General features: G+C 56.3%; 2 protein-coding genes, 1 long non-coding RNA gene, 1 other non-coding gene and 1 pseudogene across 6 annotated transcripts; 2 read left to right on the top strand and 3 right to left on the bottom strand.

The window, feature by feature from the left end:
• Nucleotides 1–11,169: 11,169 nt before the first annotated feature.
• Nucleotides 11,170–19,832, bottom strand: EIF5 (eukaryotic translation initiation factor 5). Of its 3 annotated transcripts, XM_045823006.1 has the most exons (13): nt 19,675–19,832; nt 19,340–19,540; nt 18,191–18,470; nt 18,001–18,082; nt 17,374–17,546; nt 16,939–17,050; nt 16,081–16,226; nt 15,689–15,847; nt 15,206–15,367; nt 14,714–14,878; nt 13,706–13,840; nt 13,061–13,153; nt 11,170–11,404 (listed from the first exon to the last, which is right to left on the bottom strand). In XM_045823006.1, exons 3-12 carry the CDS (start codon nt 18,260–18,262, stop codon nt 13,064–13,066), a joined length of 1,296 nt encoding a protein of 431 aa, XP_045678962.1. In that variant the 5' UTR covers nt 18,263–18,470; nt 19,340–19,540; nt 19,675–19,832; the 3' UTR covers nt 11,170–11,404; nt 13,061–13,063. The 3 variants fall into 3 exon arrangements, with proteins under 3 accessions (XP_045678962.1, XP_045678961.1, XP_045678964.1); XM_045823005.1 differs by lacking the exon at nt 11,170–11,404 and having other exon boundaries at nt 12,290–13,153; XM_045823008.1 differs by lacking the exons at nt 11,170–11,404; nt 19,340–19,540; nt 19,675–19,832 and adding an exon at nt 18,875–19,020 and having other exon boundaries at nt 12,290–13,153.
• On the bottom strand, nt 16,561–16,684 carry LOC123809036. The gene has a single exon (XR_006783912.1). It is a non-coding gene; the product is annotated as a small nucleolar RNA SNORA28 (small nucleolar RNA).
• A 15,281-nt stretch (nt 19,833–35,113) lies between the features above and the next one.
• On the bottom strand, nt 35,114–37,750 carry LOC123807927 (annotated as a pseudogene).
• Nucleotides 37,751–38,851: 1,101 nt separating this feature from the next.
• On the top strand, nt 38,852–42,961 carry LOC123808509. The gene is made up of 3 exons (XR_006783793.1): nt 38,852–38,940; nt 41,309–41,522; nt 41,912–42,961. It is a non-coding gene; the product is annotated as an uncharacterized LOC123808509 (long non-coding RNA).
• A 7,074-nt stretch (nt 42,962–50,035) lies between these two features.
• LOC123807926 lies at nt 50,036–57,141 on the top strand. Its single transcript, XM_045821970.1, is given in 9 exon segments — nt 50,036–50,138; nt 51,125–51,283; nt 52,809–53,027; nt 53,551–53,668; nt 54,199–54,322; nt 56,179–56,592; nt 56,594–56,629; nt 56,631–56,709; nt 56,712–57,141. Coding segments are annotated over 9 exon segments (1,464 nt in total). The 3' UTR covers nt 56,924–57,141.
• The last annotated feature ends 711 nt before the right edge of the window (nt 57,142–57,852 follow it).

The raw sequence follows: 57,852 nt of genomic DNA, 5'->3' as shown, positions 1-57,852 counted from the left end.
CTTGTTTCTTCATTCTTTTCTCATTGAATGTTTCTTTCTTTCTTCTGGTCCACTCCATTGATTTGAGACCCAGTTTCCTTCCCATCACTATTGGTTCCCTGTACATTTTTCCTTTATTTCACTTAGCATAGCCTTCATTTTTTCATCTAATTTGTGACCAAATTTAACCAATTCTGTGAACATCCTGATCACCAGTGCTTTGAACTGTGCATCTGATAGGTTGGCTATCTCTTCGTCGCTTAGTTGTATTTGTTCTGGACCTTTAATTTGTTCTTTTGTTTGGGCCTTTTTTTTTTTTTTTTTGGCTTGACGCGCCTGTGTAGTGAGAGGTGGAGCCTTAGGTGTTCACCAGGGCAGGTCAACACAGTCACTGGGTTGTGATAGTGTACGTGGGGGCAGGGTCCAAGAGGGAACCATGGTGCTTGCTCTGCTCTCTGCCAGATTTCAGTCCCTTCTGCTGCTTCCCCCAAGCAAACGGGGCCTTCTGGTGCTGATTCCTGGGTGGGTGGACTTGTGCACATTTTGGGACCCCATGGGTCTCTCCAATGAACTCTCCCATGAGGCTTGGAATCTCTCCCTGCCCCTCCAGCTCCACAGGTGTTTTCAATTGGTGTTTTGGGGCTTTATTTCCCCGAGCTGGGACCCTGGGTTGCACCGTCTGTCTCGACCCCCAGTTTCACCTGGTTTTATCTGTGTGCGAATGTGGGGCTGCCCAGTCCACCAGCTGCCTTGTGCACCACACCCCTCCCGCCTGCGTGCCGATCCACCAGCCACCTCTTTGCCACAACCCCTCTCTGCCCAGCTGCCCCACTCCGCCCCTCCTACCGGTCTGGATGAATGTTTCTTCTTTAACTCCTTGGTTGTTAGACTTCCATACAGTTCAATTTTCTGTCAGTACTGTTTGTTTTTCTGTTTCTAAATTTTTGTTGTTCTTATTTTGGCTGTGCGAGGAGGTACAGTGTATCTACCTATGCCTCCATCTTGGCTGGAAGTCCCTTTTATTGTATTTTATTGATTATGCTGTTACAGTTGTTCCTATTTTCCCCCTTTGCCCTCCCCTCCACCCAGCATCCCCCACTCCCTCAGGCAATCCCCACACCATTGTTCATGTCCATGGGTCGTGCGTGTAAGCTCCTTGGCTGCTCCATTTCCCATGCTGTATTTTACATCATCCACGTGGCTATTCTGTAACCACCCATTTGTACTTCACCCCCTCACCTCTTAACCCATTCCCCCCACACCCCTCCCTTCTGGCAACCATCAGAATGCTCTCTATATCCATTATTCTGTCTCTGTCATTCTTGTTTGCTTAGGTTTTTTTTTAGTCAATTGTTGATACATTTGTATTTTTGCCATTTTATCATTCATAGTTGTAATATTTTTCTCAAATAAGTCCCCTAAACATTTCATATAATAATGGTTTGGTGACGATGAACTCTTAGTCTTTTCTTGTCTGGGACGCTCTTTATCTGCCCTTCGATTCTAAATGATAGCTTGGCTGGGTAGAGCAATCTTGGCTGTAGGTCCCTGCTTTTCATGACTTTGAATTTTTCTTACCAGTCCCTTCCAGCCTGAAAAGTTTCTTTTAGAAATAAGCTGAGAGTCTTATGGAAATTCCCCTGGAAGTAACTAACTTCTTTTCTCTAACTGCTTTTAAGATTCTCTCTTTATCCCAAACCTTTGACATTTTAATTATGATGTGACTTGGAGTGGGCCTGTTTGCATCCAACTTGTTTGGGACTCTTTGTGCTCCCTGGACTTACATGTCTATTTCTTTCACCAAACTAGAGAAATTTTCTTTCATTACTTTTTCAAATAGATTTCCAGTCTCTTGATCTCTCTCTCCTTCTGGCACCCCTGTGATGTGAACGTTGGACCTCTTGAAGTTGACACAGGCTGCTTACACTCTCTTTTTTTTTTTAGCTCTTTTGTCTTGTTTGTCTTCTTGTTGTTTCTTGCTTCCTTTTGTAAAAAAATTTATTTGTTTTTAAAGAGAGGGAAGGGAGGGAGAAAGAGAGGGAGAGAAACATCAGTGTGTGGTTGCCTCTCACATGGTCCCCAATGGGGACCTGGCCTGCAACCCATGCATGTGCCTTGACTGGGAATGGAACCAGCGACCCTTTGGTTCCAAGCCCATGCTCAATCCACTGAGCTACACCAGCCAGGGCTATTTCTTGCTTCCTTGTGTATCAAATCATTGATTTCATTCTCAGCTTCATCCACTCTACTGTTATATACCTGTAAATTGTTATTTCAGTTAGTGTATCTTTCAGTTCTGACTGGATCTTTTTTATGCTGTTGAGGTCCTAAGTTCCTTGAGCGTCCTTATGACCAGTGTTTTTACTCTGCATCTGAGAGACTGCTTATCTTCATTTCATTTTGCTCTTTTCCTGGAGTTTCGATCTGTTCTTTCATTCAGGCCGTGTTTCTTTGTTTCCTCATGTTGGCTGTGGGCTGCGTATACCCCCTCTTGTAGTTAAGTCTTGATAGCTGTCAGCAGGTCAGTGGAAGGGATCCACCCAGGCCAGGCAGCTGTGAGGACTGACTGGGACCCCCATGGAGGATCGGCCATGCAGGGACAGGGTGGGAGTGCTCTGATACGGTCTGTAGCTGTCCACTGGATGTGCAGCCTCTGGGGTTTCCCACGTGGTGCAGGGGAAGGTCAGCCTCCACCTGTGTTCTTCCCAGGGCCATCCTGCATGAGCTATAAAGCAATCTGAATGGCTGCTCCTCGTGCTGAGCTTGGAGATTCCCAGGCAAATCCAAGCTGTGAATCTAGGCTGGCTGCTGCTATTGCTGGGCCTGGGGCCACTTTGTAAGAGGTATGAGGGCTGGAGTCTTACTGAGGCCAGCTGTTTCTTGTTGGATAGGATTTAGAAAGTTGTAAAGCATAAGCCAAGACCAGCCATTCATATGGAGAAGTCATGGTTACCAATTTGGGTGGGCCTGTAAGTTAGGTGGGACTGGAGTCTGGGGATCTCCAGGGAGGGGCAGACAGTGTTAGCCAGGTTGATGGAGTCTCAGACACGGCACCATACTGCAGGCTCTGTGGCTCTGTGGGGGGAGGGTTCAGAGAAGGGACAATGGCCTCTGCCCACCTTTCTGTCTGGGAGAAAGCTGTCACCCAGCTCCCACCTTGACACCAGACTCTACAGTTCCCCCATTTGCCACTGGAGCCTTTCAGGCTGCTACTACAGTGCCTGAGCCGAGAAGGAGTGCATCTGAGTAGGTCTGTGTGCGGGCTCTTTAAGGAGAACTGCTCGGGGCTCCAGAAGTCTCTTCCACTAACTCCATCTCCACTGGTTTTTACCACCAGAAGTTCTGGGGACTTATCTTCCTGGCACTGGACCCCTAGGGTGGGGGCCCGGTTTTGAGGGTTGGGACTCCTCACTCCCAAGATAACCCTCCCAAATTTTTATACACCACATGTGGACGCAGGACCAGCCTGTTCTGCATCGCCCCCTCGCGTACTAATGTGGGTGGATGTGGTGTAACTTTGTAGTTATCAGAATTCCACTCAACCTGATTTCTGACAGTTTCGAGTGATGGTTGCTCTATATTTTAGCTGTAATGCTGATGTGCTTTCGCCAGGAGGTGAGCTGTTTTACCCGTGCAGCCATCTTGTCTCGAAGTCCCCCACCATCCTGTCTTCAAGTTCACTGATTTTTTTTCTTCTGCATTGATGCCCTCTGAAATTTTCATTTCCGCTATTGCACTTTCTAGCTCCAGAACTTCTTTTGGGGGTGGTTTTTTAAGTCTTCATTGACATTTCCATTTTTTCCAGACATTGTTTTCTCGACTTTCTCTACATCTTTCATTCTTTAAGTATCTTTAAGATGGTTGTTTTAGCCCTGGCTGGTGTGGCTCAATGGACTGAGTGCCAGCCTGCAAACCAAAGGGTCAATGGTTCCATTCCCTGGGGCCAATGCCTGGGTTGCAGGCCAGGCCAGGTCCCCAGTGGGGGAACCCACGAGAGGCAGTTACACATTAATGTTTCTCTCCATCTCCTTCTCCCTCCATTCCCCTCTCTAAAAATAAATAAAATCTTCAAAGAGTTGCTGGTTCAATTCCCAGTGAAGGCACATGCCTGGGTTGGGGGCCAGGTCCCTGGTTGGGGGCTTGGGAGAGGCAACTGGTCAATGTATCTCTCACATATCGATGTTTCTCTCCTCCTCTTTCTCCCTCCCTTCCAATCCTTCTAAAAATAAAGGTTTATTAAAAAGATGGTTGTTTTAAAGTCTATGAAATCTGCTATCATATCATTTTAAAAGAGTTCCTGTTGTTTTTTTCGTCTAATGAACCATACTTTCCCATTACACTGCATACCTTGTAATTTTTAAATTTTCTTGTACATTGGACATTTGACTATAATGTATTAACTCTGGAAGTTCTCCCTTTCCCCCAAGGAAGTTGGGTTTTGTTTTATTACGATTACTAATTTTATAGGCTGTCTTTGTGGCCAGGGTCAGCCTGAGGTGTAAACTTAAGGTCTTCTCGCATCTTTTCTGGGCCTTTGCCCGTCCCTGGGCACGCATGGCGAGTTTCTGACTTTTCCTGTATATCCAGTTGCTTTTGAACGTCCTAGTCTGTAATGTGTGGCTCCCAAAAGGTGGGAGTGTAAGAACACGAAGAGGAAGGAGGGAGGGCACCCTGTCTTTAAATCTCCTGGAAGTCACTTCAGCCCACGGAGGAGGAAGGGCTTGCAAGGCCGGGGAGAGGGGAAGGAACCAGGGCCTCCCCCCACTTACTTCATCTACACCGCTGTCAGAAGCAGCCGTGTCAGCACAACGCACGGACCCCTGGCATTCGGAGGACAGGGTCTTTACAGCCACGCCAGTTCCTAAAAGCTGTGCGCGTGTGGCTGCAGGTGCACATGCACACAGCCGCTTGCCCCGAGGCTGCGAGTGGACACGGGGTAGCGACTGCTGTGCGGGAGTCTGAAGTAACCAAAATGAACTGCAACTCTATTGTCCAAGGAAGCTGAGAGCCTTCCATAGACTCGAGTTCCAGAACGGTGACGTGAGGCCGGTTCCGCCAGGGCAACTGTCGTCTGGGTGGGCAGACAGATTCCTGGCGATTCCTGCTCTTCCCAGAATCCTTTTCAAGTTTACCCCTTTACAAGTGTTTCAATCTAGTTTTGGGATTGGCGTCTGTTTGGATTCAACCCTCAATCTTAGCCAGAAGTCACAATTACTGGTATGTTAAGAAACCTAAATTTCAATATAACTATTTTAATATACACGTTGACATTCCTGGTTGTCTTTTTTTCATTGCTTGTAAAAAAAAATTATCACTTCTACAAATACATGTTATTTAATATAATGTGCCTGAGGAGTACCCAAAGTTGGGAATAGTAATGTAAACCTGTTACCTTGTCTTTCATTCCCAGTGGTTTGTCCTTATGTTTGCTAATTTTCTATTAACAAACATGTTTCTATCTAAGAAACATAACAGGAGCCTGGGAAGCGGATATTTTGTTGGACTTGACCTGTTGGATCGGGAGGGGATACGGAGAGAGGCAGGCTTCCCTTGGCAGGCCGCCAGGGCTATCACGGCCTCCGTCTGCTCCAGACCCCCGGGCTCACCGTGGGGGCCCCGGGCCCGACCTCCCAGTGCCCAGTCTCCGTGCTGACTCGGGCTTTCACCCTCAGGGACCCCCGTCTTTCATGTCTGCTTGCGCCGCACAGGTCTTCCTCTATTCAGGGTGAAGTTCCTGTCTTCTCTATGCACCTACCACCCTTCCCAGGGACAGAGCACTGCTGGTAAAGCAACACGTTAAAAGTGTATCTGAGCCCTGGCCTGTGAACTGAAAGGTCGCAGGTTCGATTCCCAGTCAGGACACATGCCTGCGTTGTGGGCCAGGTCCCCAGGTGAGAGTGTGTGAGAGGCAACCAAACGATGTGTATCTCACCTGTCGATGTTTCTCCCCCCCTTTCTGCTTCCCTTTCCCTCTCTCTAAAAATGAATACATAAAATTTTTTTTAAGTATATTTGAGTTAATTTTTGTAGAAACAAACCAACTTTAAGTGGTTGGGGCTTTCTGAGCCAAGAGTTCAACACATGCCTCAAGGGGAGTCTACAATATTTAGTTTTTACACCAATCTTCTTTTTTAAAGATTTTACTTACTTCTTAGAGAGACGGGAAGGGAGGAAGAGGCAGAAACACACATGTGCGAGATACACATTGAAGAGTCGCCTCTCACATGCCCCCCGCCCCCCCCCCCAGGGACCTGGCCTGCAACCCAGGCATTTGCCGTGACTGGGGACCCAACTGGTGACCTTTGGGTTTGCCCAACTCACTGAGCCAACTGAACCATGGCCTAACCATGTCCAACCAATTGATATCTCTCACACATTGATGTTTCTCTTAATCCCTCCCTCCCTTCTTTTCTAAATGAAAAATAAAAAATATATAAATGAAATAAACTGTGTCCTCTTGGTCTTCATACAGAATTATGTATGAACTGGCTAGGAGAGGAAAGCATGCTCCAAATCACTCATTTGCGTCCCAATGCCCCACCCACCCATCCGCCTGTGCGTTCACCCAAACATCCGTCTACCCACCTGCCTGTCCACCGGTGTACCTAGTCATTTACCCACCCACCCACCCACAGGTCTATCAACCCATAATCTATCCAGGCACTTGGTGATCTCCTGGGTACCTCCTCCATGTGCAAGCCCCGGAACCTGGGGTGCAGAGAAGTCGAACTTGTCCCCACCCTTGGAGGTGGCGGCCAATGCGGAAGAAGTGGAAACTGCCCACAAGCACAGACTCTGCTGTGGCCTTGCCAGACGTGCCCCCGGAGCGGGACTTCCAGGTCGGTGCTCACACCCCGCTGCCTCCTGGACCGCTCCACCCAGCCATGCCAGAGGCTCCCGAAGCCCTCGAGGTCCCGAAGCCGCATCATCCGCTTCCCTTCGTGCAGCCCGACCTCCTCCTGATGTCCTTTGTGTCGTGGGGTCTGGTCACCACCGCCCGATTTCCCTTCCCACAAAACGCCCCGTTGGCGCCTCTGCCCGGCTCCACCATCTGCGGCTCCCTGTGGCCTGGAGGGTATCGTCCCAGGGGCTCCACCTGCACCCCCGGGGAAACCCTTCCTGACGGCCCTCACCGGAACTTCCATCACAAAGGCACCCCACCACCCCTCAGGCAGGGGCCTCTGAGGGCCCGCACAAGGCACACCGTGCCTCCCCCGTCAGCCGAGACCCCCGCGGCAGGACCTGTGCCGCTGCCCTCCTGCCTCCCAGGTGGGGTGGCGGATGCCCGGGTGGCTGCTCACGGAAGGGTGGGTGTCACTTGCTTTCGGTCGACTGGTTATGAGGCTGCTGAGCAGATGTCCTCAGGAACTGCTCATCAGAGAGGACCTGGGTTCCACTCGTCCTAGGTGTCCCCAAGCGCCAAGGGTTCCCGTTGCCCCAATCACAAACCCTTTTCGAGAGGCAGGCCTTGGCAGCCACATCTCAAACCCCTCGCGGATGCCCTGCCCCTTAGCCCCAGTCCAAAGGAGCTGCCCCGGGAGCTCCTGGAGGTGGAGGCGTCCGAGGGGCGCGTGGAGTGCCGGTGGAGCCGGACGCACCTCCCCAGGAATCGAACTGCAGGTCTGGAGAACTGGCCACTAGGAAGCGGGAAGAGGCTTGATGGGCGCAGCCCCAGGAAACTCAAGTCCCCAGGTCACGTGTGGTCATGGCGGGCCAGGCCAGGCGGCGTCTGGGCAGTGGGAAGCAGGACCCACAGAGCAGCAGACAGGTGAGCAGCGCCCCTGCAGGGAGGCTTTCGGCCCACATTCCTGGAGCCCGGGTGGCGCTCTGTGTCCACAGGCTGCACGGGGCACACTCAGGTCCTTCCAGGGCCAGGCTGCCATCTCCCTCCTCCAACCGGCTCCACAACTTAGGGTTCCTTTTCATCATCAGAAGCACCTAACAGGTGAGGCCGGTGTCACACCGGATGCTTGCTTTCAGTTTGCATCCCCAACCCCAAAATTACAGCAGGCTGTCCCTGGTCCGGAGCCCAGAACGACAACACTGTGCGTGTCTCCTCGGGCCCTGAACCTCCAGACACCCTCCTGGGTGCTGGCCTTCACCCAAAACCAAGAGATACAGGACAAGGAGCTTGCTCATCCCTCCGGTCCAGAACACTGCACCCTCAGAGCAGCCAACCCTGCCTGGGGGCCCTAACCTTTCCAGGCTGAAGGGCATCCTTGTCCGACCGGTGTGGCCCTCAGTACAGCTGCTGTCAGTCAGGGCACAGCCCCCACTCCTCCTCCCCAGCCTCCCACACAGCAGGGCAATGTGAATGCGACCGTTCCTGCAGCTCAAGTCTGATGCAGTCCACAGGCCTCAGGCCGAGATGAGGCCCTGCCGCCTCTGCCCCACTGCCCACTGCACTCAACTAGTGGGTTCATTTACAGACGTGTCCCCTCCCGCCTCACGCCCCCGCCCTGAGGCAAAGCCCAGTTCATCATTTGAAGTGCTGCCTCTTTCATAAAGCTGCCCTCCAAGTCCCCAGTTACTTCTGCCCTTTACAGTTCCACCCCTCCACCTGTGCCTGCTCTGGTCTGGGGTCCCCTGCAGGGTGGGGACAAAGGGCAACTGCAAGCCCACCTGAAGACTATGGAACACCAGCAGGTCAGGGTACGAGATGGGGGGGGCGGCGTGCATGCCCCACTCCTCTGGGACCTGGTCTGTCTGACAACAGTTGTTTCACATGACTCCCGCCCCCTCAGCCGCAGCTTCCCCCCAAGGACACGCGGGGAAGCTGCTACCCCACGTCCCAGGCAGGGATCGGACGGGTCTTCCGAGTGCCACAGGAGGACCAAATGTTAACTCAGGCGGAAGCCATGGGGTCCGGCTCCCACGTGGGTGTGCTGTTGACCTTGGGCCAGTCCAGTCTCCTCTGGGCTTTTCTTCTCCATGTAGTGTTACCAAATCCCTGTACCACCAGCCACACGGGGTGCTTTGGAAGCCTGCCTCCCCTGTGCACTGGGACCCTGGAACCAGACTCGGCCCCACCGTGCCCACTGGCCTCGCACACCCATCAGTGCATTTCACCTGGAGACAGAACGTCTCCAGTACCAGCTCACGGCCTCAGGGCGCTGGTGTACCTCTGCAGCCCACTCCACTGCAGGAGGAAAAGGCAGGGCCGGCCACTAACCTGAATGCTATTTGCTGCCGATACCCCAGGAAGGATCACTGCCTGTCTTTGGCTCCTTCCCTGGCCTGGTTATTACTGCATGAGCGTTGCTCATGCCAACCAGCTCTGGCACATTAGGTCAGGGTTGCATGAAGCATGAACTGTGCCACCCTGAAACTGTTCCCTAGGCAAAAGAGCGTGTTCCTTTAAGCTGCCTGCTGCCCCCGTCAAGCCTGACCCCTGCTCCGGAGGGCCGGGGGCCCCAGCACGCTGCCTGCCCGTCCCGACAGAACTGGCAGCATCAGGTTTAGTTGCACACAGGGTTACCATGCCTGTCGGGCAGGCCTGGAAGAGTCTTCCAGTTTCACGGGGAGGCTCTAGCCAGAGCCCGGCTCAGTTTCCCTTCAAGAGCACTCACTGGGTGGACGACCACAGAGCAGGCACCAGGGCAACTCAGAGCCTGCCCTCTGCTCTGAGATCCCAGTGCCGTAACCCACGGCCCACATCCTGAGGAAGACTCAACTTCTCTGCAGCTGTCACTCCCCCACCCTAGCACACAGGAACGGTCTGAGTTCCTGGCAGTGAGCCGGGTGAGGTTCCTTGAGACCTCTTTGTTGGCCAGCAGCCAAAGGGGGGGCACGGAGCCCCACCGCAGAGAGCACATGCCCCCACAATCCTGTGCACCGAGGCTCACAACAGGTCAGACCCTGGGGGCCGCCCACAAGCCAGCCAGACCACTGGCCAGTCACCTGCGTGCTCTCGAGTCCAGGCAGGGCCAGTACCGGGGACAGAGGAAACTGTCCTTCCTCTCGGGAAAAACGGCAGACACCACATCATAGTTGGACAAACGTGCAAGGGTTCCTGGCAGGGAGCTCCTGAAGCTCTGGAGTGGTCAGACGGGCCCGAGTCTGACCACAGTGCAGACTGGGCTACCTGGGCCTTTCTGGACTACGCTTGAACATCGGCAGAGCACACTGCAGCAATCAGGAATTCACTGCGTAAGAATTGGTTGCAGAGTTGTACAGAACTTCAAAGTCTCACCTGTGGTTTGTTTTATGTCGACTCCAGCAGAATACCCTTCCAGATGTGCTCCTCTCCAGGGAAGTCAGCTTTCACTCTGGAGTGACCTCCGGGTGGACGGCTATAAGCCAGTGCTTGGTGCGCTGCAGTTAACAGCAGGGGGAGGGCAACACCCACACACCCCAAGGTCAGGAGCACTGGATTAGAGGACCCTTTTCTTCCTTCAAACCTTTAGAACCCAAAGTGGTACCTTCTAAGTTCATCTACTCCAGAAAAGACTTGCTTAGAAGGCAATCTTCCTCATTTCCCTCCCTTTTTTCAACTACAGATACATGCTGTATCCAGTTGCATAACTACAGGGAGACCTTGTCTTTACCATGCTTCACAGGTGTTATCTTTGTTACAAATTGAAGGCAATACCGTCGACCGGCAAAATGATTACAACGCACTTTATTAGGGTGGTCTGGAACCACACCCGCCATCTCTCTCAGGTATGCTTGTGTGTATGTACATGATGCCTGAATTCCCTAGTAAGCACCCATAGTTTCCATAAAATCAGATTAAGGCAGACCTTTGTAGTCTACAATCAATTCAAGTTGCAGAATAGCAACACAGACGTGGAAACACCACTGACCCCAGGTAATAAGCAACATGTTTTGTGAGTAGGGTGGGCAACTGCAGAAGGCAAAGTTCAACACAAACCCAAAGCAGCAGCTACAAAACAGGGCCGACTTCAATACTCTAATATCTTAGGAAAACTTAGGTTAATTGTAACATTAAAGCAGAGACAAAATATAATTTTAACATTGTTTTAATCAAGTAATGTAGCTGTTTGAAACAGGAAATTTTAAGACAGTTGAATAGAGCAAAGTGAAGGATTACTCTATTAGGATAGCCTCTGTGAATAAAATTCTTATGTGGACTTAAATCTATTGGAAATTTGGCACCAGACTGAACACAGGTCTAAGTCAAAATTTTCTTTAGTGTTTAGAAGCCCTGAACATTGTTTCCTTAAAAAGGAAATCAACTTCTGTAACATGACCTCATTAGCTTGACACTGTATATTGAACAAAACTTGACCCAGGCCACCAGCATCTCCTGTAGAATTTCAAACAATGAAAGCAAACTGGCCCGTGGCAAACAGTCTGAAACCTAGGTGAGATGAGAGGGTGCAGAAACCTCTTTTCTTTGGTGTGACAGAGCACATTCCTTCCAGGTTTCCGGCTTCGGCTTCTGCTTCACTCTCATCCAAACCTGTCAACAGGCAGCCGGAGATCAATTCATACCTCTCTAGTAAAATCACTAAATTTTAATTCTTAAAATACCAAGCTAACAAGGTTTTATTATATCAAATGTTTGTATAATTTCAATGTGAAAACATTTTTACATACATTTGTTAAGGTCTCATTATAATCTGAAATGGATCACAAACAGAGGTGAATGATGTAAGCCTGTGCCCCAAATTAAAACTAACCCCCTATGGTTCTTGATTTCCACAGTGCACTTTTAATAAAAAGGAATAAATGCAACAATTTTTTACTTTGAAAATGATTTCTCAGATATGGCCAGAACCCATAACATGTAGGTTCAGATCAACTAATTGGGCAGAATTCAAAAGGAAGTTATTTGTAAATCTAAAGCCCAGGACGGGCAGGGCCAAAGCCCTAGTCACCTGTATTCAGTGGCCATCACCAAGACTTCATGAGTGTCTGATTATATTCAATGTGAAACAGAAGACACCCCAAGTCTCCCACCAAACTATAGGCTGACTTAGAAGTACAATTTTAGTTTTCTTTTTAAATAAGACATTTTGCAAAATAATAATAATAATAATAAAGTTTGAGACATAGAAACACTTATTTCGGCAAGATAGCAACCAAAACCTACGTGTTCAAATGTAGAAGACATTAAAGAATAAGCCCCAGTATCAGGGAAAACCCACACTGAACAAAACACACAATATGTCTAAACACTTTGAAATTGTAATTTAAACCGTTAAGCATGAAAGCTGAAAAATTATGTTTTTTGCTAGGGATTAAGTGCACCTTTTCCTTCTTCCCCCAAATAAAATCATAGCATTTACTATTTAATCATATCCCAAAGCTGAGAACTTTCTCTCAGCACAAAGCAACAGCCACATACACATAAAACACTTATTTATTAATGTAGTAATTCCCCTGGCTCATCCAACTTGCAATGCACACGACTTCAAAGACTACAATTTGGGGCAAGTGTATGCAAACCCAAAGGAAAAAAAAATTTCAAGTTTTAAAACCTGCTCTTAAAATTCTTTGTAGGACACTTGGGTCCTTTCTCTCTCTCAGTAAGATAAAGGCGTCCCACTGTCCACCCTGGCAGGTAAGAATGTACATTACCAGATGCCAATCTGAGGGACTAGAGATAAGACATAGGAAAGTCCTGTATTTCTTAATGGCTGAATAAGATAATTACAAGTAAGTGTATGTTTACATTCTGCTAAAGACCTCTTCGCCGCCTCAGCACCTAGCAGTTTCTAACAGGCCCCAAGAGTTCTATCCAGTTAAATGATAGTACAATGCTTTTTAAAGGAGCTAATTATTTCAGCTTAAGTCATTCAGAGCCAAAAAATTTTAAGAATGACCGAAATCAAATATTTTTATAACTGTATAAATGTGATCCAAATGTGTCCACCACTAATTTTTCAAAAAGAAACATGCTATAAATAAGCGAACTACGTCTGCTCACTGATATGTGTATGGACTCCCGAGATATCTTGTTGGGCTTAATTACAGACCACTCACAGCAATACGTTTTTTAGCAGAAAGTGTAGCATGATGTTAAGCCTTTTAAGCTTTTGCACATACATGTTGCACTTCTGGCTGATGATGCAGAAAGATTCTCAGCATTACAGTTAAGCTGGGCTACACCCACCCCTTAAATGGCATCAATATCAATGTCATCGTCCTTGTTATCAGACTTCACAGCTTCAACTTTCGGCACATTGGCAGTCTTCGAATACACCACCTGACAACAGCAAAAAAATTTTTTAAGTTGCATGTACACCTTCATGTCAGTGGTAAACAAGGAAGGAAAATTAGCCCTGGCAGGGTAGTGCAGTTGGGTACAGCGTTTGTCCCAATACACCAAGGTTGTGGGGGTTTGATTCCTGGTCAGGGCACATTAAGTGGAACAAGAAATCAATGTCCCTCACCCGGAAAATCAGTCAACTTTTTAAATTAAAAACAACCCCTCAAGTAAAAAATCATTTAGATGCAGCCGTTGCTTTTTTTTTTCCCCTCCCAAAAACCCTCTTTTCTGTTTAAGAGCTATGTTGTTAATTTTTATAGACCACTAGCACCTCTGTATGTACCCTGAATCATTTAAATAAAGCTTACATTAGAAATTCAGACATTTATTTGGAATCATGTATGGGGATGTGATTTTCACTACCCTTTATAATATTAAGGACCATCTTCCAAATCATCAAGACAGTGTTTTACTGCCTGAATCGCCTAGGCTGGCCATTCTCAAGCACCCATCACTCGCACTAAATCTAACCCTTTCCTCAGTGCTTACCTCAATGTTCTCATCTTCATCTTCTTCTTCACCACCAGAGGATTCCTCCTCTGCTTCCTTCAACCACTTTATAAATGGTTCTGCTTTGACACGAATCTCTTTGGCAAGTTCTTTTGAGACATATTTCTTTGAGGCCTAAAAAGCATAAGAAACCATTTTTAGTTTAAAGAATTAAAAAATAATTTCAGTTCTTTGTACAGCTGCTCAAACTGAGCTCTTTGAGACAACTGGACCATACCATAATTTTTTTTTTAAAGTTGTTTTTTTTTTTGAGAAAGAGGGAAACACTGATGTGAGAAAGAAACATCTGTGGGTTGCCGCTCACATGTACCCAGCTGGGAACCTGGCCCATAACCCAGGCATGTGCCCTGACTGGGAATTGAACTGTCACTGCAGGCCAGTTCTCAGTCCATTGAGCCACACCAGCCAGGGGCTGCCATATCATAACCTTGTATCCTCACCAGAATACTTCCATTTAACAAAAAAATTATCAAAGAGTCTGCATAGTTTCTTGTTATTACTAGCAAGCTGCCAGCCATGGTGGGAAATCCCCTACAAGTTACATTGGTCAGGCACATCAACTGTTTTGTGTGATACCTGGCCTGCAACCCAGGCATGTGCCCTGACTGGGAATCAAACTGGTGACCCTTTGGTTCACAGGCCTGTGCTCAATCCACTGAGCCACACCAGCCAGAGCAACTGTGTGCTTTTTAAAAAAGGTTTTATTTGCTTATTCTGAAAGAGGGGAAGGGAGAAAAACATCAATTGCCTCTCACATGCCCCCCAACTAGGGACCTGGCCCACAACCCAGGACCATGTGCTGATGCAGAATTGAACCTGTGATCTTTTGGTCCATGACCTGAACTCAATCCAGTGAGCCACACCAGCCAGTGAACAACTGTGCTTTTGTGTAGAGAGAGAGTACCTATTAAATTACTTACTCCAAAAAACAAAACAAAACACCCCCCAAATCTTTTGATCTTGAAGAGCCGTTTATGTACTTCCCACCTTCTCCGACCAGCTGATGATGACCTCCTCCTCCAACAGGTCCGCGTCGTACATCTCCTTTAAGATATGTGGGATCTTGGAGACGAGCTGAGCTTGGTGCATCGCCACCACACACTCCAGACCATGAAGCAGGTACCGCTGAGCTTTTTTGTTGTTGTGACAAAACTGCAAAGAGATTTTATCTCCGTGTTACCAAGCTTGTACAGATATCCTAAGCTGACAATTCTCATACGCATCTATTTTCAATGCCTTAGGGTTGTTCCTTAAAGTTATGGCCCCACAAAAATGGTTCAAAAAGGCCAACACACAAAGAGCTCAGCATCACTTTATCTGTGAGAGACCACGTGCAGTCTTCACATTCTGCCATGCTTGCAAGGTACGCCCGTTACCTCCGTTTTCAGGATGACAAAGAACAAATGGGTGAGAGAGGGTAGAGCAATGTTTCCAAAGTCACATAGCTGTAATCTCATTTATGAATCTAAAATTTCTTACTCGTAGGAAATGGCGCCTGTATTTCTTAATCTGTTCTCTAATCTTCTCATTAAAAAGAACTTCTGTCAAAACAAGAGGGCCCATAGCTTTCACATCTAGTCTTTCTGCTTCAGCAACAATTTCTTTGTCACAGGAGTCAATAATGCCCTCTTCTTTCTTTTTCTGCAAATAAAAGGAAGCATTTCAGTGAAATGGAGTCACATTTTGCTGTGGACATACCTGTTAGTTCCCCACCCTCACGATTATTTCCCCCATCTTGACAGTTCTAAGACTTCCAAATGATCGACAACTGCCCAAAGTACTGTATGGAAACTGTATTTGAACAAACAAAAAGTAAAAGGAAGCCTTGCATTCAAATACTCAAAAGACAGCATGAAAAAGTTACTTGCCAACTACCTGCTCGAAGTAATAAATGTCTAACAAACACCTGAGCTTAGACTGAGGTTGAGTATATTGATCACCGCTGTTGAAGCAAATGTTTACCTTGACAAAATCAAACAGGATGTTGACCCGCTCTTCAATAGTCCTTTCCAAATCATCACTGAGTGTCAGAACTTTTGCGTGGTCACTGATTTCATCCATCCTGCGTCTCTGCGCTTCCTCAGTTGTGTCCTCCCCCCAGTCATCATCCTCTTCTTCCTCCTGTTTACAAGGGCAGAGATGCTTGGTGAAAAGCCTTAAAAACGTAAAAAATGATTCTCATTTCTAGTCAAGTAAATGACATCAAGTGCATTTTCCATTAAGTTGGAGTCACCTAAATTGAATCGCTCGCACCTGCAACCCAAGATGCTGTTTCAGTGTTTCTGCTCACTGTAACCAAATACACGTTACACAGCCCCGACGCCTCCCACACCACCCACCGACCCTGCACTCACATCAGCGTGTGGAGGGGGACTCATCTCACTCGGTGGCGGCGGCGGTGGCGGCGTCTCACTGGTGGACACGGAGCCGTTTTCCTTGTCTTTGCCTTTCCTATTTTTCTTTTCCTTTTCCTTCTTTCCTGCAGCACTATCACTATTCTCTATAGGGAAACAAAAGAGGGAAGTTTAGTACCCCAGCTTGTTTTTTCCAGTTGTGAACATTTAAAACCCCCCTCTCAGAAAACCACAAACACCTAGCTACCTAAAATTTCAAGAGAATTCACAGACCAAATTCATCCACTGTACCTCACAGAAGAAACTTAGGTTAAGAATGGGAGATCCCAAACATTAATGGTATTAACTTTGGTTAAGAGTAAGATGAAAAGATGACTCAGAAGACCCAACAGTGAAGGCTGGCATTCATGACCCTCTTCTATCACTCATGAACTTGAACGAAGGACACAGCTCAACTGCCCTTTAACTGGCAGCTGCAACACTGTCTAAGTCTGTATAACGGCTTGTCTCATGGAGGAGAGAGCCGGAATAGGTTAGACTCTGTTGCTGTAGCAAGCTCAAATTGTGCCAGACAGTTTTGATCATCTGCCACAGAGTGTTGCTTGCGATGCTCTCAAGTGCCTTAGCCTTAAGGAGCTAAGCACCCCCGTTTACAAAGCAGTATTCCAGAAGAGCCTTTGTGACGACCCCCCACAATGTGAACTCATCCTAAGAAGACACACACACACCTTCACTAAAACATGACAAGAGATGATAAATCCCTTATATTCGTATTACAGCAACAACGAAACTTCCACTCCATTTCCAAAAATCAGCTGCCCTATGGAAAGATCGTAGAAGTTCACCACGAAGACTTACCCGGCGGGTTTTTGAGAATGAATGTGCAGAGTTTATGGTGTGTGTCGAGCATGCCCCGGTAACCACAGGCTTTACAAGAATTACCTATCGTTTGCTTCTTTGGATTGACATGCTGCCAAGTAAAAAAAAAAAAAAAAAGAAAAAAGAAAGAAGTATGTCATCCATAATAAATGATAAAAATTCTGCAAGGAACAAATGTGAAAATGACCAACAGAAGACATCTAACTAAAACACCAGCTTAACACACAAAAGCATTTCTCCAGTGATCTACTACCAAAAAAAAAGTATCTAAACATCTTCAAAATCTTTATTTCCAATGAAGTCTGCTCTGCCTTGTTAAGAACACTACTTGGGCTATCAAGGACGACTGATCCCAGAAACAGGTTTGTTTCTTCAGTTTCTTCCGCTGCTGACAAAAACCTCCAAGGCACTCACCAGCTCCGTTTCAGGGTTCTCACACTCAGGACAGAGAACGAATTTCTTGATGAAACCATCCAACATGTCTTGCAGCTTATTCGCCTCATGAGATCCATTGACAATGTAACGGTCATTCTTAACATCAAACTGGGTCTGTGCTCCCAGCTCACAACCAAAATATTTGGTGGGATCTGTTTAGGAAGACCACAGTTAACCAAATTAATCTTCATCTACCCAGATGTGTTTATATAATTAACATCCTCTATACGACCGGGCAGGGACAGTAAAAATGTGTTGCCGGGCCCTGGCCAGGTGGCTTGGTGGGTTGGAGCGCCATCCCATGCACCAGCACCAGGAAAGAGTTGGGGTTTGATTGCCAGTCAGAGCACATACAAGAGCAACCAACGGATGTTTCTCTCTCTCCCTTCCTCTCTCTCTACTTTCAACAGAAACATATCCTCAGGTGAGAAAAGATTCAAGAGGGTTGCCTGGGTAAATTTCGGTGCTGCCTGCAACTAGTGCATCGGCTGGTTCGAAACCCAAGGTCTCACCTGACCCTCAGGCTAAGCAGCTCACAACCCACAAGACCCCCAGATGGGCATGACTGCGCCAACACGCTGCCCTGCTCCAAGAGGCGTTACTTACACGTTGGAGGCCGATTAAGCGCCTTTGCAACGTCAACCATGTTGACTATAACTGTCTTGATTCCATTTCCTTTGCCCTCAACCTAAAGGAAATAAGAATTTATTTTTGCACTGTCTACCCGAGAGGCAATCTTTCACAAATCCACGAAGACGACCTAGGACCTGCCGCTGCAATGAAGACGTGCGGTTACCTTGGCAATCAGACGGGGCATCTTGTAGCGATAGAACTGGTCTGACACGCTGCGGTTGACGTTGACAGACATTTTGGCTTATTAGTGGCTTTATCAATAAGATGAAGAGCTCTTTGATTGCAACTTTTTGGTATCTTCTGTCTGGAGAAGAAGGGATGACATAAACGACTGCAAGAGTTCTCGGTCTCTGACATGAAAAAGTTTTCGCCACTGAGGCTGTAAGCTCCTTGCTTGTACGCTATGTTTCCCCAATACAGGTACCAATGGCTGCGCAACAGCTCTGAAAGAGACGGGGAGAGAACACACACGCCCCCCATTTAGCTCGGCCCCGGCGGGACACCCCCGAGTCCGCTCGCGTCGCCACGCCCGCGTGCCCGCGGACACCGGCCTTTCTGACACCGGCCCCCGCAGCCACGGAGACGGCCCCGCGGGGTTCCGGCGAGCCCGGCACCGAAACGCCACGCCGAGAAGTCCCCGCGCCGCTCGGCCGCCGCAAAGCGAACCCACCCGGCGGCCCGACGCCCACCGCGAGGGGGAAGGAGCCCAGAACCCCGTCCCCCAAAGCCGGCGCCGAGTTCCGGGGCGCCCCTCCCCCGCGGCCGTCGTTCTGGGACGCGGAGCCTGCTCCTCACAGCCCGCTCCCGCCGCCCCGGTGCCTACTCCGAACACACAGCCCCACCGCACCTCGGACCTGCGGCCCCAGCACCGGCGCGCCCTGCGCGGCCCCGCTCCCGCTCCGCTCCGCTCGGAGAGTCGCTGGACCTCCGCGGCCGCGAGCCGGACGCCGCGGAGCCCCGCCCCGGCGAGGCCTCTCCCGGGCGGCAGGGGGGCCGGGCCGCGGCCCGCCCGCCCGCCCGAGCGCCAGCGCGACCTCCGCGGGGGCTGGGCCGCGGCCGCGCGGGGCCGGGGAATCGAAACCGGCCGCCGCCCCGCCCCGCACCATGACTCACAAATGCAGCACGGAGGCCGGGCCCCGGCCGCGCGGCGCGCTCCCGCGGGGCGGGGCGGGGCGCGGAGGGGACGCGGGCCCGCGGAGGGGGCGCCCGCCGCCCGCCCGCCCGAACTGCGCCACACGCGCCGGGTCACGCGGCGCGCCGCCATCTTGTGCGGCCGCCATCTCCCCGCCGGCCCGCTCCGCCCGCGACTCACCGTTTTCGTCAAATAAAGACATAAACCCAACGCTGCTCGCCCGGGACTGGGATGAAGTGAGGCGCGTGCGAACCCGAGTCCGAGGAGGGGCGGCGGAGAAGCGCAGCGAGCAGCGGCCGGGCAGGCGCCGCCGAGCAGCGGGGAGGGGCTGTCCCAGCGACGTCCGGGGTCCACACCCTTCAGCGCCCGGGGCCTGGCGACCTGGCGCGGAGAGACGGCGCCGTGAGCCGCGGGCGTCGGGGCGCCTTCCCCGCCAGCCAGCGGCCCGCGGGGGTCGAGGGGGCGGGGAGGGCTGGGGAGGGGGCGCGGGGCCGCCAGCTCGCCACCGGACTCACCTCTGGAATGTTCTCGCTCTGACTGAACAACGCCGCCGCCGCGCTCAAGCTACCCTCGACCCCGGTGCCCGCCCCCCGCGCCAGGCAGCACAGCCCATTGGAGGGAGGCCCTCCCGAGCTCGCCCGTCATTGGCCCCCGCCCCGCGTCAATCGCACCTTTCCCCGCCCCTTCTGCTTCCCGAGGCTTCGCTCGCCGCCTCGGCCGGCCCCCAGACCCGGGTCCCAGCTTCCTTCACCTGCCCTCCCCACCCCCGCGTTTCCCAGAGGCCTCCGCGGCCTCGCGAGAGAGGAAGCGCCCCGGAGTCGGGGGCGGCGCGGCCGCGCTTTGTAGGTTTGGCCGGCCGGGGGAAGATGGCGGTTGGCTGCCTTCCCCGTTGGCCTGTGCCGGCCCCGTGGCGCCCGACTTCTCCCCGCGGTGGATGCGCAGCCCTGTCTGGGGGCGCTTAGCCCTCTCCTTTCCGTCCCCTGGGGTTGTCCGCTCTACGGGAAGTTTTATCTGCCCACCCCCTAGGCCTGGGCACAGACTGGGTGAAGGCTGGAGGCCCTTTAACCTTCCGGGCTCGGGTCTGCGCGGCCGCGGCGACCGTGACCTGCCCAGTGCCCCTAACTGGGTGTTTGGGAGACCGGCTCGCCCACCCGCCCTTCCCGCTTCTTGCCCGGAGCCTTGCCCACACGCCTTATTACGTGGGATGATCGTTCCTACAGTCGCTTCACCAGTTTATAAGTTGTGATTTATGGGCAAAGCATAACCCAAAGCAAGTGTTTCCATTTATTCACCTGAAAATGAGAGCGATTTAGAAAGAGCCTCCTATTTCGGTTCTCGTGATTCCTGAAACTCCCGTTCGTTAAACACTTTTGTGTAAAAGGTTCCCGTTGCGACAGTAAAAAGTCAACAGTCCATCCTGAAATTGGAAAACACGCTCGACTGGGAAACAAGAGCAGGATAACGGAGCCGCTGGCCTCGTGTCCAGGGTGCCCAAGTCTCGATAAAATAGCAGGACTGCGGAGGGCAGCGTGAGGTGGGAAAGGGGCTGCCCGCTGCCGTAGACCAGTGCAGTCCGCAAGGAGATGAGAATGCAAAGATAGAGTGGTTTATTAAGTTCAAGATTACTCTTCCATGATTGATAAGCTTTAAAAACCATGTTCAGGTTGGCAGCGTGGATGGCGAGAGTAAGTGAAAGGGAGGTCTAGAATTGAGAGAAGGGCCTCGAGTCCCAGGGAGCGGGGCGGAGGTCAGGGTCGGGTCGGGCCGGCGAGCTGCAAAGGAGGGTCCCAGCGGCGTTGCTTCCCGTTCACCTCTGAGCATGACTTAGCAGTATTGAAACAAGTTAAGTTTTTGCATGACCGCATGCAAATGACATTATTTTAGAAACTCTGTTGGAAAATAGAGCATGAAACTAGTCTGAGGTAAGAGGCCTGCCTCCTCAGTCAAGGTTTTAAATAACCAAATAGAAAGTGAGTAATTTTTTTTTTTTTGGTATGGTTAGTGGCCCCATATTTAATTTTATCTTAAAAGTTTGTACTGCCCTGGCTTGTGTGGCTCAATGTATTGAGTTCTGGCCTTTGAACCAAAAGGTTGTCCGTTGGATTCCCAGCCAGGGCACACGCCTGGGTTGTGGGCCAGGTCCCCGGGGGGGCACATGAAAGTCAACCACACATTGATGTTTCTCTCCCTCTCTTTCTCCCTCTCCCTCTCTCTAAAAACATATAAAATCTTTTAAAAATTTTAAAATCAAGCATTTTGCCCAAGATCACGTACCTGCGAAGGGACAGAGCTAGACCTTACACCCGGGCCTGTGTGATCCCAAAGTCTTAACCCCACGTGCCAGAACCTCTCCGGATGAATATAAACACAAACGAGGCAATTTCCGTAGGCAGTCTCACTTAATAACAGCCATGTGAAGGGGTGTTGTCAAACCCATTTTCAAGGTTAAAGAGACTCAGGAAGGTTAAGTAATTGTCCCAGAGTCACCCGCCTGATAAATGGTGGACAGCGTTTGAACTCCAGCTTTGACGCCAAGTTCATTGCACAATTCCACCTGCCTTTTCTGGGTTCTCCGCCTCACTTGGCTGCATTATTTCCTCCAGTCAGGTGCTCGAAGTTTGCTAAGTAATGAGCACGCGGTGCTTATGAAATCCTTCGGGAAGGAGTTCCTGAATTACGCGTTTGAGTGCGTGCCCTGGACAGCAGACATAAACAGCAGCCGAAAAGGTAGATTAGTGCTATACGGTTGTTTACCCATGGGTGTCTGTGAGTCTGTTTAGCGTGAAGTAGCCGCCTTGAGCAACATCAAGTCTGTGTGGGTGGAGGCTCTTGTGCTTGAGATGCGGGCCACTGGGGGACCAAGCATTGTCCTCTGTGACGGGCCCTGTGGTTGTCCGGCTGGCCTCCCTCTATGACACTTCTCTCTCAGCTTTCTCTAACCTTCACTGTGTTTCACAGCTGCACAGTATGCCCTGGCTGGTGTGGCTCAGTGGGTTGAGAGCCAGCCTGCAAACCAAAGGGTCGCCAGTTCAATTCCTAGTCAGGGTACATGCCCAGGTTGTGGGTCAGATCCCCAGTGTGGGGAGGGGGTGTGTGTGAGAGGCAACCACACATTGATGTTTTTCTCCCTTTCTTTCCCCCTCCCTTCCCCTCTATCTAAAATAAATAAATAAATAAATAAAAATATATATTTTTAAAAGGTAGTGTAAAAAACAAAGCTGCGCATTGTTAGCCACGTAAGTCCCTGGCTCCCGTCCTTGAGGAGGAGCTACAGGGATGAGCCGTGTTTTTCTTGTCTCTCCAGCCTGTCTCGGCGGGTGCGCAGCGCAGACACTGGAAGGTGCTGGGAGGGAACCGGAGGCTATCTGGCGTGCACAGAGGTGGGAGCAGGCGTGGGCTCGTTGAGGGTTCGTGTCCTGCACCGTCGTAATCTAGCGCACCCGCACCCGTGTCAGTAAACACCACTGAACTGCTAGGCGGCGAGGATCCAGGCCCCACCTACCACACAGGCCCTGCCCAGAGAGGCCGCACGTAAACATGCCTGGTGGACACCCCTCCAGGGCGTGCCCCCTCCAGGGCATCTCCGAGCCTCTCTCTGGGCAGGGTGTCTCCCCACCTTCATGACCCCCCCCCCCACACTCCACTGGCGTCCGTGGAACTTGACTGCAGTTGCCTGTTTCCTTGTCCGCCTTCCGCATGAGGCTGCACATGCAGGCTGGGGACTTGCCCTTGAGAACAAAGGAGTCCGAACTTTGGAAGAGACTCGGGTCCTTCGGCTTCGCAGGGGACAGAGGCAGGCGCAGAGGCCTCTGGGGGAGCGGTGAAGCCTCCTACCGAGATGTTACTGGGGACGCACCCCACCTTCCTCCTCCATCACGTACAGTTGCGACCAAACTGCGCCTCTCAGCCTTCCAGGGAAGAGAAACAAGCGGTGGAGCCGCGTGGAGGACGGGGGAGCAGGCCCTCTTCCTGGAGGGGCCGTGCGGGTCACACGGGAGCCATGGCAACACCCAGTCCAGGACAGCGCCCGTGCTGCCCGCTCCGGGCTGGCCTCAGGTCCTTTCTTCAGGGAAGCCGGGCGTGTGGCTGCCGAGCCGGGCCCTCCCCTGCGTGACTCAAGCGACATTAGTCCCACGCAGCGAGCCGCCCCGGTAGACCCATGTGCACACGAGAGGGCGGAAGAGGTGAGGTGTGGCCGGACGCTGGGACTCCCGCTCCTGTCGGGACGGCCATTGGCAGACCTTTACGAAAGAGCATCTTCTCACGTCCCCAACCCCTGCCCCACGTTTCCTCACCCACAGGAAGTGTCTGCGCGGCGGGCAGCAAGCCCACTGATTGCTGATCGCTGGCGGGCTGTGGGCTGGGCTGGAGCACAGCGCCAGGAAGCTGGGCTTGTCACCTCCTCGGCTGGGCCAGCTGCCACTCTGGGCAGTGCCTCCATCAGGGGCGCGTGTGGAGTCCAGACACCTGTGGCTGCGTCCTGGGCTCGCCCCTCCCTCCCTCCCTCCCTCCCTCCCTCTCTCCTCCCACCCTCCCTCTCTCCTCTCTCTCTCCCTCCCTCCCTCTCTCCCTCCCTCTCTCCCTCCCTCACTCCCTCCCTCCTCCCACCTTCCTCTCTCCTCCCTCCCTCCCTCCCTCCCTTCCTTCCTTCCTTCTTTCCTTCCTCCCTCCCTCCTTTCCTTTCTTTCCTTCCTTCCTTTCTTCCTTTCCTTCTTCCTTTCTTTTGCTGATAGATCCCAGGTGACCCAGCTGCTGCTGGTCCCAGGACTGTGCTTGGCCTTCAAGCCAGGGGCCCCTGGCTTTGGGACCCAGATCCCTCTCTGCCTTCACCACAGTCTCAGGAGCTTCCTTCCGAGATGTTCCAGGGGCCTTCGTTCCGGCAGTCTGCGAATGAAAATGAGCGAGAAGCAAAGTCAAGGTCCCAGTGACCACGCCCCTGTGGGGGACCCAGGCCTAGTGGTGTCGTGGTGGCACTGTCTGTCGGAGACTCTACATTGTGCTGACCTTGCCTGTTAGAATTATGGTAATGGTCTCAATGACACTGCGCTGGGCCAAAGGCCTGTCACCGTTGTCCTCTCATTGGCGTCCTGACCTCAGGGAGGTGGCGAGAGTGCACGTTGTCCCCCTCCTCCCATGGGTGGGGGAACTGTGGCTCACAGAGAGGGTTTGTCTCCAGGTCCGGGTCAGGTGTCCTGCCACCGTGGAGGGCCTGGCTGTCCCGCTGGGCTCTTCCGGGTTCGAGAACTCCGCCTCTCTTCCTCCAGCGGGGTCTGGGTGGCTCTGGTCCCTTTTCCAGGCACATCCGGGAGGAGGCAGGGTCCAGGGCTGAAGACACATTTCCCTTTGCCACCGATTTCCATCAACCAGCCGCCGGGCCTGAGCTGGACACCAGAGACGCTCACTGGCCATCGGACGTGCTGCGTCTGCTCACACCCTTATCTCTTCTGTGAGCCAAGATTTAAGGACCTGGGAGATTTCGCCTACAGATCTGAACGTCTGGTTTCTCAGGAAATCGGAGGCCCTGGCACTCGGGGACATGTCCCCAGGAGGTAGCTCTTCCAGGAGAAAGGCTCTCGTCATCCAGAACCTGGGGTGGGGGTGAGTGGTCACAGACGCGAGCTGCTGTACCCCACCTCCACCCCGTCCAGGTCTGCGAGCACACCCACACCTGCGTGCTTAGTCACCTGGCCGCCGCCCACCTCCACTCTGGGCTGCTCTTCACTCACCTGCTCGCCTGTCGGTTCACTCAGGGAACACATGCTCCCGGAGCCCTCCGCCAGCTCTAGGGAATTTAACGTTGAAGACATTGTATCAGTTTCCTGTGGCTCGTCCAACAAAGTATCACCAACGCCTGGTCTGAAACAATAGAGGTTTATTCTCTTCTAGTGCTGGAGGCCAGGAGTTCAAAATCAAGGTGTTGGCACGGCCGGCCTCCTTCCTGGCTCTGGATCCTCAGGCTCGTGGGCTCGCCGAGCTCTGCCCCCCAGTCCCGTGACCCCCTCCCTGCGTCTGGCCTTCGAGTGGGTTCTCCTGCGAGTGCTCCCTGTCTCTGTGTCTCTTCTCTGCTCTCCTCGGGAGAACGCCAGCACAGTGGGCGTAGGGGCCCGCCCTGCTCCCCAGGCCGGTGTGACGTCATCTCAGCTCACCTCCCCAAAGGCACGGTTTCTAGAGAAGGCTTCCTTCACCACTTTCCCGGGGATGCAGTTGAACTCACAGCAGACATTTCAAAAAACAAAAACAAAACCCTCGAACAACCCAAAATGTAAAATATGTCCACTCGGGGAGACGAGACTGTCAGCAAGAGCCCCAGTGAGGAGTCTCAGTTGTGGGGTGCGTACAGTGAGCGGGTTCGGTGGTGGCCTCCACAATCCCTGTGCACCAATCCGCTCAGACCCCCGAAAAGCTCCCCCCCCAGTACAGGAGGCGCCCAGCCTGGCCGGAGTCCCCCACGGAGCGGAGCGGAGTGGTGTGTGGCGGCATGCAGGGCCGTGCACGTGCGCGCTGGGGAAGCTCAGGAAGCGGCTGCCCCTTCCATCAGGCGTTCTCCCCCCCCCCCCCCCCGCCGTGTGCGACAGGGACTTCGGGGAGCCAGCCCTTACCTTGGCCGCCCACTGTTAAGAAACTGCATTTACTGCCCTCCCTGCCTCCCCCTGAGGTGGGCCAGGCTGCCTGTGCTGCCCTGCCGACCCGCCAGGCAGGGTACGTGCGGGGGCTTCGGGCGTGATGCGTAACAGGTCTGATCGCAGGCCCGACCCGCAGGGGGCCCTCTCCAAACTCCCACTCAGCCAAGACTTAGTCCGTGCTTCCGGCAGTGTCCTCTAGCTCTGCCAGTCTCGGTAGACCAGGAGCCGTCCAGAAACCACACGCTCCGGACGCCCTTTGTTTTGTGGGGCTGATCGAAGTAGACACAGTTAACACCAGATACAGTTTTGCAACGGAGAGCTCTGGGCGAAAGGATGGATTCATTCTGAGTTTCCTTAAATTAGGTGAGAGATTTTTTTTAAGACTTTATTTATGTGTTTATTTTTAGAGAAGGGAAGGGAGGGAGAAAGAGAGGGAGAGAAACATCAGCGTGTGGTTGACTCTCACGCCCCCTACTGGGGGACCCCGCCCACAACTCCGGCAAGTGTGCTGCCTGGGAATCGAACCAGCGGCCCTTTGGTTCACAGGTCGGCACTCAATCCGCTGAGCCACGCCAGCCAGGGCCGGGTCAGACTTTCCCCTGTGCAGTCCCCGCCCCCTTCGAGCTGCGCGCCGTGTGGTTCCGTGCAGCTGCGCTGGGGAAGCCGAGCTCCGCCGCCCTGAGCGCGCGCCGGGCCTGCGCGCCCGAGTCAGCGCGCGGAGCTCCTCGTTTTGCGCAGCTCCCAGAGGCCGCTCTGCGTTGGCGGCTTCCGTGCAGAACGAAGTCTCGCGGCCTGGTCACTCGCACGCCACATTCTCTTGCTAGATATTTACAAGATGTTGGCTACTTTGAACACACACTTTCGCTGCCTTGAAACCACAGGCAGAACTTAAAGCCGTACAACTGGCTTCCTTCCCTGAGCGTGATGTCTTCGAGGCCCCTCCAGCTCGCTCTGTGAGAGAAGCCAGCCGCGAAGGGACAAGCGCTGCGGGAGTCCACTTGCGCGCAGTTGCTGGACCGGCAGAGTCCTGGAGGCCGGAAGCGGAGAAGTCGGTGTCCGGGGCTGGGGGAGGGGCGGGGGCGTCCGTGTGTGGTGGGGACAGGGTTTCAGTTTGGGAAGATGGACTTACCCACCTGTAGATGCATGGTGGTGACGGTTTCACAGCGATGTCTACGCCCCAAGGCCACTGAAGCGTGCATTTAAAAAAAAAAAAAAAGTTTAAAATGGGCCCTGGCAGGGCGGCTCAGTTGGTCGGAGTGTCGTACGACACACCACGCCGGCAGGGTCGACCCGGTCAGGGCGCGTACCAGGACAAGCCCGTGCATGCATAAAGAAGCAGAACAACAGCTCAGTGTGTTTTCTTCTCTCTCTCCCTTCCTCTCTCTCCCTAAAAATCATTCAAAAATGGTTAAAATGGTAAGTTTTATGTTATGTATATTTTACCACCAGAAAGAATAAAACCCTGCAATAACCCAAGTGACTATATGTAAATATATCAAAAATGATAGTAGATATATAAAAATTCACATTCCTGAGGTCAATATGATGTACATCATAAATATTTCTGTCACTTATGTATTTCTATGAAACGTGTTTCCTCTTTCTTTGTTTTAGTTTTTGTCTATTGATTTTAGAGAGAGAAAGGAAGGATTTTAGAGAGAGGGAGTGAAACATCGATTTGTTGTTGCACTTGCTGATGCGCTCATTGGTTGACACTTGTCTGTGCTCTGACCGGGGCTCGAACCCGCAACCTGGGCGTATCGGGACGATGCTCTAACCCACTGAGGCACTCGGCCAGGGCGCTTGTTTCCTGTCTTGTGCTTCTCTGTATTTTCCAAGTGAAAACGTTTTTGGCAAATATATTCATAGCTCTGTGACACTGACTCGGTGACTTGGAGCTGGTCTTTTTAGCATTTTGAGCCAATATTGCTCTGTAAACCAGGAACGGTAAGTCTATGGGGTCGCCAAAGGGGAAACACGGATTTCGGGACGTGAGGTTCACTCAGCAGCACAAGTGGAGGCCAAAGGAAACTGAAACCACCCGTCTTTAGCGTTTGAGTGGCAATGGGATCAAGTGCCGGGTCAGAAATTCCTTAGCCTTGTAGAGCAAGCGCTGTAAACCCGAACCCTTCAGGGGCCAGGCAGGTGGGAGCAGAGTATGAGGCAGTGAGGCACGGTGGGGTCTGCGGCAAACTGGAGAGCCCTGCTGTGAAGACATTTGCATTCAATGTAATAAAAAAAAGACAGAATAGCAACTCCGTGCAGGCCGTAGGAGACGTGACGGGGTTGTGTCTGGCCCAGGGCCAATCGCTTGCAATTTCTGCTCCAGGAGGAGAGAGACTGAGGTCTGGGAGGGCCGCTAGCGGCCTTTCCGGCCCAACCCCCCGCTGGCAGGAAGGGGGCAGGACCAGTCTGGGATCCAGGTCTCAGGCCCATTTCTGGTCTCTCTCCTGCCTCACCACTGTCTAGAGACGTTTCCCCCACAGCTATCATTCCAAGTTTGGATTTGAATATTTTTTTAGCATAGATAAACTTGTGGAATTTAATCTTACTATCCGGATCAAGTCAGCCCCTAGTACTTTCCTATTTCAATAATAGCTGCCACTTCCCAACACTCAGTGTTGAGCAGAAATTTTGATGTGACTACTATGTGCCTAGTAGCTTTTTAAAACTGCAATTATTTACATTTTCTTTCTTTTTTATATCTATTGAGTGAGTTTAGAGAGAGAGAGAAAGAAACATCAATTTGTTCACTTATTGATGCATTTATTGGTTGATTCTTTTTTTAAAGATTTTATTATTTATTCTTAGATAGAGGGAAGGGAGGGAGAAAGAGAGGAAGAGAAACATCACTGTGTGGTTGCCTCTCACATGCCCCCCTACTGCGGACCTGGCCACAGCCCAGGAATGTGCCCTGACTGGGAGTCAACCAGCGACCCTTTGGCTCACAGGCCGGCACTCAGTCCACTGAGCTGCACCAGCCAGGGCTCATTGGTTGATTCTTGTATGTGCCCTGACTGGGGATTGAACCCACAACGGTGGTGCACTGGGACGATGCTCTAGCCAACTGAGCTACCTGGCCAGGGCTGTATCTGCTTCTTTATAGTAAAACCCCAGAGGAATCTGGTTGTGAACGTGTTCATATCTCTGGTTCTTCTGGCTTTCTCTGAGAGTTCACAGACCTTGAGAAAGATGGGGTTTTATCTGAAAATTAGGTCATTTTCGGAGACCTCTGACCCAAGGCCATGAACGGGCAGGCTGGGAATGAGTGTAGCCCCTGTAGCTGGGTCTGTGCTTGGCCCCCCCTTTTTGGAGGAGGACAGGAGTGAGATGCCTTCAGGGCCCTCCCTGCATGATCTGGGGGGCCCTGCACATTCTCCCACACCCCCACTAGTGGCATATTCATTTTCCTGCACATGCAGCCCCTCTCTGGCCGCTGACAGTACGCGAGACTGTGCTGTGTCTCCCCCCAGGGAGACCACCGTGCCCTGCTCTCAGAGGGCACTTCTCCAGGCAATGTGCTCAGAGGTCAGGTTTCACCGGATTTGACTGGGGTAGCCACGTGTGAGACCCGCCGGCTTGGCCCATTGGACGGGGGGTCGGGGGGGGACCCACTCAGCGGCTCTGCCTCTGGCCCCATGCCCAAGTCCACGGGCCTCTTCAGCCCGAACGCTGGGAAACCATCCTAGTCTGTCAACTGTGGCGATTCTAGTAAGTGTAGACTGGTACCTTATTGTGACTTCAGTGTGCATTTCCTTAAGAACGAAGGACTTTTGTCCGTCTTTTCATACGCTTCTATGCCATTTGTGTAACTTCTCTGGAGATGTGTCTATTTAAATTTGTTGACCATTTCAAAAACTGTGGTGTTTGTTTTCTCACTGAGTTTCAAGAGTTTGTTGGCCTTAAAGAAATAGCTAGAGCCCTGGCTACTGTGTGGCTCAGTGGACTGAGCGCCAGCCTGTGAACCAGAAGGTCTTGAGTTTGATTCCCAGTCAGGGCACATGCCTGGGTTATGGGCTGGGTCCCCAGTAGGGGGCATGCCAGAGGCAACCACACACTGATGCTTCTCTCCCTCTCTCCTTCCCCTGCTGTCTAAAAATAAATAAATAAAATCTTTTTTAAAAATAGCTTGATATTTCTCCAGCAAAATGGGTTGTTCTGGAGCAACAAAGAAACGTAACAGGGCACACAGGCCCGGTGGTGCAGGGCGCGCAAGGCCCAAGAACAAAGGAGAGGAGCGTACTTTTATAGAGCAAAGACGGGTGCCGAGGGCTGTTGTGAACCGAGAGCCCATTGGAGGAAACTGGGAGCTGGAAGTGTCGAGGCGTCTCATTGGCTGAGTGGTTGCCGGGGGAGGAGAGGATCCTCCTTCCCTCTGGAGTGACAGAGCAGAGACAGCTGCTCGCGGCAATCAGTGGTGTGCGGTGGGGCGTGAGGTCCCCCTGCAGACCCTCGGGTTTCTGTCTATTACTTTTCGCAAGTTTTTTTTTTTAGTTTTTTTTTCAAAAGCATTTTAAAGATTTTATTTATTTATTTTTAGAGAGGGGAGGGAGGGAGAAAGAGAAAGAGAGAGAGAGAGAGAGAGAAACATCAATGTGTGGTTGCTGGGGGCTGTGGCCTGCAACCCAGGCATGTGCCCTGCCTGGGAATCGACCCTGCGATGCTTTGGTTCGCGGCCGGCGCTCAATCCACTGAGCCATGCCAGCCAGGGCCTACTTTTCACAAGTTCTTCATGCACTCTGGATAACATTCATTTTACTGTTGTTTTATTTTGTTTGGCCCCTGTCGGAGTCGGTGTAAGACAAGCAAGGACTCTTGCATTCTGGGAAGTTTTATGTTGCTATTTCTTCCTCTCCCTCTACTTTCTCCCTTCGAAGTCCCGAGTGCAGGGGTGCAGACTGGCTGCCTCAGCCTCGCGCGCGCTCACCGGCTCCCTCTCGCCGGCCGCTGAGCGCAGCGCCCCCTGCTGCTCGGGACGCGGCTGGTGAGCGGAGCGGAGGACGTCCTGCACTGGGCCTGGTCGGGGAGCCCGGCCTCGAACCACGCGGTCTAACCCATGCGCCGGTTCTCGCTTCTGCTCCAGGTGCTGGTCGCCGCGGGAGAAAGCAGAGCAGGGTGATGCGTGGGGAGCCCGCGTGGGGAGCAGGCGGGGCTGACCTCCCCGGGAGAGGAGGTACAGGACTGCAGGGGGCGCGTGGGTGTGGGCCCCGCTGGCAGGCCTGGGGCGAGTGTGGGGAGGAGGGAGCTGCGGCGCCCGGGGGCGGGGGGGGGGCGGGGGGGAGGCCAGTGAGGCCGGAGTGCGGCGCGTGGCGGGGGCGTGGGCAAGGCCGGGCAGAGGCGGCGGTGTGAGCGCTTTGGCTTTACTGTGGAGCGGGCGGGAGTGGGGGTGTCAGTCTGGAGGACAGGCTGCGGGGGCACGAGGCCTTCGCAATGTCCAGGTGAGGGGCACGGTGGGCAGCGGGGGTGTTGGGGGCGAGGCAGCTGGTCTCTGTGTCAGTGTGGGTCCCCGGGAGATCAGATGTTTCAGTGAGGGGAAACGGCCGTGGGAGGAAAGGTGCGGAGGGAGGTGCCGAGGGCAGGAATCGCTGGGACAGAGGGGTCATTCGGGTGTGACCCTGAGGGAAGACGGGCAGCACCCCAGAGGCGGGGCCGCGGAAGGAAGGTCTGGCGTGGCCATCGTCGAATCCTCCAGCCAGAACTGGCCCGCAGAGCAGCCGGGAACCCAGGATGGCGCCTGCCTTCCTCCCTCCGGCAGTAGGCTCCTGGCTGGGAGCGGCAGCCTGGGGAAGGGGGGATCCAAGATTCAGCAGCAGGGACCCCGGGCCTCTGTTCTCCCTGCGGCTGGGGGTCTGCATCTTCGACGTTGACACACTTTCCTGGGCACGACTGGCCTGGGCCTGTCCCCTCACTCCACCTCCATGATTCCAGAGGCAAAGGTCAAGGGGAAGAGTGACCCTGACTGGTGCGTTTGTTGTTGGTTCCTCTCCGCTCCTCATGCCCACATCCTTTGCTCTGGGGGTCAAGCCCTATCTGAAGGGTGCTGGGGTTAAAACGGAAAGCGATTCTATTGCTGGCAAGTAGGTTCCAGCAGAGAGAGGATGGAAAATCAGGTCACGAGATCGAAGAAGGAATGTAGGTTAATTAAAGTTTAAAACACAGAGCTTTCTGCAGCGGTTCCGCAAGTCAGCGTCCAGCTGGGGAAGGTGGGACAAGGCCTGTGACTCACGGTGGGGTCCCCCCTGGGGCTGTGGCCTCGGGGTGGTGCTGGCACCACCGTCCTGAAGGAGACAGCGGCCCAAGTTTGCTTTCACGCTTTTGTGCTTTGGAGCAACCTCTGAATTCACCCCTGTACACACTCGCCTGCCTGGGCAACGTCCTGGTTCAAGCTGAGAATCTGGGTCAGCTGCTCACAGGAACAGTGTTTGCTGAATGAAGCTGGCAGCGCGGACAGCGGTGGCTTCGTGGGGGACAGAGGGGCGTGAGCCGTGAGCCCACCCGTGGGACCTCTGCTCCCTGCGGCTGCTGCCTCTCTCCGGGTGTTGGCCTGAGCGCTGGAACCTCTTGCCCCTCATGGGAAGGCAGCTCGGGCCGCTCCTGGGAGGGTTCTCCTGCCCACGGGTGGGGGAGGCTGTAGGTGCCCGGGTGGCGTGGGTGCACCTGCAGCACCTCTGGCCTGCACACACCCCATCGGCAGCTCCCGCCGAGGCTTTGTTTGAGTCTGGCTGGGTGTCTCTGCAGTGGTTTTGGGAGACGGGGTGCCACAGCCAGGGGTCCTGCCTTCAGGGTCCTGTTGGGCTCCATTTGGGTCTCCCAGGCTCTGAGACCCCCAGTGTCCCAGACTGTGTGTGCTTGGTCTGATCTAAGCTTTCGGCATCTGCGATGTGGGCTGAACTGTGACCCCTCCCACCCGCAGCGAACAGGTTGAAGCCCCCACCCCCAGTATCTCAGAGTGGGACCTTATTTGGAGAACGGCTGTTGACAGAGGTAATCAGGTTAGCAAGAGGTCACCAGGGTGGGCCCAGACCCAGTGTCACTGGTGTCCTCATGGGAGGAGATTGGGACAGAGACGTGCACAGAGGGACGACCGTGTGAGGACACAGGGAGAGGGTGGCGGGCAGTCTGCAAGCCGGGGCGGGGTGGGGGGCTTGTAAAAGGAACCCCGTTTCCCTTCCCCGTTCCGCCACGTGGGGACCCAGTGACAGGACAGCTGCCCGTGAACCAGGAAGGGGCTTCACCGGACACCAAGTGTGCCAGGGCCTTGACCTCGGAGGGCCCATCTCCAGAACCGCGCAGAACGAACTCCTGTTGCTCGTAAGTGGTACTCGTTACAGCAGCCTGAACTAAGGCAGGTGAGTAGGGCCCAGAGGCAGGGGTGTCCCACCTTTGGGGGTCTCCGGGCCGCACTGGAGGAAGAAGAGTTGTCTTGGGCCACACATTAAATACACTGTGACACGTAATCACAATAAAGCTCATAATGCTTTCAGTAAATTTACGATTTTGTGTTGGGCCGCGTTGTGGCCCACGGGCCGCGGGTTGGACACCCCTGGCCCGGAAGGAGCAGCCAGCCGCCCCCTTGGCCTGCGACGCGGGGCCTTCGCCGCTGAAGCCGGGATGGGCTGGTCCCGCCTGCGGCCCATCGCCCTGAGACGAGAGAAACAGAGAGCAAATGGGAAGGAAGAACTCTCTTCCTCCTCCCCCCTCTGTCCCAGTCTCCTCCTTCTGGAGGAAATGGTGAGAAACCAGCTGACAGCAGAGAAACATTGTTTGCAGAGTCCCCCGCCAACACGCATGGTATCGGACCGGTGACGTCATTCCTGGGCCCTGTTCACAGGGAGAAGGCCTGACTCGGCATGTCTTCAGTAAGCACCCAAAAACCTGAACTTCAGTTTTTCCTGGCACGATCAGAGCCAGCCTCTCCTGACTCCTGAGAGCGCCCACCTCAGAGTTCGGGGTCCCAGGTCTCCAGCCCCTCGTGGGGTCCTCTGAGTCCTCACACAGATGGGTAACAGTCCTTCCTCCGAGATACGAGGCCAGCCCTCACGAGACTCCTCCTCCGAGCGGCCCAGGTCCCCTCCGCAGAGGATCGGTGTGTCGTCCTGGTGTGGCAGCCGTGACTCGTGGCCACGCCGGTGAGCCGCTAGGTGCTGATAACCCCATCTTGTTCCTGTGAGTTGTAGGGCGCTAGCCACTCCTGCCTTTGCCATCCAGCGTCAGCCTTTTAAAAAAAATATTGTATTTATTTTTAGAGAGAGGGGAATGGAAGGAGAAAGGGAGAGAAACATCAATGTGCAAGAGAAACATCAATCTATTGCCTTTCACATGCCCCCAACCGGGGACCTGGCCCGCAACCCAGACAAGCGCCCTGACTGGGAATCGAACCAGAGACCTTTACAGTTTGCTGGACGACACTCAGCCCACTGAGCCACACCAGCCAGGGCTCCAGTGTCAGCCTTAACACAGCTGTGGGCTGCTCCTGCCCTTCACGCCTGCTCCACCAATCCCACACAAGTCTGCTCCGTGGAACGGTGCGGCGCGGCGTGTGCTCCCTGACCCGGAACTGTCCTCGGGGGTCGGTGAACCACCCTGGCGCTGGCTCCGGGGAGAGTGGTCCAGCCAGCGTGGAGAGCAGGTGCAGGTCCCTGAAAGCAGAGCCGCTCCGGGAGTGTTTGAGAGGCAGCGAGGAGCGAGCGCACTGGGGCCGGCCCAACGTGGGCGAGGAGCAAGTATTTGGAGGTGTGGAGAGGGGCCAGGTCACGGACGGCCGGTCACTTCTAGAACAGTAGACAACACCCTTCAGCTTTGTGCGCGGAGCGGGCCGCTCAAGACCCTCTTCTCCAAGGAGAGGAGCGAGCTGCTGAGACCTCGGTCTGAGAAGCGCCGCCGTGGCGGCTACGTTTGGGGTATACTTAGGAAGGCAAAAACAACAGCAACAAAATACCGGTTAGGTCTGACCCGTGCGGCTCAGTGGGTTGGGCGTGGCCCCGCTCAGCGAGAGGTCACCGTCTGATTCCGGTCAGCTTGATTCCGGTCAGCTTGATTCCTGGCTGCTAGATTCCAATGCGTGTTTCTCCACTGAGTCTGGGGTCCCGTGTGGGAGGAAACGCCTGTGGCCCTGTCACCTAAGGTGGCGTTTTCAAATGGGGGCGCGGGACTCACCAGCAGATGGCGATGTTGGGTCAGGATTGCCACCAGCGTTTTGAGAAGCTGAGGCTGCCCTACGGTTGCCAGGTAAAATACAGGACACCCGGCGCAGTTTGAATTTCAGATAAAGAACAAATAACTTTTTTAAAAATCCTGAAAAAAGTGAACAGTTTATTGTGATTTATTTTATTTAACAATCCAGGAGGTTCGCAGCCATCAGCAGTCCCAGGGCAATTCCAGGTGCGGCCGGGCACTGCGGCGTCTCCGGGAGCTGCGGGTGCAGCGAACCTTGTACGTAAAGCACGTGCACACTTCCGAGCGCACCTGTGAGGGACCGCCCCAACGTGGACTTCACTGGTTTCGTTCCTGGCAAGCTGACCTGGGCCACTCGATGTGGCTTTTATTGTCCCTGAGGTCAGTGCATGTTCCCTCTTTACAATAAATGCACGACCCACCGGAGATACCAACTTGACCACATCAGGGCCTGCACAGCCTCCGTAGGTTCTCTCTTCTCCCTCCGTCCTGTTCTTATGAAACCCTACTTCGCTTCCACGGGAAGTTTAGCAGTTTCCGGTTGGCACCGCAGCCACTGCGCCGGGTCCCCGCACCCCGCCACAGCCCCCATCCAGGGCCACCCCCCACCCCAGAAAGAACACATACGTTTTAAAAAAGATTTTATTTATTTATTTTGGACAGAGGGGAAGGGAGGGAGAAAGAGAGGGAGAGAAACATCCATGTGTGGTTGCCTCTCACGTGCCCCCTACTGGGGACCTGGCCTTCAGCCCAGGCCTGTGCCCTGACTGGGGATCAAACCAGCAACGTTTTGGTTCACAGGCCGGTGCTCAATCCACTGAGCCGCACCAGCAAGGGCAGAACAAATAACTTTTTAACCATCAATACATCCTAAGTGTTGTAGGCATACAGACATAACTGGAAAAAAGTCTCTTTAGAATCTGAGACTCGGATTTAACCAGAGTCCAGTGTTGTCATGGCTAAGGCGAGCACCCCTGAGTCGAGCGGGAGAGAAGGCGCCAGAAGGGCCCGCGCCGGGGGAGCAAACGCCGCTGGCTCTGCGTGTGGGGGCGGCCCAGGGCCACGCCTGAAACGCGTGCTGGGGTTGGGGGGGGGTTGAGCGAACACGCGTGCGCCGCTCTCCTCGGGGGCTGGGAGTGTGAAGCGTGAGGTGCCCACGGGGGTGTCAACGGTGCCGGCGTGTGGGGCGGGGTGCCCCGGGGGCGCCCGTTCTCTGCCGTGCTGTGTTTTTAGGGGACATTTTTTTTTTCTGAAAGAACTCGAAGTCTTCAAGTGCTTATTGAAATATTACTCTGAGCCCTGGCTGGCGTAGCTCAGTGGATTGAGCGCGGGCTGCGAACAAAAGCATCGCAGGTTCGATTCCCAGTCAGGGCACATACCTGGGTTGCAGGCCACGGTCCCCAGCAACCACACATTGATGTTTCTCTCCCTCTCTTTCTCCCTCCCTTCCCTCTCTAAAAATAAAAATAAATAAATTCTTTAAAAAGAAGAAATATTACTCTGAAAGTTTCCTCTGTCGATCAGAGTCTCGCCTCTCTTCTGGGGGGAAGTCCTCATTCTCCCGGTCTGGGCTCCTTTACCTGGGCGCAGATGCCGCCAGGTGGGCCGTGAGCCAAAGGCCAAAGGCCACTTCCACCCGTGGCCAGTAGGTGGCGACAGCGGCTGTGATCTCTGCAGGGAGACCCGTTAAGAGCCAATGGGTTGGGCTTCCCAGCCCAGAGAACTTGCTTCGCGTTGATCCTCTCCTTTATCCAACTGCCACCCCCTCCCCGCCCCAACCCTAGAACCTTGCGCTCTTCTCAGGCCGGTTCTAGGGCCAGGAGTAAAAAGCCGCGGGGCGTTCTGGAACCGTCGGTGACCTGTGCTGGTGAGTGTGGGACCCGAGCGCAGGCCCACCAAGCCAGAGACGCTGCTGCCGCAGGTGTGGCTCCAGGACAATCCGCCCCGGGGGGGAGGGCGGCTGAGGCCACAGTCCTCAGAAGTGCGCACGGTTAGATGGGAGCCGCAGGGCCGTGGACAGTGACGAGTAGCCGAGGGGCGGCCCGGAGGACCTGTGGCCTTCCGTGTGCAGCCTTTTTCCGAGTCCTGTCTCCCCACCTCTGGCCCTTCAGGTGCCCCTGAGCTGATCACAACGGGCCAGCAAGAAAATCAAAGCAGCAGCCTACTGAAAACCTGTCTCATTGGCTGCGACCTTTGTCTCGTTACAATGTAGCCTGCTGAACCGGGCGCCTGACTCCTGCAGCGGCCGCGCCTTTGGGGAGAGAGACCCTGGGCAGAGGTGAGGGAGAGAAGGCCGGGTGCCATGGCTTCAGGCTGCTTTGTCCTTGTCTTGGGGGCCAAGGACAGCCACCTGGAGGAAGTGACCTTCACACCAGACTGAAGAGGGGCAGGAGAGTGAGGGGACAGGGAGGGCAGGAGCAGCTGAAGCCCAGGACGTCAGGTGCCAGGTGCTGGGCACAGAGGGGAGCACGGGAGGCGGAGAGATGGGATGGGCCGGAAAGGTGGTCAAGGCTCCAAGGTCCCCTAAAGAGGCTGATATCGGGGCCCCAGGCTCAGCCCAGGGAGGAGGCCTCAGGTCCGAGGCACTGGGAGAATTCGAGGTTCAGGAAGAACTTCCGGGGGGTCCTCAGAGGCCTGCAGAGCAGAGGGAGGGGCCCTGCTCCGGGCTGTGAGCACGCGGCTCGGACGCACGTGGAGGCGGGAGAGCAAACCCACGTGGGACGGAGACGGCAGCTGTCTGGCACGGCCCTGGGCCTGGAGGGTGGTGTGAGAGGCTGGAGTGCGGTGAAGACATGGGCGTTGGCAGTCTCCAGTGTGTTTGGGCAGAGGAGAAATCAGTGAGCATCTTCTCGTGGTTTCCGAGAAACTCCCGAGTTAGAGTAAGAGAGCGCTCTGAAAGTAAAACCACTTCCTGCCTGGAGGGGACAGCCCATCTGGGGAGCCCCGGGACTTGGCTTCTCTTGGCTTCTCCCGGGCCTGGCAGGCCTGCCTTGCGGCCTGAGTCAGCACCGCCCCAGGGTGGGGCGCGGCCTGGAGTCTGTCAGCACACAGGCCGCGTGCTGGCGGCGCTGGGACAGGGACTGGCAGGACGGGGAGGCTGCTGTGGCCAAGCCCAGCGGGTGTGTTTTTTATTTCTGCCCCCACCCCTCCCCCCTTATCTCCCCAGGCCAGGCCGGGGCTGCCGGTGCCTGGGGTACCCTGAGGCTCTGTGGCTTGGGAGGCTGCTGCTGGCCTGCGCCACAGGCTCGAGACCCTGGGATCGCAGCCAAGCTCCCAGACCCAGGCGTGACGCCAAGGCCCTGCCACCCCAGTGCATTAGTGATGGGCGCCGTCCCACAACGTGGTGACACCCACCGTGGCCTCTTGGAGAACTGTGTGTGGGGTGCTGGTGTTCCCCAGCCATCCTGCGGGGCTGCCAAAGGGGGGCCCCTGTCACCCGGACGCACCCACCATGAGTGCTCCCGTCAGGCTCTGGACTCGGGGAAACACCTCCAGACTCAGAGCGTCCTGTGGCTTCTGGATTTTGTTACAAAAGGACCTGGGGTTCCGGGAGCATCCCCCCACGTGGCACTGCAGAGCAGCCGCCCGGAGGCCGCCTGTGTTCTAGCGCCCTCTGGCTGCGGGGCCGCAGGGGCATCGCTGGCCCGGCCCAGCCTCAGTCCCCCGTCGGGGAGCGCGTGCCTGACCCCTAGGGTGGCTGTGGGCAGCAACAAGAGCGTCCGTGGGAACACTGAGCGTGGGGGAACGAACCCCGTTTCACAACACTGGGCATCGGTCGTGGGGTGCCGGCTTATGGTGCGTGTCAGGGCAGCGCCCCAACCCGGCAGGCTGGGGGCGCTCTGTGAGCTCAGCGCCTCTCGGTGACCCCAGACGCATGCGCGTTTCCATCTCCCTGAGCAGGAAGTCGTGGGCGCAGGGAATGGCGTGCTGGGGAACGGGGACACGGTCCCACAACTGGAGGAACATTCTAGAATGCTGAATTGAGTGAGTCCTCAACGATGCACAAGGCACACGGGGTTGTGCTGAGCCCAGGACAGCCCTTCAGATGGGGTGGGGGAGGGGTGGGAGACGGCGGGGGGCGGGGAGGACAGCGCGTGTTTCCAGGGACTTTGGGGAGAGAGGGGGAGGCTGGTGCTAATGGTGCGTGGACAGACAGGCTGCCCCCCAGTGTCCACACCTGACCCTGGACCTGTGACTGCGTGTAGGTTCTATGGCCAAGGGGAGCCACGGTCACAGGTGGAGTTCAGACGGCGACCAGCCGACCTTCCTGTCGGGAGCAGAGCCTGGACTGTCCGTCCGGCGCTCCTGAGGTCAGCACAGGGTCCCCCACCGTGGGCGGGGGAGGCGGGGGTGGGCAGAGCGAAGCGATGCGGGGCTGTTGCTGGGTCCGGAGCCGGAGCCGGGAGGGAGGGGCTGTGAGCCAGGGGTGGGGCGCTTCCCGAAGGTGGGGCGGCAGGAAAGGGACCGTCCCCTAGGGCGGCCGGAGGAGCCAGCCGGAGAGACCCGACCTCTGACCCCCAGGACCGAGGGACAGCAAGTCTGTGCGGCTTAGGCCACTACGTTTGCGGTGACCTGTTCCGGCCGTGACAGGACGCGCGCACGGGCTGTGCGGGGTCCAGGGCCGGGCCGGGCCGGGTCGGTGGGTGGAGGCCGCAGTCCGGGTCGAGGGGGGTCTGAGTCCGCACAGCGGGCACGTGGGAGGCGGCGGCATCCAGCGAGCGGAGCGGAGCGGAGGCCGGGTTCAGTCACCGCAGCCGGAGGGCACGGCTGTGCACACAGGAGGGGGCGGCAGGCGCCCCCGCCCCGCACCACACGGAGCGGAGCCCACTGAGCAGAGTTCAGGCGGGGCTGCCTGCGGGCGGCCCTGGGCCACGGGGCCTCCCAGGAAGTCTCTCCCGGGGTCAGCCACCCCGCGGGCCAGTGGGAGCTTCCAAGGCGAGGGAAGCTTTCAGAGTGAGGCGGCGACAACGCCATTGCCAGCGGTACAGGCACCAGAGCTAAGAAGTGGGAGCAGGGGCTGGAACGGATGTGCCGTCACCGGTGTTCACAACAGTGTTGTGCGCAGTGGCTAAGAGGTGGCAGCCACCCACGTCCACTGACGGTCACGGCACATGCCTGGGTGGCGGGCCAGGCCCCCAGTTGGGGGTGTGCAAGAGGCAACCGATCGATGTTTCTCTTGCACATTGATGCTTTTTCCTCTCTCTTTCTCCCTCCTTTCCCCTCTCTCCACAAAAATAAAAAATAAAACATTTTTACAATTATTATTATTTTTTTACTTTTTAGAGAGATGCGAAGGAGGGAGAGAGAGGGGTAGAGATGTATCAATGTGTGGTTATCTCTTATGACCCCCTCCTGGGGACCCAGCACGAAACCCTAGCATTATGCCATGACTGGGAATCGAACCAACAACCTTTTGGTTCATAGGCCAGTGCACAATCCACTGAGCCACACCAGCCAGGGCACAGATAAATAAAATCTTAAAAAATAAAGCTGGAGACAATGAAACAAGGAAGGGCTTAGGAAGAGGCAGCAGCAGGAGACCCTAGGCTGAACTGCCTTAATTACTTCACTGGGAAGTCAGAGAAAAGGGGATCCTTGGGGGACAGGTTCAGGGGGTTAGCCTGGGACAAGCTGCCAGCAGCTTATTGCCTTGCGTTTAGGAGACATGTGCCTGTGAAGACAAAATAGGGGGTAAGAAGAAAGAAAAGGGAATGGTGTGGGCTGCTCCCCAAACTTATGGGTGTTGCAGGCAAAGCCACATGGCCACTTGTGGCCATGGCTTCTGGCTTGGCTTGGCTTCTGTGCCCCGAGGAGCTGACTAAAGCTCAGTCGGAAGACTTCTCGCGAAATTCCAGCAAAGCAGATTTCAAAGAGCCTATGTGATTAATTGCTGTTCTTGTGTTATGGAAATAATCAGGCAACATTGAAACTAGACTCAATGCAATCTCCTTGAAAAATGAGGGTAATTGTAGGGAGAGAAATTGTGTTTCAGTGGAACCTGCAAAGCCCAATTGTTCCCCACAAACTAAATTGAGTCCTAATTTTTCTAGTTTTCTTCCAAGCTAATGTTTCATTTTTTTCTCCCATTCTTTGACTTGAAATTATTGAGAACGACTAATGCAGCGTAAGCCACACAGAGCTTACCTGAGCACCGGATGAGGTCACCAGACATTTAAGCTGCAGACAAAGAGCATCTCTCAGATTGTCGTTGCTCGATTTCATTCCAGCCAAAGCCCTACCTTTGCAAAAGCCTTGCATTTGGGAGGCTGCTCAACGGACAGTCTTGAAGACTCAGAAACTGGTTTGTGATTTGCTGTGTTCATTAACCTTTGTGCTCTTTCTGTCTTCACAGAGTGTACGCCTATGACCTTATTTACCTGGCCGCTTGTTTATACAATACGCACCACGCTTCAGAAGCCCATCTGCATTGCCACCTCCTGAAATGAGACAGGCTGGTTTGGCTGAACGGACCTGTCAGGACTAGATGGTTGTGTTGGATGCAACGACTCTGTATGAAGACGATGCTGCTTTGGGATTCCAGCCTACCGCTACTTTGGAAGAAGCAGGTAACAGCCTCTCTGTTCCAGTCTCAGATCCCATCCCTTTGCCTCTCTTAGACCAGACGGGAAGAGCTTCCCTACCTTACGCAGGCAGGGGCCACGACCCTTGTCAGCAGGAAGCAGTTGCTCAGGAGAGACCCTCCTCCCTCATCACCCCTCAGAGATATTAGGGGTGGAAATCTCTGAGGGGGGGAAGGAGACAGGATAGCAGAAATCTAGGGAAATTCCTTGGCAAGTGGAACAGGGAGACTGAGACGGGCAGCAAACACAGTGGCCGAGCGATCTACAGCCGGCTGCAGAACTGGGTCCCGGCAGGGGGCGGAACTGGGAACACAAGGACCTCACCCCAGGGCGCCTCTTCTCCCTGGCCTCGCCTCCCTGGACACGACATCCAGGCCTCAGCTGTGTTTCAGCTCCAAGCCCAGAAAAGCAGCAAGACCAGGTGGGCGATACCAGAAACAGCTGCAATGACTAACGCCCCCCTGGCCTGCCACTACTGACCAATCAGAGGAGACGATGACCCCGAAGGGGCGCACCTGGAGAACCGATGCATCGTCTGCAGCAACCCTCGCCTGGGACCTCGTCTGGCATTCCTTCCTGCGGGAGGGAGACAAAAGCCTCAAGTCAGAGGGCCCAGCGCGCACTCTCCCTCTGGGGAGCAGCCTGCGCTGTTCCCTTCCCTTCCCTTCTCCTCCCCCACTTCTGTCTTCACAGGCCCGTCGTGTCTCCTGAGCTCTAAGGCAGTGGGCAGCCGAGCTCACCCCTGAACTTGCCCCCAGAGCCCCCCTTTCTCTGACTTTCTGGGGAGCAAAGACCACCCAGCCCAGGCTGACCCGTTGCTTCTCCTACGCTGAGCCCTCCCCTGTCTCACCATCCCCAGCTTCAACAAAAGTCCCCTCGTAGTCGCCTGGACTCTTGTTGGGGGACTTTTGTACACGGAGCCAGGAACCCACACCCTCCAGCAGACCCTGAATGGGCTGCCTCGGGCCCCCCGGAGGGTGTGGGTTCCTGACTCCATCTGCTCAGGGCTCAGGGCAGCCCCCTCGTCCCGTGACAGGTCCAACCCTGTGGCGGGGGCAGTGACCGGGGCAGGGGCTTGGGGATGCAGCAGCGGTCCCGTTGCTCTGAGTGGGCACCGCATCGCAGGCCTGGGGACCGGACCTGGGCTCTAGGCCGGAGACTCTCAAATGCTTCAGTCTCGGGGCCCTTTGCTCTCGGTTATTGAAGGAAAGGGCGGCAGCTGCTGGGTCCTGCCTAGTGACCGCAGCCGAACGGGAAATTAAAACCGACATGTTTATTAGTTCCTTTGCAAGCTACTCGTTAAAATCACAGTAATTCATTAAAATGGAAAACTGGGGTCCGTTAAGCAACTATAAACAAAGTAAATGATAATATATCATTTAGGTATGAAAAATAGGTTTGAAAATAAATTAGTATTTAAAGTAGTATTCGTTTAGAATTATTAATTTACTTTAGAATAACGATACACACATAATAATGATTTTTAAACGGGAAAATAAGCATTCAGCCGAAAAAACATGCTGCAGCAGACTGACCATTGAAGCGGACACGGGACTCTACCCATGACCTTGGAGCCAAGGACACTCGTGACAGTGACGCCACAGAGTTCAGCTTCCTGCTTCCGTGTCAGAGGCTGCTGGCTGTGGGGGCACTGCCCTGGCCGCTGCTGGCAGGGGGCGGGGCAGGACCGGGTGGCCCTCTGCTTGTGGGGCTCGGCCCCTTTGTCTGTCTGTCTGTCTGGGGGACAAGGGAGGGAACTATGGCTGCTGTCACTTGCGCAGGCTCAGCTCTGTGGCATCCCTGACAAGCTTTTGAAATGCCCCAAACTGCCACCACTTTTGTGCATGAGGAGACCGGGGCTCAGGGGACTGTCCCTGTCCCCTCAGCCTCGGTGAGGGTGAGGGTGAGGGTGAGGGTGAGGGTTAGGGTTAGGTGAGGGTTCGGTTGCCTCCTGTGCTCCGAGTGCTCTGCAGGGTGCCCCCACGTCCACCGGAGGGCGCCAGAGCCCAGGCCTCGGGCTCCAGCCGAAAGCCTCTCACCAGCAGCCCCTCCCCCAAGTCTGCCCAGTGCCCCTGGGGGATTCCCGGGAAATCCCAACTCCGGTCCCAGGGACCCTGCCAGCCCCAGATAACTGGGTGGCGTGGGGTTAGGCCAGAGTAGGGGGACGGGTGTCCCCACAGCAGTGACAAGTTTGCCTGAGGGCTTTTCACTGGCCCGAAACATACATTCGGCAAATTCTGAGAGCGCTCCCCCAGCAGCTGACCTTGGACTTCAGGCCCTGCCTCAGGCATCCAACACTGTTCTCCACTAGATGAGAAACTCAAAACCAATGGTTTTAAAGACTTTATTTATTGATTTTTAGGTAGAGGGGAAGGGAGGGAGGAAGAGGGGGCGAGAAACACCCACGTCAGGGAGAAGCATCAATCCGTTGCCTCTCGCGGGCCCCCAACCAGGGACCTGGCCCGCAGCCCAGGCGCATGCCCTGGCCCTTCGGTTTGCAGGACCACAGTCAACCCACCCAGCTGCGCTGGTCGGGGCGCACCGGTCAGAATTTTTATCTGCGTCAGCTGCCTGCCTTAGTCGAGGGAAAGTGCACGCCTGCAGTAGTTATGGAGGTCTGCCGTTACGTTTGCCCTTACGGCAGGTGATAGTAGAATGACTGATGGACGGATCCCTTCAAAGTCGACAAAGAAACAAAACCCAAAACGGTCTCCCATGGCAGGGAAGCCCTGCAAGACTTCAGTTCTCAGCGGGGGCAGGAAGGGGGCAGTCGCTGCCTCTGTCGTCTGCGGGTCCCCTGCCCTGGCTTCTGTCCTTCTGTCCATGGGGCTTGGTGACCCCTGTGGGTCCCTCGCTGACCTTGAGAAGAATTGGGTAGCCGAGGCCAACCAAGCAGGTGACTTTCCCAAAAGTCAATTTATCAGATGTGTCTGTGAATGTTCTCTCCAAGTCCATGGCTCGTGCTCTGAGTCGCCTGACACTGTCTTTCGTGGAGCAGGAGTTTTTATTTTTAATGAGGCCCAGAGCATCAGTGACTTCTTCCAAGGGTCATGATTTTAGGGTTGTCTCCAAAAAGTCACCACCCCCTCCCAGGCCACCCGGGTTTTCTCCTGTGTGTGTCTGCCAGGAGCTTTACAGGTGTGCATTGTATGTTTAGGCTTGCGATCCATTTTGAGTTGATTTTTTAAAAAGATTTTATTTATTTATTTTTAGAGAGGGAAGGGAGGGAGAAAGAGAGAGAGAGAGAAACATCCATGTGGGGTTGCTGGGGGCTGTGGCCTGCAACCCAGGCACGTACCCTGACTGGGAATTGAACCTGCGACACTTTGGTTCACAGCCCGCGCTCAATCCACTGAGCTACGCCAGCCAGGGCTTTGAGTTGATTTTTGTAAAGAGTGTAAAATGCATGTCCGGATTCCCTCCCTCCCTCCCTCCCTCCCTCCCCCTCTCTCTCTCTCTGCACATGGCTGTCCGGTCGCTCCGGCACCGTTTGTGGGAAAGCCGTCTCCACTCCACCGTTCTGCCGTCGCTCCTCGGTCGGGATGCATTGATCACGTTCCTGTGGCCCGTTTCCGGGTCCTCCCCGCTGTTCCGTGAAGCCACGTGCCTACTCCTTCACCAACAGCACTCAGTGCCGATCGCTGTAGCCGCATAGAGAGGGTCCCCTCACCGCTCTTTTGCCAGCAGCTCCTGTCGTCACCGGGTGTTGGGCTTTGTCAGGTGCTTTTCCTGCAGGACCGTGGGGGTTCTCCCTTTGGTCTGTGGACGTGGTGGATTCCGTGGATGGATTTTTAAGTGCTGAGCCGGCCTGGATCACTGGGGATGGACCCCACTCGGTTGTGGCGTGTGATTCTTTTACACGCTGTTGGGTTCGATCCGCTCCTGTTTTGCTGGGGGTTTTGCATCTGTGTGCAGTGAGGGACATGGGTCTGTGGCCTTCTTCTCCTGTGATGCCTTTGTCCGGCTGTGGGATCGGGGTAATGCTGGCCTCACAGGATGAGTCAAAGTACTCCCTCCGCTCCTGACTCCCGAAAGAGATGGCAGGGCATTGGTATAATTTCTTCCTTACCTGTCTGGTAGGATTCACCAGGGAGCCCACGTGGGCCTGGCGCTTCCCGTTTCTGAAGTTTATTCATTAGTGGCTCAGTTTCTGTAGTAGAGGTACGTCAATTCCAATAGTCTAGTTCCTCTTGTGTGGGTTTGGACAGGTTGTGTCATTCAAGGAATCGGTTCCATCTCGGTTATGAACTCAGTCTTTAAAAAAGATAATCAACACCCCCCCCCCTTGCAATCCACTATTGTAGCTGTTTCTTGTGGGAAGGCTGCCTGACTGTAGACGTTCCCACCCGGCCCCTCCTTCCCCTCTGTCCCCTGCGGGCCTTCCTGCTCCTTGGCGACGTGCGCAGTGCTCATAAGACGCTGAGATCCAGAGGAGGACAGCGCAGGGGCAGGCGGTCAACTCAGGGCCATGCTTAGGGTTGAAGCTTGGGTCCCGGTGGGGGCGTGCACAGGAGGCAACGGATCCATGTTTCTCTCTCTCTCTCTCTCCTCTCTCTCCTCCCCCTTCCTCTCTCTAAACTCAATAAACCTGCGCTGGCTGGTGTGGCTCATTGGGCTGACTGCTGGCCTGCCAGCTGAAAGGTTGCCGGTTCGATTCCTAGTCAGGGCACAGGCCCGAGTTGCCGGCTGAGTCCCCAGTCGGAGGCTTGTGAGAGGTAACCGCTGCATAGCTCTCTGGCACATTGATGTTTCTCTCCCTCTCTTTCTTCCTCCCTTCCCTGTCTCTAAAATAAATAAATAAAAGTCTTAAAAAATTAAAATTCAGTAAAACATGTTCTCGGTGAGGATTTAAAATGTTTTAAAAGATGCGGAACCGGAACCACCAGGTGCGGAGGGCGCACAGGCCGAGACACCGGTGCCGAGTGTACCCAAGTGAGGGCGCTCCCCCGCCGCCAGGGGGCGCGCTGCCACAGGCGAGCGGGGGCGAGGGTCGCGGGCTGGTCCCTCCCCGCGCGCCCTCCGGGGCGGTTTCGGGGTCCACATCCCATGGCGGTCCTCAAGCGCCTGCCCGGAACTCCGGGACCGCTGGCCTGCGCTGGCCCCTGCGCACGGAGAGGTCACTGCGAAAGAGCGCTCGGCGGTGCAGGGTGGGCTTGCCACAGGGTTCCCGCCCACAGAGTGGGCGCCCCCGGTAGGAGCCCCGGACCCGGGCCCGGGGCAGCCGCCGGGAGCACGCTGGAGCCTCCTCCTCCCCCTCCCCTCCCCCTCCCCAGGCCGGGCCCCAGGCTGGGTGGGGGTGCGGTGGAGGCCCCGCGGGGAGGAGGGGCCCCGGGAGACGCCACCAGGCTGCAGGTGGGCTGGGCTGGGGGCGCCCGGGCCTGAAAGCCAGGAGCAGGCGAGACCACTTCCCGGTGACGAAGACCCTGGGCCGGCGCTGACCGGGTCGGGGGGTGGGGGGGGCGGTCGCTCGGGCTCCGGGAGTGGAAGTGTCTCCAGCTGCGCGTCAGCGATCTGGAGCCATTTCTGCGGCAGTGCTAGGCTTCACTGAAACACGCTCAGGGAACGGCTCCGCGTGGAATGGCTCCCTACTCGGGTGCTGGCAGGGGCCTTAGGCCCCCGAGGGCTGACAGCGGGGACCGGACAGCCGGTGCCCCGGCCCGGGCACCTCCTCTTCCTCCTCCGAGCGCCCCTCCCCCTCCCCCACCCCGGCCCGGAGCCGCGGGTCCAGCTGCATCCTACGTAGCTCAGCGGGATTTCTTCATCCATTTACTGGAAACCGGCCCCTTTCCCCGCTCGCGTTGCCTCACTCAGCACCGGCAGCCCGCGAATTTGTCCCTCCGCGGGGACTGGCCACAAATGAAAGAGAAGCGGAAAGAACGGCTGCCTTCCTCTCAGCGACTAGGGGTCCATCAGTCGTGGGTCACCGGCTGCAGAGGACGCAGCGACCCGCCATCCGGGACTCCGGCGGACAGGCGCTGGCGAGCGCGGCATTTCCCACCCGCAGCTTGGCTCCGGAGGTGATTAGCACGGGAGTCCACAGGGGCTCTGGGTCAAAGCCAAGTGGTTACTTTAAACTTAAAAAAAAAAAATGGAAACCGCTTAGATGCAGAGCTCACTAAATGATGAAAAAACAAACCGTCAGGCCCTGGCCAGGTGGCCCGGTTGGTTGGAGCGCCGCCGGGTACACCAAAAAGTTTCAGGTTCACTCCCCGGTCAGGGTCCACTGCAGAGGCAACTGATTGATGTTTCTCGCCCACAGATGTTTCTCTTTCTCTAAAGTCAATAAGCATATCCTGGGGTGAGGGTTAAATAAATAAATCAAAGTAAAGTCGGACCCAGTCACCTTTAAAGAAAGGGAAAAGAAAAACCGAACTATCAAGTGCGGTGAGACAGGGGGAGTCCGGGATAACGGGACAGTGAAACAAGGGAGGGCCGGGGTCTCCGCGCTGCCCGGCGCTGCCGGCAGCTCCAGCGCGCCCGGAGCCGGGGGCCAGTCCCCAGGCTGGACGGACATTCCAAGGGGAAGCAACCCGTCGCCAGAGGCGAGGCGAGGCCCGCCCTGGGCACTGTTTCGGTTCATAAACCCACCTAGAAGCGTACAGACGCAGAAGGGAGAGAAGCCTGGTGCGGCATGGCCGCTGCCTCACGAGGGGAACGGATTCTGGTGTTTTCCATCACTCTGCTTCCCTGGGACAGCCATTCTGTTCCACGACCAGAAGACCGGACAGAAGACCGGACAGGCTGTGGCCGGGTCGCAGCGCCCAGTGAAGGTGACGCTTCAGCACGCACGCGTGATTCGGGGACCACAGGCACCCACACCACCGGGAGCCTGTGAGGCCCCACCTGGGCCCCACTCCACAGCACCTGACACTCGTGGGGACGGGAAGAGCCCGCGGGTGGGGCCCGGGATCCACGGAGCCAGGAGCAGACCACTGGGCAGACAAACCCTGTTGAATCGGGAGGGGCAGGCCCACTGCTTTAGTCAGACAGCTGGACGGCACAGGGACACCCCCAGAACAAAGCCCCTGGAGGTATAGGTAGGAGGCCGGCGGGAGGGGCCTGGGTGCCAGCCTGGCCCAGAATTTTCGCCTGGTGCCCGGTCCTTATCAGCCCTTCGCCTGCTTCCCCTCCCCCCGCCTGCCTGGGCCTTGCAGCTGGACTCATTCACCTGGCTACCTGAGGGTGCAGCCCGCCCCCGCCTGGGCCCAATCCTGGCCCTCACAGGGGAATGTGTGGCCCCCGGGGCTGGGCTCAGGGCTCCGCAGGGGCTGGCGGTGCAGCCCAACCAGAGGACCAGACCTCGCTGGGCCCAGCTCTGTGCCACTCAGGGTGCCGGGCCCAGAAGTCTCCTCCTGGAGTTGCCGTATCCTCTCAGCTTCTCAGAGCAAGGCCAGCAGGTCCCTCCTGCACGGAGACCAGGAGGGGAGGGGCCCGGCTCTAGCACTGAGAGGCCAGGACAAGCCTCGCCCCGTTTCTGACGCTCCCCCGGACCGCCCGTTGGTCTTGGTCCTTTTCCTTCCGAGAAGCCACTGCGGGGCCCAGAGCAGAGGGCCCTCGGCCCCCACTTCTCCCTCCCACCCCTGGGCCCTGAGCAGAAGCTGCGCTGGGCCCCGCTTGGGATGGGGGCAGGGCTGGAGGGCTCTGGGAGCCAGTGTCCCCAGGTGGCAGGGCCCAGTGCCAGGTGCGCTGCAGTGGGAAGCGGGCTGGCACCCGAGGGCAGGAGAACCCGCTCGTGGGGAGGGGCCACCCCGCAGTGGGGTGGGAGCCGGCTCTGACTCCTTGAATCCTTTCTCTGGCTCGATCTGCCGTGTCTTGGTGTCTCCATTCCTGTGCCCTGCCGCACAGGTGAGCCAGGCTGACTTCCTGAAGCCAGCCCCCTCCCTCACTGCATAGACCCAGGCACGGGAGACCCCTCTGCCGTGACTGCCGCGACCGCAGGGGTCCTCCGCTGTGGCCGCACGTTAGAATCAGCTGGGGAGCTCTGGCACCACCTGCTCCCATTGGGCCTGCTGACTCGGGCTGCGGGGCCGACGGCTGCGGCGTGTGGTGGGGGCTGAGACGCCCGGTGCCCAGCTTTCTGAGGCGTCTCACTCAGGACATTCAAGAGTATTCGCCGATGTCTGACGTCCAGCGAGCCCTCGGAATCGTGGCTGACCCAGCTGCAGGGCAGCTCACGGCTGTCTGCTGCCGAAACAGCCACGACCGCGGCCCGAGCCCCGGCCTCGGCGACTTCCGACTTCGAGGGACTCTTTAGGGAGCCGTGTCACCGGGCAGCAGCTCGGCCTGTTTCTCCGTTTTCGCGACATTCCAACACCCGGAACGCCGCCCCGGTGGAGCAGCACTCGGGGGCGTAACACTGGTTTCTGAGGGAAAGGAAAGACGACGCACACAGCAGGACGTCTGCAGACGTGACCTCATCCCGAGGCGACTGTCGTCCCGGGCAACTGAGGCGCGAAGGCGGCACACGGGGGCCCGGGTCGGGGAGGTGCCGCCGGACGATGATCTTCACGGGAAAACAGCCGGAAGACGAAAACCGGGCCGCAGCAGCGCCCGCCCTGGAGGCCGGCCGAGGCACGCAGCACACCGCGGCCCGAACCGGACGTGACGGTGACGCTCGGCGTCCCGGGGAACGCGGGCCAGTGTGACCGCGGCGGCGGTGTCCTTCGGGCCGCCATTCAGAAGCCACCCAGGGGCTGAGGCCCCTGGGCCATGGGTGGGAGTCCACGCGGAGACCCCCCCCCCCCGTGCAGTCACAGCGCATTCTCCCCGAGTCTGTCCTCAGAGGCGCTTGGTAGGGGGGCACTTAAGCTGAGCTTAAGTGTTTTAAAAACACAAGTGTGGACACTAGTATGGAAATCAACTTTAAAAAGCCACTCTGCATTTAGCCATCCCAGGAAGGTGTCAGGCAGGATAGGGAGCAAGCCAAGGCAGGGAGGGAGATGGCGCCTCACCCGTGAACTCAGCCGCTGGGAGCCTGGCCCGGTGAGGCTGCCAGGTGTTCTGAGGATCACAGGGAAAACCGTGGTAGTGCAGGAGCGGGGGGGGCTTGGAGCTCCGTGTACATCGCCTCCACTGGCCAGGAAAGAAAGCCTTCGAAACTGCGTGTTCATCCCCAGGCCTGGAGAGGGAGGAGGGGGGGGACCCAGAAGCTGGACACCAGAGTGAGACCCCTAAAATCCCGATCGCTGGGGCACGCGCACCAGCTGGGTGCCCGCCTGCAGCTCCGCGCTCCAGCGTGTTTCATGAACGAACCTGCTGCCTCAGCTCCACGGCGCGCGCTGTCTCCCGCTCGCCTCCATCTCCTGCGGGCTGAGACAGGAACTCCCGGGGGGCGGGGGTCCCCCTGACTCGGAGTCAAAAGCACAAATGGGAAACTCAGGGAAACTGGGCTGAGGGCTCTCTTCTCCGGAGTCAGTGGATCTGGGAGCCCAGGGCAGGACCGGGTGGTTCTGCACCCCAAGGGCCCATCCCGGAGAAGCTGCAGGGGCGACCTGAACCAGCTGCAGCCGTCGCCACCTCCACCCACCTGTGCGCACACCTAGGCCAGCCCCAGGCTGTGACCTCCAGGCCTGAACCCGCTCCCGCAGCCGTTCCCAACGCCGGCGAGCACCGCGGCAGGGCGGCCACGAAGGAGGCACCGGAGCCTGAGCGCGGAGCGCCCGCGGCCGCAGGCGGCGCAGGGACGCGGCAGAACTTCGCCACAGCTCCGGGAGGGGGCGACTCGCGCTGGGACGAGTCACCGCTGAGTGGCGCCCAGGCGTCCTCCTAGGACGCGCGACTGGGCGCCTGCTGGAGGGCCCACCGGCGCTGGGTCAGAGCAGCGCCGGGGACACGGTCCATGCTGAGGCAGCGGCGGGAAGGGGACGCGTGGGTGTCTCCTTTCCGGCGGCGGCGGCGGCGGCGGCGGCGAAGGAAACGCGCCGCGCTGCACTACTAGTCTACAGGAAGAGAAGGTTCCGGTGGGGGCGTCGGGGCGCCCAAGGCGGCTCCGATTCTGCCCCTGCGCGGACCGGTCTCTGCCCTGCCTGCGCCCCTCCCGCCCTGGCTCCCAGGGTTTCCAAATGCTGAGTTGCTTCCGCCCGCCCGGGAGAACCCAAGGCCAGACTAGGTCGAAAGCCCGGGCCACCGGGGGTGGAGAAGGTATTCGAGAAAGATGGCCCGCAGGGCGGAGAAAGGCGAGGCGCGCTGGGGGCGTGGAAAGCGGCCCAGAGGGTCGGCCATGGAGGGGTGAGTGCCTCAGGCGCCGACCCCCGCCTCCAGGCCTCGCTGGCGCTGGCGCTGCTCCCGGAGGCGGATCCAGCGTGGGTGGGGGCTCCAGAGGTGCCACAGCGCCTCCGGGGCCCCTTGCCCCCTCCAGCAGGGAAGCCTCAGAAAGAGTCCAGATGTGCACAAGCCTTGGGATGGGTGGTCGAGCCTCTGGCTTGGGGACAGCTGCCTTGCCAGAGGCCCTTAACTGACGGACTGAACGGTCGATGGAGTGCTAGGAGTCAGCTCTTCCCCTGGGCCCTGGGTCTCCCGGGGGGATGTCTTCTCCACCCTGCGGCCTGCACCCTGAGGCAGCCCGGAACTTTCCCAGGGCTGGCAGGCTCATGCAGGCCCCAGGCATCAGGTTGGTTTCTGGGGTCCCCCACGAACTCCTTCCGAAAACCGAGCTCCCTGAGAGCCCCTGGGACGGGGGTCCTGCTGGTGCTGCTGTCCTCCCCCTTCACGAGGGGCCTGTGCTCCCTGGTGGAAATCGGTGCGAAAAACTCCAGGGCCACAAACACAAGGCGACTCACACTTCGGCTCAGACAGAGCTTCCTTGAACACGCCCTTGGACATGCCCTTGAACTGCAGTCCAAGCAGCTTCAGCCTGTTGTCCCTGCACCTGCGTCATTCAGGTGCCAACGCCCCAGGGTGAGGCGATCTGAGCACCTGTACAGGGTTCAGTGGTGGCGATGGCAGCTTTGCACCCGACTTGGCCAAGAAGTGCCCACCTGGGGCAGTGACGGAGGGGGAGGCGGGAAGCCTCAGGTGGGGGCCCCCTCTGGCCCCCAGCGCCCTGGCCGGGCTGCCTCCAGGGGAGGCCTCTGAGTTCCCCAGGCCGGGTCGTGGCGGAACTCCAATGAGGGCGGTAACGGGAGGCTGGTGGGGCCCCCATTCTGATACTGGAGCTTACGTCCACGGGGCAGGTGGCCCAGAAGGGACATTCTGAGCAGCCTGCAGCCCCCAGAGCCTGTGGCATCTGAAAGGCTGGATGTCGGAGAGACCCCCCCCCAACCTGGGCCAAAGCCTCAGGCCAGTTCAAGGCTCCCGGGCACCGTGAGGCCAAGGGCCCGAGACCAGGCCGGGGGACGGGGCACCAGGACTACGCCGTGAAGTTTGCACATGTCATCCTGCACCAGGCGCTGCAGCCTTCCCGGTGCCGCAGGCTCCGCACGCAGTTAGCAGCTTCGTCAGGGCACCGGGAAAGGCAGTATGCCAGGACGCACGAGGGTTCGCTTCGGAAAGGCGAGCGGTTATTCAGGCGCTCAACCAGATGCAGGTGTTTTATGTTATTTCCTAAAGTTCGGGGGGTTTTCAAAACAAAATTCAAAACAAACACCGCGGGACTTGCAGGACAACGGGGGTGGGGCGGGACACACAGACGATGCAGCGACACAGTAAAAATGGACAGGAACCTTAACGAGGACAGCAGCGTTGCGCGGGGTGAGTTGTTTTTGGAACAGACATAACTGCTACGAGGAGCACGGCCCTTTGTCTGAGCCGGCCTGAGCCCAGGTGCGGAAGAAAACTCCGGAAGGGAAGGGCGGCAGCCCTGCGACGTGAGGCGGCGGAGAGGTCGGAGGGCGCCCGAGGGCGCGTCGGTCCACAGCACCGGGTCACCCGGCAGCCGGGGGTGTGTGTGTGTGTGTTCTGTGCGTCCGCTCCCCCCTCGGTCCGGCTGGTAGGGTTGCCTGTGGTCGCCCCGTGTTTCCCGCAGGCGAAATCTCACAAAATGCACATGTCACGTTCTGTGCGATTCTTCCCCTAGTTGTCCGAGTGCCGAGGAAAACAATTCACGTTTTCAGCCGAGCATCACAGCTGCAGCGCCGCTACGGAGCACCCACCACACGGGGGCGCCACCGGCTCTGCACGCTGCGGACTCAGCGGTGAGCACGCACCGTCTCTGCCCTCGGGGGGCGCTGCGTGGCAACGAGGAAAACAATAAACACAAATGATGTCGTGTGATATAGTTTGTGTCCCCCCCCCCAAAATCCATGCGTGGACGCCTAACCCCCAAAGCGATGGGGTCAGGAGGTGGGGCCTTTGGGAGGTGATGAGGTCATGGTGGGGGCCTTCCTGAGTGGGATTAGTGGCCTTAGGAAGGAGACCCCAGATGGCTCCCTGGTCAAGCGGGGACACCGTGAGAAGACAGCTGTCTGCGAGCCAGGAACCGGGCCCTCTCCAGACGCCGAATCTACCAGCGCCTTGACCTTGGACTCCCCAGCTTCCAGCTTCCCAACTGTGATGGGAGGTGTTTTTGTTTAAGTGCCCAGGCTCTGGAACTCTGCTGTAGCAGCTCGGCCGATACTCACGGCAGGCCCGAGAGTGCGGGGTTTGTGGCAGGTGCAACTGTGGACTCTGGAAAGCTGCATGTGGAGCTTGTGGCCTCTCAGGCTGATGTGCCGGTTTCCCACAGACTGGTCCGCAGAAATAGACCGCCTGCTCCCGAGATCACGTCCCTCGTCACAGATTCTGCTCCGGGAGGGGACTTGAATTCGGAGAGTCGGTGCCAGGAGCGGCCCTGGGAAGGGAACCTCGGGGTGGGGTTCCGAGATCGCACGCCCTTCAGACCCCACCGGAGGGGCCTTCTTGCCGGGGGTGAGCGAGCTGGGGAGGCGCCTCGGCCTGTGACGGTTACAGGACTCGCCAGGTGTGGCTGAGGAGGTGGGACAGCTGGAAGGTGAGGCTAACTGCATTAAAGGTGACGGTAGTTAGGACTGCGGGGTTGCCCGGGTTTCGTTAATGGCTTTAAAAGCCTAAAAAAAATGCATTAACGACACGCTCAGATGAACCAACTATCAATTTAAGGTGCAGCGGGAGAGTTGGCAGCGTGGTGGCCTCGGGAAGACCCTCGGGACCTGTCCTGCAGGCCCCGCACACACGGGCCAGGACCACTCCCAGGCTGAGGGGTGTCACTTTCCGTTCTCTTCAGCCGCATCTGACCTGCTCTGCACCCTCTCAACGGGGCAGGGGTGGTTTACTGTTAATTCAAATAGAAAAGTATCGTTTCCACTCCCAGAAGACTTTTTTCTGTGGGGGGAATCTCAAATTCATTGACCACACTTTGCAGACTTTTGTTCGTTGCTCATGTGTTTAAGATTTTGCTTTATCCCTTTAAACACATGAAGCAATTACGTTGCATGTCTGATGGCACCGACGTCTGCAGTTTTCTGGGTGCCCTCTCGTCGCCTGGTGTCTCCAGGGGCTCTCTCCCGGAGGGTGCTTTCCTCTGAGTGTTTCATGACTTTCCAACAGTGCGGTGCCTGTGTCCCCTCGAAAGCTATGTGGGAAGTTGTTGGAACCTGGATTGAACTTGCACTTCTCCAGGCGGCGTTCGCAGCTACCGGTTTTTAAAATAGATTTTTAGTTTCGTTACTTTGCAGCCAGAGACTGTCCTGTACGATTTCTCCATTTAGAAGTCAGGTTGTCAGTTGTGCTCGAGCGCTAATAAAACTGGCACGTTGAGGGTGGTCTAGCAGCGATTACAGGAAAGCACATTCTATGACTGACCACACAGTCCGACTGGCCAAGGTGCTGCCGCCTGTCATCTCTGCGCCTACGCTGCCAGACAGCAGGGAACCCAGGTTCCGTCAGCTTCAGAGCGAGGGGGGTGGTCCGTGACACCCCCAGCACAGCGCAAGCGTGGGTGTCTCTGCCTGCAGCCCCAAGGCACCTGCTTGTGCCCGAGACAGAGGGTTGCAGCTTCCCCGGGTGGACAACCCCAGGGCTCAGCCCCTACTGCCCTGCCTCCTTGGCCTTTTACCTGGGAGACCAGGGGACAGCAAGACGGTTCTGCAGCGGGAGAGGGGCCGTTCGCTGGCAGGGGAGCTGGACCCGAGGAGCCTGTCGCCTCTCTGTGAGGAGGGTGACCCCGCAGCCCTTCCCCAGGCTCTCCGGGTGTCTGCACACTCCTCCGTGGTGAAACCGAGTGGGTGTGGACGGGGAGCTGAGTGGTCACTCTTCTCTCCTTGGTCAGGCAAGCCAGGGAGGGTTTGCGTGGGGCAGTGAAGTGTGGTTTACCTTGTATATGGGCTCTGCTCAGTGACAAGGAGGGGGTGGAGGGGGCCAGGGCGAAGGCCAAGGCACGAGGGACCTGGGGCCTCAGGCACAGAAGGGGACCAGGGCTCCCTTGACATTCTCCCCCTGCAGCCGCCTCACCGGCTTCCCCTTTCTGGGGTGCTCCCAGGCGGGAGGGGGGCCCCAGGTGTGCAGCCAGTCAGGCCTGACCTTGAGCGAGGCTGGCCTGGCTCTCGGCCACCTGGCTGGGTCAGACCTGGTGGGGAAAGCGTGCATTTCCCGGGTTGACGTGGAAGGGGCAGGTTATCCCCTGGGCAGCAGAACGAGGGGCTCTCCTCGGGAGGGCGAGCCGGGAGGCGGAGACTGATGGAGGGGCCAGGCTGGCCGTCCAGGGGCCCGGGACAGGGAACCGCGGGGCCGGGGAGGGCAGGGACCGGGGAGGAGCGAGGGGCGGCGCGGCGAACGAGCTGGGAGCGCAGCGCGCAGATCCCGGCCGTGCGCCCCAAGCGCCTCCGGCGCACCCCCGCCTCCGCGCCATTCTCTGCTGTTCTCCCGCCGCGCTGTCGCGCCAAGGGCTAGCCGGTGGTGCTGCTCAGCGGGGTTCTCCAGCGGGCGCTTCCCCGAGCAGCGCGAGCCGACGGTGGAGGAGCTCTTCAGCAAGGTGATCCAGGTGCCCGCGGTGCCCGCGCTGCCGGAGATCGTGGACACGGTGGGCGCCGCGCACCTGGTCACCCTCAAGGGCCTCTACATGGAGAACGGCGACGGCTGTGTGGTGCTTGCTGCACGGTGTACGCAGCGCCGCCTCGTTTGAGGCGCTGCGGCCGCTGCGGGGAGCGCATGGGCGGCCTGCGCGGGCCCAGGGCCATGCTGCTCGTGCTCGTGGGCACCAAGGCCGACCTGGACGCGGAGCGCCTGTACTGACTGCGCGGGGCCGTGCGCTGGCACGCGAGTGGCGCTGCCCGTTCCTGGAGGTGAGGGCCGAGAACAAACTGATTGTGGACCAGGTGTTCACGCAGGTGGTGCGCGAGCTGGAGGCCTTGGCCCCGCCCCCGCCCGGGGAGGGGGTCCGGGCGGAGCCCACGAATGCCCAGGATACTTGGCCGTCGGCGAGATTCATAGGCTAATAGCGACCGTGCCTCTTTAATGCTCGCCTGTCTTCGTGCCTTCCCAAGCTCCGAATCCCTGCGCTGCCCCTTTCAGAGAAGCTCGTGCAGCCGTCAGCAGGCGCTCGCGCCCACCTGTCACTCACTCAAACCTGTGCTGCGGCCTCCGCGCGCTTCTGGGTCTTCTGAAAGCTTTGCAAGTCCACCTCCAACCGAGCTTTGGGGAACCAAACATCTGATCTTCTCCCCTGTATGGAGGGAGTACTTACCCTTTTCTTCACATCGAATTTGTCGCGGGATTAAAAGAAAATAATCAACAGCCTCAAGTGTCATCCCCGGACATTTGAAATTGATTGAGGAACATGAACTAGAGACTGTGCCTTGGGCCCAGTGAGGCTTGAACTTAAGTCTTGAATTGCAGCAGGAATCGTCTCCCCTGTGTTTCCAAAGATAGTTAGGCCACGCCAGGGGCGGGTTAGAACGGGTTACTGTAGCCCTGGGGGGGGGGGGGACACGGCTCTCCTCACACACAGAGCTCTGCTCCGCCTTCCCTCCTGTGATTGACAGCCAGTCCCTTCCTGCATCTGTAAACTTGGTGACGCTGAAAGGACTGTGGAAGTTGACAGCTTTTAATATTTGCCTTTCGGGTGCTTAAAGCTGCAGTGTGTGGAGGGTCCACACACTGTCTCTTTGCTTCTCGGCCCTTTCCAGGAAACGAGGGTCCCCAGAGGGCACCTCGAGTCCCTGGGTGTGTTTGCACAAAAACACCTTCCACTATGGGTGGCTTACTTGTCGCTGGGCTGAGCAGGACATGCTGAGTCTGGACAGCTGTGCAGGGGGCAGGGACCCGGACACCCACCGGCGTCGATGCATAACGCCCACAACTCTTTCTGCCCGGCCTTCACGTTACCACACGATGAGAGGCTTTTCTTGTGCCGGTGTAAAAATGC

Source organism: Phyllostomus hastatus, unplaced genomic scaffold (assembly GCF_019186645.2).
Source record: "Phyllostomus hastatus isolate PE091 unplaced genomic scaffold, TTU_PhHast_1.1 phas_scaffold_501, whole genome shotgun sequence".
In the NCBI taxonomy this organism is placed as follows: Eukaryota; Metazoa; Chordata; class Mammalia; order Chiroptera; family Phyllostomidae; genus Phyllostomus; species Phyllostomus hastatus.
This window is presented reverse-complemented; position numbering and strand designations above follow the sequence as displayed.

What these genes read in the sequence shown, in the direction of transcription:
- EIF5 (XM_045823006.1), bottom strand. Translation starts at nt 18,262, where the DNA reads ATGTCTGTCAACGTCAACCGCAGCGTGTCAGACCAGTTCTATCGCTAC. An exon ending in GTCCCCCTCCACACGCTGAT is followed by an intron (nt 15,848 to 16,080) that starts GTGAGTGCAGGG and finishes CCTTGTAAACAG; the next exon opens with GAGGAAGAAGAGGATGATGA. An exon ending in TCCTGTTTGATTTTGTCAAG is followed by an intron (nt 15,368 to 15,688) that starts GTAAACATTTGC and finishes TTTTATTTGCAG; the next exon opens with AAAAAGAAAGAAGAGGGCAT.